Raw genomic sequence first — 72089 nt, forward strand, 5'->3', positions numbered from 1 at the left:
GGGTGGCTCAAAAAGTCACTTAACACCCTCGGTACTAGGTCACTGCAGCGCGCAACATGGAAATGGTGATGACCAATCGTTATCAGGCCAAAGGGGAACCAAATTGACGCCACCCGCACGGTCGGCGGCCATCTTGATGTCAGCCATCTTGAATTCAACTTAAGAATTTTAAATGGGAAGGGGGTGATATGATATATCAAATCAGACTAGAATTTCACGAGAAATGAAATGGTGAAGGTTTTTTCGAAGTATCTTTTACCAGTAAAAAGTCATGACTGAATTCTTGTACCAATTTGCTCCTTTTCGAGGTGTTAGAAAAATGCCTTAAAATTTGTTTAGAGCATCGGCAATGCGTCGAGATCAAAGTGATGTCTAGGGAGAGAAGTTCGCATGCCATTGCATACGGTTTTAATCGGATACATCCACGAAGAGCTGCGCATTATGAATGGTTGTCGCAAACGATTTACAGTGTGACGCTTCCATAGAATTAAAAGTCCTTCACAGTGACAAGACTCATGTTTATGTCCATAAGGAAGTTCATAAACAGAATATGCGACCCTTGTCATCTGATAACTAACTATGGACAGAAACTGCTTCACAACGTTCCCATAGTGTTCTGGTGTTCATACATATTATACAACGTCACGTGCATAAAGTTGTGGTGTAAATACAAAGACCATAAGTAAAGCAGAAATTTCTAGTGCCTATTTCGCTTAATCGTGCCTAAAATGCCTATTCTGCCATTTTTGCTTATTTCAGCTTTGTTATGCGCCTTTGGCTTTCCCTATGTAGAATGTAAGCCTTCGTTGACGTTGAACTGACTGAAAGCCTCAATCGGGGTAAGCAAACTGGACAACCTGTTGGTGACTCATCAGTCATCACCGTGGACATAACGACACCTACCGCCTAACTACCCTTTCTTTTTTCCACCTGAAATCTTGTAGCAGTCAATCCCTACTCATTTGCTTTGTTGTGTGTGTGTGTGTGTGAAAGGAAGTAGTCAGTTATCTGTGGAGATATCATGTTCATATGTTTAAAAATGCCAAAAGCACAAGACTGCCAGATGTGTATTATTTTAAAAATGGATTTCTGCAAAAGTTTGTTTAACCAGCGACGGAAAATTTGATTTTTGTTATTCAGCATCGCTTTTCTTCCACTTTTGGCTAATCGCGAGGATTCGGATGAGGGATGACATTACATTTATGAAGGAACACTCGCAAAGAACATCAATGCCCAGGCCAGGATTCGAACCTGGAACCCCTGCTGTGCTATCCACTTCCCCACGGAGATCGGCCCCACTGACAGAAAAGTAATTTTCTGTCAAGCTTGTGTTAAATTACTATACAAATAAATATTCTATCACACATACACATACCTATATAGTTTTACAAAATATCCTTGTTCAAAACTCAGGTTCTCTGTACGTGATTTTAGGCTCCTCTGAAAATATTTTTCTACCTATCGCGTTATTAGGAAACAAGAATAAATGGTGAACAATGCACACCGAGATGAACCCTCTTGCATTGCCTCAGTTCTGAATGAAACAATGCTAAGTTATGTGAAAAACTTAGTGTAGTGCCTTTGTGTTGCATAAGTCAAACGATGATATTTATTCTAAAATGTAATGCCATACAAATTAACAACTCACGTATTGGTGTAATGTGCGCATTCAGCGCAATGAGTAACGCCAGTTCATTTATTCAGATACATTTTATTGGGAACATTTACAATTTATTTTAATGGTGCAATTTTTTTTCATAACTTGCAAACATTTGGGCATGAAACTGGTGGAATTTACGTAAAAATGGCAAAGGTAATAGTGGCAACGGAAAAAGTGGCAAATTGAAAATGGCAAGCGGATAAAATGGCAACGATAAAAATGGTGGGAATAAAATTGGCAAATAAAATTATTATGAGTTTACTTGAAAATTTAGAAATTTCTCGCATTTCACAGTTTGAAATTAAAATTTAATATAATGGTATATTTTTGCAGATATATTTACAAGAAGTATAACTTGCACATGTAGCTCAATATCGGACACACTGGACGGAGTAGAAGTAAGCCTGAAATCTTCTTCATTAAGTTTTAGCCTAATGTACGAATTTCCATTGATTGATTTTGTTTATTTTACTTAAATTTTCTTGGATGATCGCGAAGATGAGGATGTGTGATGATTAGGGTGCGGATTTATAGGCAATAAAAACCTCTGAACTAGGCAGGCAATAGGCACCAAAATTATGCAAATAGGCACTTAAAAAGGGGCTATAAAATATGCAACTAAAATAAAAATACATTAAAATAGGCATTTTTTTACTTCCAATGCACATGCATACTGTATTAGCATTCCAGTTTACATATAAAAGTGCGCTAACAATTCACAAATTTCAGAGAATCATCAGTTAAAGTAATTCTCGCAGAAATAACTCGAGCTAACGATTGGTACGTGAATAATTGTTCTGAAGTGATGAAAAAACGATTTGCACCATTTTAACAAAAAAAATATTTTAAAGGAGGTTCCCATTAAACTTTCTCCGAAGAAATGAATTTCTGTTACCCACTGTACTAATTGCGCACATATGTTTCACAAACAATTGACAATAGTTTGAATCAAATCATCATTTGCAGGGAAGCTAGGATAACACAACCTGGTTAATTTATTTATTTGAATGTATTTTACTTGCACTTTTTGCACGAGTAGATGAGCTGTTCATCTGTGTATGCGCATAACATTTTAGAATAAATAATATCGTTTGACTTAGTGTCAGTGCTCGAAGTGAGTCGGGGGGTGTAAGGGGTACCTTCCACGTAGGCGCCCAAAAGTCAACCTCACTTTCACGTAGTGCACCCTGGACTAAAGACTAAGGAGGCTCTGGCGACTGGCACTATGGCCAGTATAATTTTGTGTGTGTTGTCCTGTTCTTTGTCCTTGTGTGTGCTGAGTGCCCGTTTGTGACGGGAGCAAAATAGCCTAAGTGCTGACGCTCCCAAAATTTTAAATTCAAATTCAAAAATTCGAAGTGAGTCGACATGCGAGCGGATGGCATCCTCACAACTAGCGCCAAGACACGCTATTAGTGTAATTCTCCATATTCAACACAAAGCCACTAAACGAAGTTTGTCACATAACATAGCATTGTTACATTTAGAACTGAGGTAATGTAAGCTGAAGGCTCGTGACAGTGTGCATTGTTCACCATTTATTCTTGTTCCCAAACAACACGAGAGGTAGAAAAACATTTTCTGAGGAGTAGAAATTTATACGTGAGCAGCTCAGAGTTTTGAACAAGTTCAATTCATATGTACGTAGTACCTAGGTAGCTACATGTGATATTTCCCATGTGAAAGAAAATGTTTATTTGGAAGTAATTTAACAGTTCAAGATGTCTGCTTCATACAAGCTTGAGAGAAAGTTACTTTTCCGTGTGGGGACGACCTCCGTGGCGGAGTTGTTAGTACAACAAGGCTACAACTCAGGGGTCCCGGGTTGGAATCCCGGCCTGTGCATGGGTGTTCCTTGTGAGCAGTGTCGTGCCCAGGATTTTCGATAGGGAGGAGTTATGTATATTTTTTCTTGGTAGTCAGCCCTCATTTTGTCATATTTTCCTACCTTTGACGTTCTTTTTTTTTAGGAATACTGGGCGAAAGGGGGGTTATAACCCCCATCAAGCCCCCCTTGTGCACGCCACTGCTTCTGAGTGTCTCTTCATCAGTTTCATCATATCACTCATCCTCATCGATGCGATTAGCCAAACGTGGAGAAAAGCGGCGCTAAATAACAAAAATTAAGTTTTGAGCCGTAAAACAACCTTCTGCATCAATCCATTTTTGATTAATACACTTCTGACTGCCTTGTGCTTTGGCATTTTTAAACATATGAACACGATATCTCCACACATAACTGCCTATCTCCTATCACACGCTCAACAAAGCAGATGAGTACTGGTTGACACCAGAGGCTTTCTGGTGGAAAAAAGGAAGTAGTGGGTTCAAATTTGGCGAATACCATATTTCAGTCAGTTCAATGTAACCAATGGCTTACCTTCTTCAATGTAGGGAAAGCCAAAGACGCATAAAACAAACTGAAGTTATCAAAAAAGGCAGAATAGGCATGTTTAGGCACGATTAAGCAAACTAGACACTAACCCTCAAAATAGGCATTTATACGCACTAAATGCGTTTTCGGACTATAAACACCATGAAACGAACTTTAAACATTAAAGCCTATTTTTTTCTGCAAAAGGAATAAAGAAGGCAAATAAGCAAAAATCCGCACCCTAGTGATGATATTTTAAAACTGAAGAAGGGACACTCACAAAGAACACCTATCCACTCACAAAGAACACCTATCCAGGCCAGGATTCCAACCCGAGACCTGTGCCATCGTAGCGCGCAGTGCTAACTACTCCGCCGCGGAGTAGTTCTCTTAGAAGAAGATGAAAAACGGTTGTAGCAGCAATACCGACCTAGTTTAACTTTAATGTGGTGATATGTGATGACAGTGTGGCAGCGGGTGGGATGATCTGTGAAAATGTTGCTAACTCGGGGAAACCATGCCCCCTCACTTCGAGCACTGCTTATCCTCTTTTCTTTAAAGTGATAGGTAGAAAAAAAAAACTGGCCTGTATACGTTTTCTGAGTAGCCGAAAATCACGTAACCAGCTGATAGTTTTAAACAAGGCCATTACATAAAATTACATATTTTTCCCATGTGGGAAATAAATATTAATCTGTCTTTTGATTTTAGGGTGTTTTTGAAGTACTTATTTTTCTTTACTTTTGTGCCCATATGTCTGCCTATTTGAGGGCTTTTTAGTGCTTTTAAATCCGCACCCTCATTGTTAGACATTATACACGTACACATTAATATCTACTGTTTTCCGGGCTCGGTTTAAAAACTGAAAAGTGGAGTTTGATCTTTCCAATTTCCCTTCAATTATGTCCATGGAATGATAACTACCAATTTTATTGTATTGTCTTCACACATGCATATTTCTCAACACTTATCCCTTAATAATCAAGTAATGTAATTTTATCATAAATCGATTGTGTTTTAAATAAAAATGAGAACTTAGCAATATTCCAGTGGTTTCGAGGCCAAATATGTGACGCATACATAAAACATAAAAAGTTTCACTGTCAAACGGGTGGAAAGCAAAGTAACAAGAGGAGAAGAAATAACGAATCCTGGTGTGTATTACAGTACCAAGTTTAGTTTTAAGGAACATTTGTATCCACTATGTCGTAAACCAAGGGTACGAAAAATTCTGTTTTTGTCAGATGTCGTGGATAAGATCTGACAAGCGTAAAAATATTAGAAGTTGTTGATTGATGTGATGAATAAAGATAGAACTCTAAAAGTAGTCTGCCAATGTTTTCGACATTGTGAAACAAAACATTCCAATCGTATATTTCTTTAACTTTCCTATTATTTTTTTGGCACTTGACAATTAATTAATTAAATATTTCCTCAATTATAGTATCAGTTACATTTCTTATATATATATATATATATATATATATATATATATATATGTGTGTGTGTGTATATATATATATATCTGTGTGTGTGTGTGTGTGTGTGTGTGTGTGTATTTGCATGCATTCTTTTACAACATACTTGTTTCTCTTAACATATTGCCCTCTCACCCCACATCAGTCCTTTTTATTCCTCTTCTTATCTATGTTCCTCGTTCATTAATTTACTTGTTGTTGCTATTCCCTCATACTACCCAGGTCTTGTGAAATATATGCCGTCAAATATTTCTCAGTGTTCACATTATGTATAGATACGTATGTAGACAGAGGCAAAGGAATTGAGAATGGGAAAGAAATAATTTAATAATTCCCATTCAGTATCGATGCCTCATATGTAAACAGGTAGGAGCAAGCGAGTACTCGACTGTTTCCCCTATTGACAATGACGTTACTGTAACCACATTCGTTAAAAGAACAGCATTCATATCATGACGATCAGATTTCCATTTACCTGGTAGAGGTTAAATCAACAAATTTTCTTGACGGAAAATAAACTAAACTAAATGTTTGGTAATTGCAACGTTGTGTTCTCTTAAAATCGAGACGAATTACATGGGATGTAGGCAGCAGTAGCATATGATATTCGTAGTATCTTTGCCATAACCCACTCTGTTAAACGCAGGAAGGAACCATGTGATTATTTATTAATCGAAACACTTACCGTGTATTATGACGGATTTCTTCCGAAAAAAATTGAAGTGAAATAGTTTTTTTGTGGAGAGAAAATTAAATGAAAAGCTTCATGTGCCCAGATATGGGTTTTTCTTTGTGTTCCCTCGCCTATTCCTTATTCATGTATCATTATCGTTGCTATTCTAGAGAAGTATAATTGGAACGTGAAGAAACCAAAATACGATTTGATTGATTGATTGATTTGCTTTATTGTACTCCGCTTTTGTGCCAATTTTGGCTAATTGCGAAGATGGGATGCGTGATGAGATGATATGATGAAATTAATGAATGGTGACTCACAAACATTCATGCACAGGCTGACAGTCGAACCCGGGACCCCTTGCGTCGTAACGCGATGTGCTAACCACTCCGCATCAGGGGCCGGTTCAAAATAAGAAGAAAAAGAAGCAATGTACATTGCCCATCAACAAGGTAGTAATATTTTATATTCGCTATCAAGGGATGTAGTTTGTTAGACGTAAACTTTATGCTCAAATAAGCTATTATCTACTGCACCTACAATTACAATGGGAGAAGTACTAAATTGTACACCATCTAGAAGTGGAATCTTTGGATTCCACTTATCCTCTTAAATTACGCATAAAGAGGGTAGAAGTCGGTGCTAAAGTATTTGTTTCGTCAAACGATTTGAAATATCTTTTCAACACGTTCAATTTCACATTAGCTAATAATGGAAAACAATCACACAAACTGTATTTTTGAATGGCAGAAAATGCACGATAAATACATTCCGATTATAATTCTTTTCGTACACATGACTTGTATAACTTTCATGTACATCATATTTGTACACATATGCAACATGGAGCGACATAAAATAAGAAAATACATATGCAACATGCTGCCACTAAATTGCGTACAAATTCAAAATTTATTCAATACATATATGTACAACAGATGTATACTGCCTAAATATATTACATTACAGAAAACAATTGTATTGCGAGCAAAGCGTATATGAAAATTTTTAGATCCAATTTTTCCAAACTGAAAAGAATATTGATTTAATATGGCGCAAATAATTTCACGGGGCGCCATGGCATTCTCTCTTTTATAGCTTTTTTTTAATTTAGATCGCTCAGCGTCCATGGCCGACTCCCGCCGCCCCCTAACTACGGCTCTGAACTTGACGAGATTGAGAAAAGCAGACAGTGCGAGCGAAGCGTGCAAGAAAATTTTACGAAATGTATTTTTATTTGCACAAAATTTGAAATCAAGGGGGAGGGGGCAATTGCTCCTATGTGCCCCCTGGAAATGCCCTTGGCCGTCAACGTTTGCCCCCTTAGAATTGACTTCCGTCGAAGGTTTGGGGGGCAATGTCTCCCTGCTCCCCTGTAGTTGCGCCACTGTCAAAACGACAGCGTGGGCACTAGTCTGTTTGACAACGGAAAGTTTATTTAACCACGACACGATTCACGAATCAATGAAAAATATTTTTTGAAATTGACTGACATACTCAAAATTGTAGCACAGTACTATTGTACTTTGATTGTTCTGTCTTCATAATCACGAAATTTATGCCTCGTCAATATATTTCCCCCTTTTAAAAGCTTCTACCTTCTATTTAGTGAACATATTTCCATTTCCAAGCTGACTTCAAGCTACTCTAAATACTCCTGTTCGCGGTGCAGATTTCCATCACGGTTTCCAAGAAGATCAGTGAATGGAATGTAGTTTTCCAAATCCAAACTGTCCTTGCAGACAAGAGGGTGGGGGTAGGGGCTTTGGACGCCTGCGGGGCAAGACTTTCTCATCTATGGAATTCCGGTAATTGTGACGTAGTGAGATCGAGTCCAACATCTCTGGGCAGAGAATGAATTGATACAACTGAGATGCTTGTTTTATCATTGTTATAGTGTGATAAACAACAAGAAATAAAGACGGAGCAGTTGCATCTTCCATTGATAAGGTGTTTATAAAGTGAACGCTACTGTCAGTGGCCCACCCACAATACTGTATATGACACGATTTTTGTGAGTTAAAAATAATAAATATATTAAAAATAATAATTATACTCAGGGACGTAGCTAGGTTCATCAGTTTGGGGGGGCCCAAATGTCAGAAATTTATCGATCAAACCATTAAGAAATTTAACAACAACCAACATTATATATGTATATGTGGGTATATATATATATCGGACCCTGTGGCTGAGTGGTTAGCACATCACGCTGCGACGCCAGGGGTCCTGGGTTCGAATCCCGCTAGGGCATGGTTGTTTGTGAATGTCCATTCATCAATTTCATCTCTCATCCCCATCTTCGCAATATCAATATATATAATATGGGAGAGGGAGATAGAGAGAATGAGAGACAGACAGACGGTGTTAAATTAAAATCAACTCTCATATACACACGCATGCCACTCACCATCGTACGCAGGATGTATTTCTGGCAGGGGGGGGGGGTGGCGGTAGAATTGTAAAAGTGGATAATACACTCTCGGAGGTTAAAATTATACTAAGAAGAAATAATAATCGTGGCTAATTTTAATGGGGGGTTGCTTGATTGAGTTGGCATTTTAAGACCACTTTATGCACAGGAAGGTTAATCGGGACTGGACCTATAGTTTAAAGTGTGATCCGAACCACTGTGTGCCTCCGCTGGGATCCGAAACCGGGAACCCTTGATTACAAGCAGCGAAGCTACCACTGCGCCATCGGCGAGGCCAGTTATGTGGGTTTGCTTGATTGATTGATTTGGTTGATCTTACTTCGCTTTTCTGCCACTATTGGCTAATTGCGAAGATCAGGATGAGTGGTGACATGATGAAATTGATGAATGGACACTCAACAAACAACCATGCTCAGACCGGAATTCGAACCCGGGACCCCTGGCGTCCCTAACCACTCCATCACGGGGACGGCTAATGGGGGTTTGCATTTGCCACTTTTTCTTTCTTTCTTAGGTTACCAGTCCAAATTCTCTGACAAACAGACACCGAACAAGGGCATATTTATTTTATTTGTGAAAAAATGTTTCTACTGATTTCCCGTCATAAACTATTTCTGGAAAGAGTACATTCGTGATTCTATTGTATTCAAGCTGACAGAGACAAATTTGATGGTACTGCCCCGCACACTTGCATTTAGGGTGTGACCAAATTGAGGAAGAATGAAAAGGAACGGACAGACTGTCGACCAAAGAGAATTCTCTTTGTCGTCGGCATTCAGGACCAGAAGCCAGAAGGTCCACTGGACTCTTTTCTACTCTCTTGTGTTAACAACCGCGGGAGGGTTTCTCTGATGTCAAGATGAAACTGCCTTCCGAGTATCTCATACTTCAGTATTACAAAGCACGTAGTGCTGTTGTTTCTTAGAGAAATGAGCAGGGGTGTAGATTTATAGACGCTAAAAATTTTTGAAACGACAGGCAAATAGGAACAAAACATGATGAAAGTACACGTACGCACTTGATGGCACAAGTGTTGACTTGATTGCTTTGTTATTTTTTTGTATTTTTCTTATATTTGCGACACTTTATTTACAGTCAGTTAATCGCAACGAATATGATGAATAGTAGCTAGATGAAATTGATGGTAGGGAAAATGCTTTATTCAAAGGAAATAATAATAATAATTTAAGAAGAAATGTGAATTTGAGCACATTGGAGGGAAGAACTTGGAAATTGTGGATACATTTACTGCTTTGCTTCATTGTTATCCTCCCCTTTTATTCCTACGATAATATCTAGTTCTCAAAACTGGCTTTAATCGCGGCGTTGAGGACGAATGATGATAAGATGAAAGGACAATCACGAAGGAACATTGACAAGACAAAACAGAACCCGTCATAGGATTATACTGGCTGTGAGTCCACATACAAGAGCCTCATTAATCTGCAGCAATGTAGTCCATGGTATTCTACGTGGAAGAAAGCTTGATGCTTCAGCGCCCTCCGTAAACATCACTCCCTGTCATCAATAATATTGGTGTTTACTGGGATACCGCAAGTGCACGTGTGTGTGTGTGCGTGTAACAAAAAGTAACCATTACGCAATATTAATAACCATGTTGGTTTTGAGAGTAGAATTTTATATAAGTGGATGTTGTCTTGTCTGTTATTTCAGTTTCCATAATGTAACATAAACGCCGACATAAGCCTTGTGCGGTGTATACTTGCGCGAAGATAACTGAAACATAGGAACTACAGACTTTCCTTCCTCTTTCTTTCCCCCTGTCTCTTGTATGCTAGGGTTTTAAACGCGGTGATGGATCTGTAATATGGGAATATAACTCCAATAAATCCTCAGCTTGACATCTCATATATATAGTTTATACCAGAATCGAACCTAGCACCTTTAATTTCGAGGTGATCGTGTTACCCACTACTTTCGGGGAGGTCCCTGTCTGTTTTCCAACTGGTTGTGAACTTCAAAAATGATGACGCTGAATAATAAATTTTACATACGTTTATGGTATAATTTCTTAAAAATAATCTTTTCTGTGACTGCAGAACTAAATATTTGATGGCACTGGATATAACAGATTTCGCACAGTTATTGACTAATTTTATTTTTATGCTTCAGCTGAACGTGGTTTTTTTATGCACCCAGGGATGCTACTGTCCTTCAGCCCACTTCTACAGTTTTTACAAAATTCCGCTTCTGACATGTAAGCGTAATACGTTATGAAACCAGATGCCCCGGGCTCTAACTCTGGTCAGGCATGGGTGTACTATGTTTGTCCCATCACCTTTTCTTCAGTTCATCATTCATCCTCACCGCCGCGATTAACGAAAAGCAACGAAAAATAACCAACCTAGAAATGGAATTAGAAAACGTTCTCTCGAAATTGCACACGTTGAGTACACTACCCCATGGGAAGAAGATTTCTGCTTCTGTGAGTAATGATTCATTGACTTGCTTTATTTCACTTTTTGTGCCACTTTTGGCTAATTTGCTAATGAGGATGAGTGATGATGATATGATGAAATTGATGAATGAACACTCACAAACATCCATGCTCAGGCCAGGATTCGGACGCAGGACCCCTGGCGTCGTATCGCAATGTGCTAACCACTCTGCCATCTTCCTTGTGTAATTATACAAATGATAACAGAAACCGCTTTAGAATTTTAAAAGTTAATGTATCTAAAGCGTGTAGATCATTGTTAATAATTTAGTACATACCTCGTTATCTTTCATAAATGAGGGTTGGCTTATTCTTCATTATAGCCATGTGTTAGCGGCAGTCCCCCTCCCCCTGAAGTTTTATCTTGCAACATCTATCACACACCGCACTATGACTGTCTCCGTAATATGAGACAGGAATGAAAATTGTTTCCAAAGAGCTCCGGAAGGAGTAACGTCGATCCCGAGGGACATTTGTTACCGCTTACCAGTCAATCGGCCGAATTTTGACCTGGCAAGTGTGACAGTCAGATTTACCGTCATTATTATTATCATTATTATTCATGTATGTAGCGGTAAAAAGACGTGTTGATTCAAAGTGTTAAGTGTTTTAATTTGTAAGATTACATATTTGATTTTTGCCAAGCCGACGGGAGGAACGAGACATTCGCTTGTGTTAAGTGTGAGCACCTGAAGGGTCACGCTATGCGTCTAAAGCTTAGGAAATTCGACCGTAATGACAAACATTTAAATATCTCGGTTTCCAACGGTCCGATTCATGTGAAACTTATACCAGCGCAGCGGCATATGTGCAAGGACAGATGTGTGGAGTTTCGTCACGATCAAGCGACAATTACGGACGCCAGATCAAATCGGTTCTAATTGATCAGTTTGTGGACAGCGATTGCAATTGAGCTATGGGCGACAGCCAGGCGGAAGCTTAATCCGCACAAGTCAACTTCGGACACGGTACGTCCTAGTTTGGAGACAATAGAGCAAAGTGGACTGACCTCTTCGGAAGCGTCGCTTCAACGATCGCCTAGCGTCGTTTTTCAAAATCTAAATAAAACGAAGGACATGGTTTTTCGACACACAGTCTTACCGCGATCCTTGTAGTGAGAGCAGCTCCGTGCTAACTCTCCATATACAGTTTTGCCGCGATTCTTGGAACGAGAGCACCTTCGTGCTACCTTTCGTGTACAGTGGACTTTGTTGTGTTGTGCGAACACCAGTGTGTGTGATAGGCAGTAAGTCTACACGAGTGCGCCTACCTCAACCGCTGGGGGAAGTTGAAGCGAAACCGTGTTTCCGTGATTACCTTACGCCATTTATAATTTTTGAGAAACGAGGAACACCGGAAACTATGGCGGGCTAGAGGAAGAAGAGAGATGGGGGCGTTACGTCGATTCGCCCGAGGTCAGAAGAAGCTACGCCGATGATGCCTATCCGCCGCCATGGAGAGAGAGAGAACGTCGAACGCCGCCCTATTGATACGCCGACGATGCCTACCATCCGCCACGTTGACGCCCCGACGACGCCTACCATCCGCCACGTTGACGCCCCGACGACGCCTACCAACCGCGACAGAGAGATGTAGAGAGAGATGTTGACGCCCCGACGACGCCGACGACGCCTACAACGACCGCTCAGATGCGACGTCCGAACCGCGCCATACCACGGAGATCCACCGATCCTGAGAGGAAGAGGAGCCGGGGAACTAGGTGTTTGAACACGTTTCGCATCTCCATCGTCGCGACCAAGGAAACCTTCCGTGTGAATACTATGTGTTTTTCAATCGCTCATAACGACGCCGGGATGCACCTCGGAAGCTGAGAGATGGTAAAGTATTCATCTGTGTGAACCTTAACACGTGACGGCCCGATTGATTTAGAGAACGCCCTTGAAATTCGTCGACATTTTGAAAACGCCCACTCAACTCGAACTTCATACCAAACTCCCGTCGCGCTTGTAATTTGTAATCTATTCGTCTCAGGCCAATTTTTCTTATTCCTTGTGATATTTTTTTTATGATCTTAAATTCATTGTTGTTTGTGCTCCTTTGTATTCGTTTAAAGTGCGTACTATTAGAGTAAAGCGCCGCCCGCTTAATTGCATATTCTACTTGAGGTTTGTTCATTTTTATGTGTCAGCGCTGTGTCGCTGCTAGCTATGTCCGGTCGCATATGTGATTATTTGTTAAAGTATTTGCCTGGTAATGTGAATTGCTCGTCGCGGCGAAGTGTTTAAGTCCCGCCTGCTAGAGAGTATATGTTTGCGTCACTCAACGGAGGTTATTTGTTATGTTTGGAACCACGTGAGGTCTTGTAAAAGGAAAACGTCCGCCCACGTGAATGTAATTGCCGTTGAGACGCCTTTGTTTATACTGGTCAAGTAATGTATGGTCACCGCGCCGACTAGTTTCTTTTTTTTAAAAACAAAAGGTGAACTTAAGTAAGGGCTGGCTAGGATTTAAGTAGCACTGGAGCAAAATCACAAATGACCTGATTAGACAAAAAGTAAGATAAAATTAATTGAGAATGCAATAATTAGGGCTTGTCGTCATAAAACCTGTACATGTCATGTATAATTTCTTGTGTCGATGACCCCAAGAGGATTGAATCTGAGAGAGAACGTGAGAGTGCAAGTGTGGGGACCTGTAATAATTCCATTTTTGTTGGTTATGAATAGAATATACTTTTTATTTTCATGTTAATTTTGGGATATATCATTTTCGTATGCATGTCGCTACCCGTGATTTTCAGGTATGCAGCTAGCCGCTTCCCGGCTACAGGTAAAGAGGTGGTAATTTGGAAGTACATATGTCTTTGTTTTTATTCGATATGGCTTATTACTATGCACTGTTGGTCACCGGTTCCTACACACGAACTTAACCTGGACCGTAACGCTATTTCGCTTGTCCGAGGGAGATTTTGCCGCCTCTATCTATGTAGTGGTAGCATTTGTTTTCCCGGGCAAGGGAGGGCGTAACATACATTTTTGGCGCCGCGAACACAGGGACCGGTATATTTTAAATCGAAAGCACCCTCAGTGCAGGTGCATATGTCGTTTTTGTAAGGGCTACGTCAGGCGTATTTTGGTGTCATGTAACTGTGTTTCATTGTGGGATTTTATTGTTTTATTTTTGACGTGAGGTGGTAATTGAGAGATTAGGCGTTTATTTTGTTAAGGCAATAGGGCAGCTACTTAAGGCGTTAGGCATTTTAAAATTTTTGTTTGGCAGATGGCATTAGGCGTTAAGTTGAGTTCTGGCAAAAGGGGAATCGACCGCCCTTATCTTTTTTCGTTTGTGAACTGTTTAAATATATATATTGGTATATATTGTGAGCGCTCACGTTTACACTTGTCAGCGAGCATTGAGAGTCGACCGAGGGTTGAATATTTGATTTCATGAGATTGCGCAACCGCCGCATCGAGAACTTAAACATGAGTGACGTAAGGGTGATTTGCGATGTCTGCAGCGAGGAGTTCCCAGAAAGTGAAAACGTCGGCACAGCTAGCCTCGTTTGTTCCCGGTGCGATGTTCCGTTAAGTCCACGTGAAGAAACCAGTCTACCGAACAGCGGGGGGCAAGCCAAGGAGACCAGCGCGCAACGGGTTTCTCCGGGAGTTGCAGAACGGGTCGACGAAGCAGCTAGCCTCAGTGGTACCAGCTCCCAACAGATCATCGAGATGCTACTACGGATGGAAGCCAAGATGGAGGCCACGCGAAGCGGAATCGAAGCCTCGCTAAAATCAAAGATGGAAGCCACCCAAAGCAAGATAGAGGCCATCAGCACCCAGATGCGAGTGACGGAAGACCGCCTCCTGGAGACCATCCGTACTTCTGGTGAGGCGATTACGCAGGAACTCGTCACTCGGGTACAGGAATGCGAATCCCGTGTCGAAGCCAAAATCGCCGAAACCAACGTGCGGATCGACCGGCAAGAGAACCAGATGGCAACACTGTCTCAGAGCGTGCGCGACCAGGAGGAAGGTATGCAGCAGATGGCCCGACAATGCGTGCAGCTGGAAGCGACATGTGACCGTGGCATAGACTCCCTGGGGCGACATGTGCGGGAAATTTCAGTTCGGGCCGAAGGAAACTCCGAACGAATTGAGGACCTCGAGATGAAAATGCGTCAACTGAGCGTGACTAGCAGCGGCACTTCACAATCGTCGCGGGAGCCCAGATTGACGTCACCACCGGCAGCCGACGTCGCCACTTGTTCGAACGGGGAAAGCGACCAGCGAGCTCCAGGAACGCCCCGCCCCCTTCGAAGAGAAAACACTGCGTCACCACGGTTGAGTCCGCGCCGCGAGCAGAGGGACGAGGATTTACAGTTACTACAACCGTCCGCCAGGAGAGCTCTGTTTCCGCCCGAATACCGGAAGCACTTCAAAAAATTTTCGGGTGCTGACAGAATTCTTCCTTCCACGTACCTCGAGGAATTTAATTCTACCGCCCGTGAGTTAGGTCTGACGGACGAGGATAGGCTTCTGATTCTGAAAGGTTTAATGCAGGACCGGGCCAAGAACTGGATGGACAGGAACGAGGGGAACTTCAATTCATATGAGGAGTTCAAGGAAGCGTTTCTCACTTATTTTCAACGTCCCCTGCAGGTCGAGAGGATGCTAATGCAGGTGCGAAACGAACGATACGACAGGGGCGGAGGACTCACGTATGCCCAGTACTTTTGGAAACGTTACAATGAGTTCAAGTCTCTGCAACCCCAAATGACCACGGCGGAGATAATAGCCGCTCTGGTGTACCATTTCCCACACGAGATTCGTCGTCATCTCAATGGAGCATGCGTGTTTGACGCCGACGCGATGTCCCTCACACTGGAAAATCTGTTTCAGTGCGAGGAGGAGAGGCAGAAAACCAGGGGTGAGAAGTTTAGCAAGCGGCGCCGACCGGAAGATGATTCGTCGCACCGGAATAAACATCCGCGCGTTCATCTAGTCCAGCAGGGATGGAGAGGACAGCACCACGCTCCAGGGGCTGAAAGGAACCGCCAGCTGCAAGATCCGCCTTCACCGCAACGAAGACGCCCGTTCAGAGGCAGGAGACGGCGTGGAGGTCCGACTCGTGCGTCGCCAAGGAGGAACGACAGCTTCTTTCAGAACGGCCAAGTCCGAGATGGCTTTTATCAGCGCCACGCGGATAGCAGGTCGGTCAGCCCGGAGTCAGATCGGGGAGATGCAGGACGCCGTGGAGCGAGAATGCCATGGAGCCCAGCGAGAGACCCGAACAGGCCAAATTCGAGACACGGTTCGCCCAGATACAAGAGAGAGAGCGACGTAAGAATGCAAGCTGACACGTAAATGCTCACATCTTGTTCTTGTTTTGTGTACATACTCTTCGTGTTATGTTTATATTCAGGGTGTTATTATATATGTTATGTATCTGGAAGGTCACAGTGTCCGTGCCGTTCAGAGAGTAAATTTTTATATACAGGGTGTTCATGTATTTGCTTGTCAATTTTTATATACAGGGTGTTCATGTATTTGCTTGTCAATTTTTATATACAGAGTGTTCAAGGATTTGTAAACAAAAAAAATTTCCGTCCCTGTGTAGAGCGAATTTTTCACGCTTACGAAATCCTTGTAAGAAGGAGAGGGGCGAGGTTGTGACAGTCAGATTTACCGTCATTATTATTATGTGCTCCTTTGTATTCGTTTAAAGTGCGTACTATTAGAGTAAAGCGCCGCCCGCTTAATTGCATATTCTACTTGAGGTTTGTTCATTTTTATGTGTCAGCGCTGTGTCGCTGCTAGCTATGTCCGGTCGCATATGTGATTATTTGTTAAAGTATTTGCCTGGTAATGTGAATTGCTCGTCGCGGCGAAGTGTTTAAGTCCCGCCTGCTAGAGAGTATATGTTTGCGTCACTCAACGGAGGTTATTTGTTATGTTTGGAACCACGTGAGGTCTTGTAAAAGGAAAACGTCCGCCCACGTGAATGTAATTGCCGTTGAGACGCCTTTGTTTATACTGGTCAAGTAATGTATGGTCACCGCGCCGACTAGTTTCTTTTTTTTAAAAACAAAAGGTGAACTTAAGTAAGGGCTGGCTAGGATTTAAGTAGCACTGGAGCAAAATCACAAATGACCTGATTAGACAAAAAGTAAGATAAAATTAATTGAGAATGCAATAATTAGGGCTTGTCGTCATAAAACCTGTACATGTCATGTATAATTTCTTGTGTCGATGACCCCAAGAGGATTGAATCTGAGAGAGAACGTGAGAGTGCAAGTGTGGGGACCTGTAATAATTCCATTTTTGTTGGTTATGAATAGAATATACTTTTTATTTTCATGTTAATTTTGGGATATATCATTTTCGTATGCATGTCGCTACCCGTGATTTTCAGGTATGCAGCTAGCCGCTTCCCGGCTACAGGTAAAGAGGTGGTAATTTGGAAGTACATATGTCTTTGTTTTTATTCGATATGGCTTATTACTATGCACTGTTGGTCACCGGTTCCTACACACGAACTTAACCTGGACCGTAACGCTATTTCGCTTGTCCGAGGGAGATTTTGCCGCCTCTATCTATGTAGTGGTAGCATTTGTTTTCCCGGGCAAGGGAGGGCGTAGCATACACAAGGATGAAAAGTACATTTTCAAAAGACCTCCGAATTCCCTTAACGCGACGGGCTATAAGATCATTAGCGGCAGCTCCTGCGTTGCATCTGTTTTCGACAGGTAAGAAGTAGAAAAATGAGTGCAAGTCTTGCTTTGGCGTTCATTCAGCAGAAAATTTGGGACCAGTGTTTCAAACTGTAAGCAAAATTTACTGAAGAACAATTTTGCAATATTTGCCATCAAATCAAAATTTCCAGTAAAATACAGAAACATTTCAAGGGGCCACATGGGCGTTTGCGGGTGCCAGTGCCCCCCGTGCCCCCTCTAACGACGTCCCTGATTATACTTGATGTAAATTAATTATGCAATATATAACTCAAATAATCTTAGTCCAAAATTATACTCATTGTTAAACCTTATTGCTTAATAAAGAAAATTTATTATTATTATCATTATTATTAACTTCCTTCACGTGAGTTTGAGTTGGTGTTTTAAGTCCACTTTATGCACAGTAAGGCTAATCGGAACTGGACCTACGGTTTAAAGTGGGATTCGAACCACTGTGCCATGTGCCTCCACCGGGTATCGAACCCGGGATCCCTTGATTACAAGGCGATGACGCTACTACTTTTTTTTTTATTTCCTTTACTATTTACATCTGATTATAACAAACTTTTCATGATTACTATACAGGTTTTACAAACTAGGATATATTACATTTAGAAAATTTGCATAGACATTGTTCTTTTTACTTACGTGAAATTTAGAAGATTTCGTACTTCCGCGTTGCACAATTTAATGGTTCAATCCTATTAATTTCGAAGATCCACTGTCTTCATTCACAAAAGGGTACGGCGTTTGAAGCGGAGATGGTACCGCGTCACTACATTGTTTGTTCCCGGGCGGCGGTGGTTGCGATTTTTCCCGTTCGGCAGCACTGGCGCGCGCATCTTGGTTAGCGTCGTCTGCTTCCTGTTGTCCGGTGGCGTTGTCAGTTGGGGGATGGGGGGCTGGGCCGTGTTGTTCGGTAATGTGCCGTTCCTGTTCCCCGCGTGGCTGGAGGGGGGTCGAGTATGTGCATAGCATCTTTTCTTTTTCAGGTCGGGGATCTTTCTGAGGACTGGGTGCCAAGTTGGGTGTGCTTGTCCATTGTCCAGGTTTAGTGCTGGTGCACATACTCGACCCCCCTCCAGCCACGCGGGGAACAGGAACGGCACATTACCGAACAACACGGCCCAGCCCCCCAACCCCCAACTGACAACGCCACCGGACAACAGGAAGCAGACGACGCAAACCAAGATGCGCGCGCCAGTGCTACCGAACGGGAAAAATCGCAACCACCGCCGCCCGGGAACAAACAATGTAGTGACGCGGTACCATCTCCGCTTCAAACGCCGTACCCTTTTGTGAATGAAGACAGTGGATCTTCGAAATTAATAGGATTGAACCATTAAATTGTGCAACGCGGAAGTACGAAATCTTCTAAATTTCACGTAAGTAATTTCAAACCGCGTTTACCGCAACCACAATGAATTGTTATTTTTGTTTGCCGACATATTTTGAAATGTGTGCCTTAAATAATGCACAAATTGTTCATGAAAGTCAAGTTGCTGATAAGTAGCGGCAAACCAAGCATAGTGCCCCAGTAACCACAATACACTGTTCTGTTTCTTGTGAGGGAAATAATTAAAATTGGGAAACAGAAGATGATCAATTGTAATATTCTTCTCATTGGTTCGACAAATGACACTTACGAGTTTCGCAACATATTTCCATGACGTAGCGGTTATTAAGCATTCACTGAGCTTATGCACTAAACTATCAGGCACGTTACATATTAAACATAATGACGAATCTGCCATGTGCAGATCATAGAGTTTCACTCGAGTCAGCAGTATTTGATGCACTATAACGAACCACGCCGATCGCATTCTTGTTGGGAGGTGCCTCGCGTGTATATTTTTCCACACCACAGGCCAACGAACTTCCGGGTGTCTTGCAACTATCTTAACAGCCTGTTGAGACGCTACACGCATTCTTCTGTACATTTGCGACACCACTGGAACAGGCAGGGTAGGAGTTTGTAACAAGCCATAGCAGATCTCTACTAAGGTATCACGGAGGTACCTGACGTTGGGGGGAATTGAGGTCACGTTTATGGGAGACTCCAACGGTATACGAGCCAAGCAGTATCGAAGGACGTAACTGGTAATGCTATCCGGCCTCTGAATCATCGTCTCGATGTCCGCCTGAATGCGGAGCGCCTGGCTCTTATGTCGCACGTGTGCAAGATTCAAGCCTCCTCCTGTATTATGTAAACACAAGGTCTCGTGCTTAACTCGTAACAACTGCCCATTCCACACAAACCAGTTCACCGCACTTTTCAGTTTTGCTACATCTAGCATACGCATTGGAATTATTTTTGCTACAAACCAGACTTTCGACAGTGCATATACATTGACAAACGTGACACGTGCTTGCAAACTAATAGTTCGAAACTTATTAATTTGCAACACTGCTTTAACGCTCCCAATCACTCTATCATAATTTACGTGTACCATTTGTTGCAGAGAAGGCGTAAAGACTACCCCAAGAATTTTTAAGGTGTTAACAACAGGGAAGTGTTGTACAGGTGTGTTGGATGGGTCGGTATTTAAATACATCAGACAAGATTTTTTTACATTAATGTGGAGGCCTGAATGCACGCCAAATGCCGTCGTTAATTTATGAACCATATCGACATCCACAGGTGACCCTGAACTAAGATGCTGACATCGTCCGCATAAGCTAACACTTTTAGAGACTTCGACAGTATAGTAATGCCTTTTAGCTGTGCTTCCAAAGAAGTAAGCAGGGGACTTAGGGAAATACAGAACGCTAGCATTGATAGGGGATCTCCCTGTCGGACACCTGTCATTATGCGAAGCGATTTTGTCAAAAAAACCATTAATCTGTATTCGCGATTCAGCATTGTGATGAAGCCCCTGCAACGCTGCGAGAAATGTCCCGCGTATTCCAAGTTTTTGGAACACATGAAACATATAGTTATGGGTCAAAGAGTCAAAAGCACGTTCGAAATCCAGAGCTAAAATCGCTTCATCTTGTGAACTTTTTGTATTGTGATGATTAGTAACTATCTCACGCAGCGTTTGCAGCACGGCATAAATGTTTTTGTTTCCACCATACATATTGCATATCACCCACCAAGTTGGTGGAGTATGGCATTAAACGTGCAAGCATACATCGTGAGAAAATTTTATAGTCTGAGCACAAGAGAGTAATGGGGCGATAATGAGTAATTTCTGTCGGCTTTGCGCATTTCGGTACTAATACTATAATTCCGGTCTGGGAAGTTTTACCCATTTTCTGTTGCTGAAAGACAGCATTGACCCACTCAGTTAAGGTCTGTCCCATTAGCGTCCAAAAAGTTTGAAATAAACTTGTAGGAAGCCCATCAACACCAGGGGCGGAGAATGGCTTCGCCGCTTTCACCGCTTTATACACTTCTTCGATTGTGAAATCCGCATCCAACTTAGTTCTATCTTCATCTGAGAGTACCTCCGACACGGCATCCACCACTGTACCATAATTTGAGTTGTCCGGGTGCTTCTGCGAAAACATCAAACTAAAGTGCTCATATATTTTACCTTGTATATCCTTAGGTGCTGTGATTTTATTACCCGCACCATCTGAGAGTTCAGTGATGATTTTCCGTTGTGCATTATGTCGTTCTTGGATCACGTGACTAATCGAGACAGCTTCTTCATGGTCCACCTAAGGAAGTCTACTTCGAATTTTAGCACCCATACGTTTGTGCGCTGTCATGCGTAAGAGAATAGCCTGTACACGTTTTATATCAGTGTTGACCGGTCTCCCTGCCGATGCTTCGTCTATTAATTCGCGCAAAACCCGATAATAAAACTGATATTTATTATTCCAGGGGTGTCCTTCTAATTTACGTAGTAGAGAACGGTTGCAGGTAGTACACCACAAAATAGTTTTGTTCACTAACACGGCAAGCCACTCTTTCACTCTTTGTTTTAAAGCTTCAGCAATCTCATCTTTATCCTTCCTCTGAATGAGTTCACACGAACATTTGTGACTGGGAAATCGTGTTCTCTCATCCGTAAACTTTTTTCTTTCCACTATCTCCTTCAACGTCTCGCAGGAATGATGGACTGCTTCTCCCGATCTATTGAACAGGTAACATCCGCACCATGGAGCTTCACGTAGTGCTACGTACATAAACGGGAACTGTTTCAACACTCGCTGTACAGCCTCACGATCGGTATCGATATCGCCGCAGGATTCTATGACTTCGCAAAACTCTTCGTAACTTATCTCGTAGAAATTCAGAGCTTTCTCCGGAAACGTTATGTAATACTCTGCCATTGTGACACACTCTCGTTCTTTTTATACCGTCTACATATATATACCCTTCTTCCTATTACGTCATTTTCCTTAAACATGTCCAAATAAATACTTTTTGTATTCTTAAATTAATACAACGATCTTTGAATCAAATGAGTCAGCAACATTTTTCCGGCTTCTCAAAGACAGGTTGTTGACCTCTATACTGAATGCGTCATTAAATTCGAAAACCTAAATCAACCTCTGTACCGAGAAACAAACATAATAAATAAAAAACAACAGTAAAACATTCCCCATCCTTATCTATACCCTTTTAATCTCTATCTCAAACTCCACACATTTTTGGAACCCTGCCAAATAATAACAATATCTGCTTGTTCACTCGAACATTAACCCGAGCCGGGAATTTCCGGTCACGTGACTTTCACGTGATTTTGGCGGGAAATTCTCAGAATCGACCCGAATCAACAATTTCCTATCACGTGATTTTCACGTGATTCACACAACATTTTCTAAACCTCAACCTCTTATCTATAACCTTTCACCTTTCTCAGACAACATTTTAATCATCATTCAACCGACTCAGTAATTTCCTGTTGAAATCAAGCTCGGGAATTTCCCGTTCCGGGGTCAAAAAACTCTTCAACCAATCAAAACTCAAAACACCTATGACGTCATCATCTCCTCATCCAAACAACCAATCAAATCTCTCACCCATATCTCAAACCCCGCCCATTTCTGGCCTTCCACCAAAATACAAACAATGCTTGCTTGTCCACTGCCCTTTATCATCAATTGATCTTTCATCGATCTTTTCCAATCAATTGATTTATCGGACTATATCCGGGAACATAACTACTTTTACCTCTATATTAATAATACTACCAGAATACTAAGGCTTCAAAAGTGAACACTAAGAATAATGTTCAGACTAAAGTATAGGGCATCTTGCAAAAAATTATTACTCCGTACATCTACAAGTCAATAACAATTATTCTAAATACTACGAACTTGGACAAAATATAGTCAAATACACAACACAAGAAGAAAAATAATTACAAGTAAAACAGCAGACACTCAATATCTCAAAACAATCAGGTAAACATATTCTACAACAAACTGCCTCATAACATAAAACTGTTAAGTCCCCAAAACATATACAAATACAATCAATAAAAACTACTTGAAATGGGAAAACTGTCTACAGTCTCAGAGAGTTGATGAAATAACAGCAAAACTTAGAAGCCTGCACAGTCAATAGTGCTCAGTTTGCATACAGTTCACATGCAAACTCTCATGAAAAAGTTCAAAACAGTCTCCCAGCTCAGTTCTCATCTATACTTGGACAACAAAATCCTGCAACAAATTCTCAGAAATCCTACCTTTCTTACCCTTGCTTGAATAGCTAAAGTGCAATCTTCATACTAAATTTTGAAAAAAGGCATATCTATGTACATAAAAGTGTGTACACATGTGTTTGTCTGCGTGTACTCTTAGATAAATTGATAGAAAAGCAATATAGTTATAAATCAAAGACTATACCTAATAATATTAATTTCAAAATAAGCTGATAGAAAAAGATATAATAACTACAGTATACGTTTTTAATAGAAAAAGATATAATAACTACAGTATACGTTTTTAATTTTTGTTAATTACAAAAAATGAAAGTTAAATACAGTAAATAAACTTGGTCCCTTACATTGAAAAAGGAACATAAATTGAAAGTATTTGAAAATAATATCCTTAGGAAAATATTTGGGCCTAAAACAGATGAGGAGACAGATGAGTGGAGAAGGTTACATAATTTAGAAGTACATAATTTGTATTCATGTCCAGATATTTTTAGAATGATTAAATCAAGAAGACTTAGGTGTGTAGATCATGTGGTACGAATGGGAGAGGAAAGAAGAGTATACAGGATTCTTGTTGAGAAACCTGATGGAAAAAAACCAATAGGAAGACCAAAACAAAGATGGAGGGATAATGTAGAGATGGACCTAAAGGAAATTGGTAGGGAAGGAAAGGAGTATATAGATCTTGCTCAGGACAGGGACAGATGAAAGGCATGTGTTGCTGCAGCCATGAACATTCGGGTTTAAAAAGGCTAGAGAGTTAGTTAGTTATACATTAAATAAGCATACTATTTGGATTGTAAGTAGAGAATATAACAAATGTACAATGCATTGTGCGAAAACTATGTCAACTTTGCATTATAAGCAGAAAATTAAACCAGTTTGCCTTAGAAATACATTTTAAGAATAGCCCAAAATAGCATGCGTAATAGAAAATTAAGAAAACTTTCTGATGCATAAAAGTACTGACTAGTGCTGAGTGAATCAATTACTGTAAAATATTATTCTCTGATTCAAGTAATTTAACTGTAAACATTATCTTTTGTGTGTAAAATATAATTGTTAGTTGCGCTGATAAGTGCAAATATTAACTTTATACGCCTTCATACACTCTAAATAACATAACTTTGATATATAAATTAGTAACAATTTGTTAAAAATTAAGTTAAACTGTAGAATTGTTTTCTTAAATAAATATAAAGTAGTAAAAATACTAAACAAATAATTCCTTATTTTCCTATTTAAAGGATGCCAAACAGTGTAAACCAGTTGTTAGTGGCTAAATAACATAAAATTTGAAGGCAGTAACAATATTTTTTAAAAAATACTGTTTTTTACCTAATTTGTGAATTAAATACTAGTACATTTTGTCAAATTATAAATAAAATATACCTATTTCTTTGGTATTTGTACTAAAGTGAAGAAAATGTTACTAAAACTTGGCTAGTACAGTAAATCTGAGAGTTTTAGCTTTATTTGTCCGTAACTGGATATAATTGTAACTTGTTAATCTCGTCAAACACAATCTTTGCCTCAATTTTGGAAGCTAGCTGAACTTTAGCGTTTCGAATTACATATAGTGAAGGCCTCTATAGTGGAAAAATACACCCAGTCTGTAAAAATTTGCAAATGTTGTCTCCTTGTCTGTCGAACCAGACCAAGAGTGTTCTCAAATGTTTCAATATATTTGTTAACATAACTAACTTTTCAAAAAAAGAATACCTTGTGCCCAGATAGTTGGTATAGTGTTAGGCTTTTAACCTATCTGTCCAGGGTTCGAGTCCCTGTCTGGGCGATTACAATTTTTAAATTTTGTCATCGGATCTTGCGCAGAATGGATATAAAATATGTTTACAGTCTAACAGATTATTATTTATCTTAAAATTTTGCAATTAAGCTTTTAAGTTTCTCAAATATCAGCATCTTTAGCTAACAGTACAGCATAACCATTATTATTATGATAGAAAAGTTCTGGTGGTAGAACCTACACCTACTGTAATATCTCTGTGGTATTAACTTACATGCAGCCCATAACTTTTGGGACTGTTTCTCCTCCGTTACATTTCCTCGCCATTTACCCTTAGCGTCGCGATTAGCCTCAGAAGCAAAAAAAGCGAAATCTTATATTTGTTTTTTTATATCTCTGAAACCACCTATACTATAGAACTACATTTAATGAATTTTGCAGTCCTCCTGTTTGATCTGTTAAATAATCCAGTCAATAAAAATATACTTACATAGAAAAATCTGTTTTTCAGATACTTTAATCGGGTAATCTGCTTTTGCGTACTTCCTCAGAAATATACACAATCATAGTTCTTTATAAATTTAGCACCTGATATAGAATAAGTCGAAGTCTAGTTAGAGTTGGCCTTTAAGTACTTCTGGTACATGTAGTTACTTGAAAAAGCAAATATTGGGTGTATAAAAGATAGCATTCTTGTGAAACAGTAAAAATCAACCTCATTTCCTCGTAATATTAGCTGTAAATGCTTCTTGAAGATTAACAAAGCTCTGGCGTCTGGTCCTACGTCACCTACAATCCTTTGTAAGGTTCGTGTTGTCCTATAAATTGTCGATATACATACTAAGTCCCTAGTTACAGCCTAAGCTTTAAGTTTCAATCTGAGGATTTCAGTGTTCAGATAGTGATTGTAGCCTCGTATAATAAACCAAATGGAAATAACCCAAGTGTTGATGCACCCAAAACACCAGTAATACTTCAAAAATACCTTGAAAAAGGCTATAAGGCTAAATTATTCTTCTAGCATAGAAAAAAGTTTAGCAAATGGACCTATGGTTCATATAGTCAGTCGTCTGTGAACTTCGTCTTGTCCTGTGAATTGTCAATATATTGATAAATGGTTATATTTAAAAAAGAAAATAAACAATGTTGGTAAGCGTCCAGTTGTGGACCCCTCGGTAAAAGGATTTCAGTCTTTATAGACACAATAATTTTTGTTACACTAAAAATTTGGCAAATAGTCGAAATGTTAAACATTTCGTGTACTTTATCCAGTAAGCCTTAGCTAGAAATACAATAACAGCGTTACAGGCATTAAAATTAAGCAAGCTTAGATATTCTAGTGGCCCATAATAAGTATCAAATATCCTTTAAAATACTCTGACAAATAGTTGTGGGTTATCTGAGATCAAAATTTTCAAGCCCTCTATCCTGCAAAAATAGGCTCTACAATTCACTAAGCCTCAAAATAATATTAGGGTACATAAAATAAAAAAGCAGATGAAGGAAGAGTGGTGCTGATCTCATCGCATCATCTCCAAAATAGCAAAAACAAAAATATACAGAGCCCTATCTGATATATTTAGAAAACTTTTACCTAGTACAACAGTAACAAAATACTCAAAAAACTCTAAAATAAACAAACTTTCGTTGTTATTTGAGTAATAATAAGCCTAAACTTGTAAAATAAAAGGGTAGAACTTGCCAAAACATACTTTTGCATCCAAAATATAATTGAAAACTCTTTCTTGAATAGACTAAGAGGTCTTACTTTGGTAAAATAAGCATAAAATTGAAAAATAAAGGGTAAAACTTGACGAAACACACTTCGTGTGTACAAAATTTAATTCAAAACACATTTGAATTGTGTTATTTGAGTAAACGTGGAGAATAATCCTGTAAATTTGGAAAAAAATCTCTCTCTCTCTCTCTCTCTCTCTCTGTGTGTGTGTATGTGTGTGTGTGTGTGTCTGTGTAAGTGTGTGTGTGTCCAAAATGTAATAAAAAACACGTTCAAATCGTGTTATTTGAGTAAATATTAGAATATAGTTGTGAAATAAACAGATAAAAGTTGAGAACACACACTTTGTGTGTCGAAAATATACCTAAAACTCTTTCCTGAATAGTATAAATAGTGTTATTTAGGTAAAAATAGGTATAAAATTTTAAAATAATAAGTTAAAAAGTTGTAAAAATATCTTTGTGAGTCCAAAATTTAATAAAAAATGTTGCCTGAACAGCTGAAATTGTGTTATTTGAGTAATAATAAGCCTAATAAACATATAGAAGTTGAGAACAAACACTTAGTGTGTCGAAAATGTAACTAAATGTCTTTCCTGAACAGATTGAATTGTGTTATTTTGGTAAAAATAAGCCTAAACTTGTGAAATAAACAGATAAAAGTTGAGAACACACACTTTGTGTGACGAAAATATAACTAAAAATCTTTCCTGAATAGTATAAATAGTGTTATTTAGGTTAAAAATAGGTACAAATTTGTAAAATAATAAGTTAAAAAGTTGTAAAAATATCTTTGAGTCCAAAATTTAATAAAAAATGTTGCCTGAATAGTATAAATAGTGTTATTTTGGTAAAAAATTAACATAAAGTTGTAAAATAATAAGTTAAAAGTTTAGAAAATGTCTTTTTGTGAGTCCAAAATTTAATAAAAAATGTTGCCTGAACAGCTGAAATTGTGTTATTTGAGTAATAATAAGCCTAATAAACAGATAGAAGTTGAGAACACACACTTAGTGTGTCGAAAATGTAACTAAAAGTCTTTCCTGAATAGTACAAATAGTGTTATTTTTGTAAAAAATTAATATCAAGTTGTAAAATAATAAGTTAAAAGTTGAAAAATTGTCTTTGTGAGTCCAAGATTTAATAAAAAATATTGCCTGAATAGTATAAATTGTGTTATTTTGGTAAAAAATTAACATAAAATTGTAAAATAATAAGTTAAAAGTTGACTAAGCGCACTTTATGTATCGAAAATGTAACTAAAAATGTTGCCTGAATAGTATAAATAGTGTTATTTTGGTAAAAAATTAACATAAAATTGTAAAATAATAAATTAAAAAGTTGTAAAAATATCTTTGAGTCCAAAATTTAATAAAAAATGTTGCCTGAATAGTATAAATAGTGTTATTTTGGTAAAAATTAACATAAAGTTGTAAAATAATAAGCTAAAATTTTAGAAAATGTCTTTTTGTGAGTCCAAAATTTAATAAAAAATGTTGCCTGAACAGCTGAAATTGTGTTATTTGAGTAATAATAAGCCTAATAAACAGATAGAAGTTGAGAACACACACTTAGTGTGTCGAAAATGTAACTAAAAGTCTTTCCTGAATAGTACAAATAGTGTTATTTTTGTAAAAATAAGGATAAGCTGTGAAAATGTTTGACATAAAGTCAAAGTTTGGTAAAAAAAATAATCTCAAAATTAAGTTAAATAGCACACAGTAACATACATTTACTACCTAAATCAATAATCAAAGGGTCCTAGGTTCGTTACCCCGTGATAAAAGCAAATGGTGAAAACTGTAGGCCCCGTCCCTGATAGCTCTCCCTTCTTCATAGTACAGATTAAAAAAACCCTGCGCTAAAGCGTCCTGTGCCTTGGGGCAACCCTGAGCGGAATATTAATTGGCGGCGGAAACCAGTTCTACAAGCGACGCATAGCTTCAGAGATTTGACCCTTGCTGCGCATTCCAGAAATCCTTTGTTGTCTGGTTGAATCCCTCCCCTGCCCTACAGTATTGCATAGCTTTCCCCTGTTATTGCGTACTGGTTAACCTTGGAAAAACCGGTTCTGAAAATCTACCGACGCGTTCTCTGATTGGTGAATCAGGTTCCTTCTTTGTTCTGACGTCATTTGACCTTGAACGCACACTCCCCCAAATTCCTTTCTCCTCTACCTGCGCAGAGTTCACAGTCTCCTGTCTGGCATCTCGTACCATCGTCTTTCATAACATAATAACATGCATTATTACATAGTACTAATTAATAACGTTGCATATTGCGGGTTCGAGTACCAGGACCGTCCCAAATCGTAATTGGACCTGTACCTACAGCAATTACCACCGTTCATAGCGGTTCATAAACCATAAACTTTTATTTTCAATACTATAAACATTAATTAATAACATTTTATACATTACATACTTTGCAGTAATGAATATAAAACCATATGCATAGCGTTTAGTACCTCTAATTACCTGCTATATACATATTTTTCATGAAATAAATAATTATATATTCATAAAAGTTATAAACATGCAAATACATAAATGTAAAGTACTCTAAGTACGTGCAAATAAGTTCTAAGTACAGCAAATTAATTAAAACCCGTGCAAATTAGTTCTAATTACGTGCAAATTAAAGACCACCCACGAAGAAAACATCCACTAGCGCGTTCCACATCTACTATGGAAACATCACGACATCGGAACGGGTGATATCGACACTCTTTTTCCACTTGAAATTGGACACGTTGCGACATTCTTTTGTCTTGCGCCGTGAGATAGGACCCTGTCGCACTGGTAGGAGTCGACATGTGCACTGTAGATAGCGTGCAGTGCGGTTGATACTGAATCATGTCGGAGATGACAGTGTTTCAAGGAGAGCAAATTGTTGGTGCCTGCCTTGCAGGGGCCTCTGTTACCAAAGTAGCCATGTTATTTGGCGTATAGAGAGGGACTCTATCCAAAATCATGACAACATAATAGTGTGTCCGGAAAGACATCATCAGATAAACAGTTGCATGGAAGAAAATGTAGACTGCGTGACAGAGACAGACGGACACTGAGAAGGATTGTGACCATAGTTTGCTTGAAGAATGGTGCAAGATCCCATTATCCACCATCCAGGACTTGTTTTTGTCTATTCCTCGGAGACTGCAGGCCGTTTTGGAAGCTAAAGGTGGTCCTGCACCTTATCAGCTACAGCATACAGGCGGTCAGGGGCGTGATGCTGATCACATCACCCCCACTCATGACCGGATCAAGAAAGTGTGGGGCGTTACCCCCACACCCCTATACGCCTTCATGGCGTGGTGGTAAGCACAGGGGAGCACTTCTGGTGGAACTGTATTTTGTTTGTAAAAGAATTAAATACAAATGACGTATTAAGTACAAAAATGTGTTGAATTTAATTGTACAGGGTGGCTCAAAAAGTCACTTAACACCCTCGGTACTAGGTCACTGCAGCGCGCAACATGGAAATGGTGATGACCAATCGTTATCAGGCCAAAGGGGAACCAAATTGACGCCACCCGCACGGTCGGCGGCCATCTTGATGTCAGCCATCGAATTTTAAATGGGAAGGGGGTGATATGATATATCAAATCAGACTAGAATTTCACGAGAAATGAAATGGTGAAGGTTTTTTCGAAGTATCTTTTACCAGTAAAAAGTCATGACTGAATTCTTGTACCAATTTGCTCCTTTTCGAGGTGTTAGAAAAATGCCTTAAAATTTGTTTAGAGCATCGGCAATGCGTCGAGATCAAAGTGATGTCTAGGGAGAGAAGTTCGCATGCCATTGCATACGGTTTTAATCGGATACATCCACGAAGAGCTGCGCATTATGAATGGTTGTCGCAAACGATTTACAGTGTGACGCTTCCATAGAATTAAAAGTCCTTCACAGTGACAAGACTCATGTTTATGTCCATAAGGAAGTTCATAAACAGAATATGCGACCCTTGTCATCTGATAACTAACTATGGACAGAAACTGCTTCACAACGTTCCCATAGTGTTCTGGTGTTCATACATATTATACAACGTCACGTGCATAAAGTTGTGGTGTAAATACAAAGACCATAAGTAAAGCAGAAATTTCTAGTGCCTATTTCGCTTAATCGTGCCTAAAATGCCTATTCTGCCATTTTTGCTTATTTCAGCTTTGTTATGCGCCTTTGGCTTTCCCTATGTAGAATGTAAGCCTTCGTTGACGTTGAACTGACTGAAAGCCTCAATCGGGGTAAGCAAACTGGACAACCTGTTGGTGACTCATCAGTCATCACCGTGGACATAACGACACCTACCGCCTAACTACCCTTTCTTTTTTCCACCTGAAATCTTGTAGCAGTCAATCCCTACTCATTTGCTTTGTTGTGTGTGTGTGTGTGTGAAAGGAAGTAGTCAGTTATCTGTGGAGATATCATGTTCATATGTTTAAAAATGCCAAAAGCACAAGACTGCCAGATGTGTATTATTTTAAAAATGGATTTCTGCAAAAGTTTGTTTAACCAGCGACGGAAAATTTGATTTTTGTTATTCAGCATCGCTTTTCTTCCACTTTTGGCTAATCGCGAGGATTCGGATGAGGGATGACATTACATTTATGAAGGAACACTCGCAAAGAACATCAATGCCCAGGCCAGGATTCGAACCTGGAACCCCTGCTGTGCTATCCACTTCCCCACGGAGATCGGCCCCACTGACAGAAAAGTAATTTTCTGTCAAGCTTGTGTTAAATTACTATACAAATAAATATTCTATCACACATACACATACCTATATAGTTTTACAAAATATCCTTGTTCAAAACTCAGGTTCTCTGTACGTGATTTTAGGCTCCTCTGAAAATATTTTTCTACCTATCGCGTTATTAGGAAACAAGAATAAATGGTGAACAATGCACACCGAGATGAACCCTCTTGCATTGCCTCAGTTCTGAATGAAACAATGCTAAGTTATGTGAAAAACTTAGTGTAGTGCCTTTGTGTTGCATAAGTCAAACGATGATATTTATTCTAAAATGTAATGCCATACAAATTAACAACTCACGTATTGGTGTAATGTGCGCATTCAGCGCAATGAGTAACGCCAGTTCATTTATTCAGATACATTTTATTGGGAACATTTACAATTTATTTTAATGGTGCAATTTTTTTTCATAACTTGCAAACATTTGGGCATGAAACTGGTGGAATTTACGTAAAAATGGCAAAGGTAATAGTGGCAACGGAAAAAGTGGCAAATTGAAAATGGCAAGCGGATAAAATGGCAACGATAAAAATGGTGAGAATAAAATTGGCAAATAAAATTATTATGAGTTTACTTGAAAATTTAGAAATTTCTCGCATTTCACAGTTTGAAATTAAAATTTAATATAATGGTATATTTTTGCAGATATATTTACAAGAAGTATAACTTGCACATGTAGCTCAATATCGGACACACTGGACGGAGTAGAAGTAAGCCTGAAATCTTCTTCATTAAGTTTTAGCCTAATGTACGAATTTCCATTGATTGATTTTGTTTATTTTACTTAAATTTTCTTGGATGATCGCGAAGATGAGGATGTGTGATGATTAGGGTGCGGATTTATAGGCAATAAAAACCTCTGAACTAGGCAGGCAATAGGCACCAAAATTATGCAAATAGGCACTTAAAAAGGGGCTCTAAAATATGCAACTAAAATAAAAATACATTAAAATAGGCATTTTTTTACTTCCAATGCACATGCATACTGTATTAGCATTCCAGTTTACATATAAAAGTGCGCTAACAATTCACAAATTTCAGAGAATCATCAGTTAAAGTAATTCTCGCAGAAATAACTCGAGCTAACGATTGGTACGTGAATAATTGTTCTGAAGTGATGAAAAAACGATTTGCACCATTTTAACAAAAAAAATATTTTAAAGGAGGTTCCCATTAAACTTTCTCCGAAGAAATGAATTTCTGTTACCCACTGTACTAATTGCGCACATATGTTTCACAAACAATTGACAATAGTTTGAATCAAATCATCATTTGCAGGGAAGCTAGGATAACACAACCTGGTTAATTTATTTATTTGAATGTATTTTACTTGCACTTTTTGCACGAGTAGATGAGCTGTTCATCTGTGTATGCGCATAACATTTTAGAATAAATAATATCGTTTGACTTAGTGTCAGTGCTCGAAGTGAGTCGGGGGGTGTAAGGGGTACCTTCCACGTAGGCGCCCAAAAGTCAACCTCACTTTCACGTAGTGCACCCTGGACTAAAGACTAAGGAGGCTCTGGCGACTGGCACTATGGCCAGTATAATTTTGTGTGTGTTGTCCTGTTCTTTGTCCTTGTGTGTGCTGAGTGCCCGTTTGTGACGGGAGCAAAATAGCCTAAGTGCTGACGCTCCCAAAATTTTAAATTCAAATTCAAAAATTCGAAGTGAGTCGACATGCGAGCGGATGGCATCCTCACAACTAGCGCCAAGACACGCTATTAGTGTAATTCTCCATATTCAACACAAAGCCACTAAACGAAGTTTGTCACATAACATAGCATTGTTACATTTAGAACTGAGGTAATGTAAGCTGAAGGCTCGTGACAGTGTGCATTGTTCACCATTTATTCTTGTTCCCAAACAACACGAGAGGTAGAAAAACATTTTCTGAGGAGTAGAAATTTATACGTGAGCAGCTCAGAGTTTTGAACAAGTTCAATTCATATGTACGTAGTACCTAGGTAGCTACATGTGATATTTCCCATGTGAAAGAAAATGTTTATTTGGAAGTAATTTAACAGTTCAAGATGTCTGCTTCATACAAGCTTGAGAGAAAGTTACTTTTCCGTGTGGGGACGACCTCCGTGGCGGAGTTGTTAGTACAACAAGGCTACAACTCAGGGGTCCCGGGTTGGAATCCCGGCCTGTGCATGGGTGTTCCTTGTGAGCAGTGTCGTGCCCAGGATTTTCGATAGGGAGGAGTTATGTATATTTTTTCTTGGTAGTCAGCCCTCATTTTGTCATATTTTCCTACCTTTGACGTTCTTTTTTTTTAGGAATACTGGGCGAAAGGGGGGTTATAACCCCCATCAAGCCCCCCTTGTGCACGCCACTGCTTCTGAGTGTCTCTTCATCAGTTTCATCATATCACTCATCCTCATCGATGCGATTAGCCAAACGTGGAGAAAAGCGGCGCTAAATAACAAAAATTAAGTTTTGAGCCGTAAAACAACCTTCTGCATCAATCCATTTTTGATTAATACACTTCTGACTGCCTTGTGCTTTGGCATTTTTAAACATATGAACACGATATCTCCACACATAACTGCCTATCTCCTATCACACGCTCAACAAAGCAGATGAGTACTGGTTGACACCAGAGGCTTTCTGGTGGAAAAAAGGAAGTAGTGGGTTCAAATTTGGCGAATACCATATTTCAGTCAGTTCAATGTAACCAATGGCTTACCTTCTTCAATGTAGGGAAAGCCAAAGACGCATAAAACAAACTGAAGTTATCAAAAAAGGCAGAATAGGCATGTTTAGGCACGATTAAGCAAACTAGACACTAACCCTCAAAATAGGCATTTATACGCACTAAATGCGTTTTCGGACTATAAACACCATGAAACGAACTTTAAACATTAAAGCCTATTTTTTTCTGCAAAAGGAATAAAGAAGGCAAATAAGCAAAAATCCGCACCCTAGTGATGATATTTTAAAACTGAAGAAGGGACACTCACAAAGAACACCTATCCACTCACAAAGAACACCTATCCAGGCCAGGATTCCAACCCGAGACCTGTGCCATCGTAGCGCGCAGTGCTAACTACTCCGCCGCGGAGTAGTTCTCTTAGAAGAAGATGAAAAACGGTTGTAGCAGCAATACCGACCTAGTTTAACTTTAATGTGGTGATATGTGATGACAGTGTGGCAGCGGGTGGGATGATCTGTGAAAATGTTGCTAACTCGGGGAAACCATGCCCCCTCACTTCGAGCACTGCTTATCCTCTTTTCTTTAAAGTGATAGGTAGAAAAAAAAAACTGGCCTGTATACGTTTTCTGAGTAGCCGAAAATCACGTAACCAGCTGATAGTTTTAAACAAGGCCATTACATAAAATTACATATTTTTCCCATGTGGGAAATAAATATTAATCTGTCTTTTGATTTTAGGGTGTTTTTGAAGTACTTATTTTTCTTTACTTTTGTGCCCATATGTCTGCCTATTTGAGGGCTTTTTAGTGCTTTTAAATCCGCACCCTCATTGTTAGACATTATACACGTACACATTAATATCTACTGTTTTCCGGGCTCGGTTTAAAAACTGAAAAGTGGAGTTTGATCTTTCCAATTTCCCTTCAATTATGTCCATGGAATGATAACTACCAATTTTATTGTATTGTCTTCACACATGCATATTTCTCAACACTTATCCCTTAATAATCAAGTAATGTAATTTTATCATAAATCGATTGTGTTTTAAATAAAAATGAGAACTTAGCAATATTCCAGTGGTTTCGAGGCCAAATATGTGACGCATACATAAAACATAAAAAGTTTCACTGTCAAACGGGTGGAAAGCAAAGTAACAAGAGGAGAAGAAATAACGAATCCTGGTGTGTATTACAGTACCAAGTTTAGTTTTAAGGAACATTTGTATCCACTATGTCGTAAACCAAGGGTACGAAAAATTCTGTTTTTGTCAGATGTCGTGGATAAGATCTGACAAGCGTAAAAATATTAGAAGTTGTTGATTGATGTGATGAATAAAGATAGAACTCTAAAAGTAGTCTGCCAATGTTTTCGACATTGTGAAACAAAACATTCCAATCGTATATTTCTTTAACTTTCCTATTATTTTTTTGGCACTTGACAATTAATTAATTAAATATTTCCTCAATTATAGTATCAGTTACATTTCTTATATATATATATATATATATATATATATATATATATATATATATATGTGTGTGTGTGTATATATATATATATCTGTGTGTGTGTGTGTGTGTGTGTGTGTGTGTATTTGCATGCATTCTTTTACAACATACTTGTTTCTCTTAACATATTGCCCTCTCACCCCACATCAGTCCTTTTTATTCCTCTTCTTATCTATGTTCCTCGTTCATTAATTTACTTGTTGTTGCTATTCCCTCATACTACCCAGGTCTTGTGAAATATATGCCGTCAAATATTTCTCAGTGTTCACATTATGTATAGATACGTATGTAGACAGAGGCAAAGGAATTGAGAATGGGAAAGAAATAATTTAATAATTCCCATTCAGTATCGATGCCTCATATGTAAACAGGTAGGAGCAAGCGAGTACTCGACTGTTTCCCCTATTGACAATGACGTTACTGTAACCACATTCGTTAAAAGAACAGCATTCATATCATGACGATCAGATTTCCATTTACCTGGTAGAGGTTAAATCAACAAATTTTCTTGACGGAAAATAAACTAAACTAAATGTTTGGTAATTGCAACGTTGTGTTCTCTTAAAATCGAGACGAATTACATGGGATGTAGGCAGCAGTAGCATATGATATTCGTAGTATCTTTGCCATAACCCACTCTGTTAAACGCAGGAAGGAACCATGTGATTATTTATTAATCGAAACACTTACCGTGTATTATGACGGATTTCTTCCGAAAAAAATTGAAGTGAAATAGTTTTTTTGTGGAGAGAAAATTAAATGAAAAGCTTCATGTGCCCAGATATGGGTTTTTCTTTGTGTTCCCTCGCCTATTCCTTATTCATGTATCATTATCGTTGCTATTCTAGAGAAGTATAATTGGAACGTGAAGAAACCAAAATACGATTTGATTGATTGATTGATTTGCTTTATTGTACTCCGCTTTTGTGCCAATTTTGGCTAATTGCGAAGATGGGATGCGTGATGAGATGATATGATGAAATTAATGAATGGTGACTCACAAACATTCATGCACAGGCTGACAGTCGAACCCGGGACCCCTTGCGTCGTAACGCGATGTGCTAACCACTCCGCATCAGGGGCCGGTTCAAAATAAGAAGAAAAAGAAGCAATGTACATTGCCCATCAACAAGGTAGTAATATTTTATATTCGCTATCAAGGGATGTAGTTTGTTAGACGTAAACTTTATGCTCAAATAAGCTATTATCTACTGCACCTACAATTACAATGGGAGAAGTACTAAATTGTACACCATCTAGAAGTGGAATCTTTGGATTCCACTTATCCTCTTAAATTACGCATAAAGAGGGTAGAAGTCGGTGCTAAAGTATTTGTTTCGTCAAACGATTTGAAATATCTTTTCAACACGTTCAATTTCACATTAGCTAATAATGGAAAACAATCACACAAACTGTATTTTTGAATGGCAGAAAATGCACGATAAATACATTCCGATTATAATTCTTTTCGTACACATGACTTGTATAACTTTCATGTACATCATATTTGTACACATATGCAACATGGAGCGACATAAAATAAGAAAATACATATGCAACATGCTGCCACTAAATTGCGTACAAATTCAAAATTTATTCAATACATATATGTACAACAGATGTATACTGCCTAAATATATTACATTACAGAAAACAATTGTATTGCGAGCAAAGCGTATATGAAAATTTTTAGATCCAATTTTTCCAAACTGAAAAGAATATTGATTTAATATGGCGCAAATAATTTCACGGGGCGCCATGGCATTCTCTCTTTTATAGCTTTTTTTTAATTTAGATCGCTCAGCGTCCATGGCCGACTCCCGCCGCCCCCTAACTACGGCTCTGAACTTGACGAGATTGAGAAAAGCAGACAGTGCGAGCGAAGCGTGCAAGAAAATTTTACGAAATGTATTTTTATTTGCACAAAATTTGAAATCAAGGGGGAGGGGGCAATTGCTCCTATGTGCCCCCTGGAAATGCCCTTGGCCGTCAACGTTTGCCCCCTTAGAATTGACTTCCGTCGAAGGTTTGGGGGGCAATGTCTCCCTGCTCCCCTGTAGTTGCGCCACTGTCAAAACGACAGCGTGGGCACTAGTCTGTTTGACAACGGAAAGTTTATTTAACCACGACACGATTCACGAATCAATGAAAAATATTTTTTGAAATTGACTGACATACTCAAAATTGTAGCACAGTACTATTGTACTTTGATTGTTCTGTCTTCATAATCACGAAATTTATGCCTCGTCAATATATTTCCCCCTTTTAAAAGCTTCTACCTTCTATTTAGTGAACATATTTCCATTTCCAAGCTGACTTCAAGCTACTCTAAATACTCCTGTTCGCGGTGCAGATTTCCATCACGGTTTCCAAGAAGATCAGTGAATGGAATGTAGTTTTCCAAATCCAAACTGTCCTTGCAGACAAGAGGGTGGGGGTAGGGGCTTTGGACGCCTGCGGGGCAAGACTTTCTCATCTATGGAATTCCGGTAATTGTGACGTAGTGAGATCGAGTCCAACATCTCTGGGCAGAGAATGAATTGATACAACTGAGATGCTTGTTTTATCATTGTTATAGTGTGATAAACAACAAGAAATAAAGACGGAGCAGTTGCATCTTCCATTGATAAGGTGTTTATAAAGTGAACGCTACTGTCAGTGGCCCACCCACAATACTGTATATGACACGATTTTTGTGAGTTAAAAATAATAAATATATTAAAAATAATAATTATACTCAGGGACGTAGCTAGGTTCATCAGTTTGGGGGGGCCCAAATGTCAGAAATTTATCGATCAAACCATTAAGAAATTTAACAACAACCAACATTATATATGTATATGTGGGTATATATATATATCGGACCCTGTGTCTGAGTGGTTAGCACATCACGCTGCGACGCCAGGGGTCCTGGGTTCGAATCCCGCTAGGGCATGGTTGTTTGTGAATGTCCATTCATCAATTTCATCTCTCATCCCCATCTTCGCAATATCAATATATATAATATGGGAGAGGGAGATAGAGAGAATGAGAGACAGACAGACGGTGTTAAATTAAAATCAACTCTCATATACACACGCATGCCACTCACCATCGTACGCAGGATGTATTTCTGGCAGGGGGGGGGGGTGGCGGTAGAATTGTAAAAGTGGATAATACACTCTCGGAGGTTAAAATTATACTAAGAAGAAATAATAATCGTGGCTAATTTTAATGGGGGGTTGCTTGATTGAGTTGGCATTTTAAGACCACTTTATGCACAGGAAGGTTAATCGGGACTGGACCTATAGTTTAAAGTGTGATCCGAACCACTGTGTGCCTCCGCTGGGATCCGAAACCGGGAACCCTTGATTACAAGCAGCGAAGCTACCACTGCGCCATCGGCGAGGCCAGTTATGTGGGTTTGCTTGATTGATTGATTTGGTTGATCTTACTTCGCTTTTCTGCCACTATTGGCTAATTGCGAAGATCAGGATGAGTGGTGACATGATGAAATTGATGAATGGACACTCAACAAACAACCATGCTCAGACCGGAATTCGAACCCGGGACCCCTGGCGTCCCTAACCACTCCATCACGGGGACGGCTAATGGGGGTTTGCATTTGCCACTTTTTCTTTCTTTCTTAGGTTACCAGTCCAAATTCTCTGACAAACAGACACCGAACAAGGGCATATTTATTTTATTTGTGAAAAAATGTTTCTACTGATTTCCCGTCATAAACTATTTCTGGAAAGAGTACATTCGTGATTCTATTGTATTCAAGCTGACAGAGACAAATTTGATGGTACTGCCCCGCACACTTGCATTTAGGGTGTGACCAAATTGAGGAAGAATGAAAAGGAACGGACAGACTGTCGACCAAAGAGAATTCTCTTTGTCGTCGGCATTCAGGACCAGAAGCCAGAAGGTCCACTGGACTCTTTTCTACTCTCTTGTGTTAACAACCGCGGGAGGGTTTCTCTGATGTCAAGATGAAACTGCCTTCCGAGTATCTCATACTTCAGTATTACAAAGCACGTAGTGCTGTTGTTTCTTAGAGAAATGAGCAGGGGTGTAGATTTATAGACGCTAAAAATTTTTGAAACGACAGGCAAATAGGAACAAAACATGATGAAAGTACACGTACGCACTTGATGGCACAAGTGTTGACTTGATTGCTTTGTTATTTTTTTGTATTTTTCTTATATTTGCGACACTTTATTTACAGTCAGTTAATCGCAACGAATATGATGAATAGTAGCTAGATGAAATTGATGGTAGGGAAAATGCTTTATTCAAAGGAAATAATAATAATAATTTAAGAAGAAATGTGAATTTGAGCACATTGGAGGGAAGAACTTGGAAATTGTGGATACATTTACTGCTTTGCTTCATTGTTATCCTCCCCTTTTATTCCTACGATAATATCTAGTTCTCAAAACTGGCTTTAATCGCGGCGTTGAGGACGAATGATGATAAGATGAAAGGACAATCACGAAGGAACATTGACAAGACAAAACAGAACCCGTCATAGGATTATACTGGCTGTGAGTCCACATACAAGAGCCTCATTAATCTGCAGCAATGTAGTCCATGGTATTCTACGTGGAAGAAAGCTTGATGCTTCAGCGCCCTCCGTAAACATCACTCCCTGTCATCAATAATATTGGTGTTTACTGGGATACCGCAAGTGCACGTGTGTGTGTGTGCGTGTAACAAAAAGTAACCATTACGCAATATTAATAACCATGTTGGTTTTGAGAGTAGAATTTTATATAAGTGGATGTTGTCTTGTCTGTTATTTCAGTTTCCATAATGTAACATAAACGCCGACATAAGCCTTGTGCGGTGTATACTTGCGCGAAGATAACTGAAACATAGGAACTACAGACTTTCCTTCCTCTTTCTTTCCCCCTGTCTCTTGTATGCTAGGGTTTTAAACGCGGTGATGGATCTGTAATATGGGAATATAACTCCAATAAATCCTCAGCTTGACATCTCATATATATAGTTTATACCAGAATCGAACCTAGCACCTTTAATTTCGAGGTGATCGTGTTACCCACTACTTTCGGGGAGGTCCCTGTCTGTTTTCCAACTGGTTGTGAACTTCAAAAATGATGACGCTGAATAATAAATTTTACATACGTTTATGGTATAATTTCTTAAAAATAATCTTTTCTGTGACTGCAGAACTAAATATTTGATGGCACTGGATATAACAGATTTCGCACAGTTATTGACTAATTTTATTTTTATGCTTCAGCTGAACGTGGTTTTTTTATGCACCCAGGGATGCTACTGTCCTTCAGCCCACTTCTACAGTTTTTACAAAATTCCGCTTCTGACATGTAAGCGTAATACGTTATGAAACCAGATGCCCCGGGCTCTAACTCTGGTCAGGCATGGGTGTACTATGTTTGTCCCATCACCTTTTCTTCAGTTCATCATTCATCCTCACCGCCGCGATTAACGAAAAGCAACGAAAAATAACCAACCTAGAAATGGAATTAGAAAACGTTCTCTCGAAATTGCACACGTTGAGTACACTACCCCATGGGAAGAAGATTTCTGCTTCTGTGAGTAATGATTCATTGACTTGCTTTATTTCACTTTTTGTGCCACTTTTGGCTAATTTGCTAATGAGGATGAGTGATGATGATATGATGAAATTGATGAATGAACACTCACAAACATCCATGCTCAGGCCAGGATTCGGACGCAGGACCCCTGGCGTCGTATCGCAATGTGCTAACCACTCTGCCATCTTCCTTGTGTAATTATACAAATGATAACAGAAACCGCTTTAGAATTTTAAAAGTTAATGTATCTAAAGCGTGTAGATCATTGTTAATAATTTAGTACATACCTCGTTATCTTTCATAAATGAGGGTTGGCTTATTCTTCATTATAGCCATGTGTTAGCGGCAGTCCCCCTCCCCCTGAAGTTTTATCTTGCAACATCTATCACACACCGCACTATGACTGTCTCCGTAATATGAGACAGGAATGAAAATTGTTTCCAAAGAGCTCCGGAAGGAGTAACGTCGATCCCGAGGGACATTTGTTACCGCTTACCAGTCAATCGGCCGAATTTTGACCTGGCAAGTGTGACAGTCAGATTTACCGTCATTATTATTATCATTATTATTCATGTATGTAGCGGTAAAAAGACGTGTTGATTCAAAGTGTTAAGTGTTTTAATTTGTAAGATTACATATTTGATTTTTGCCAAGCCGACGGGAGGAACGAGACATTCGCTTGTGTTAAGTGTGAGCACCTGAAGGGTCACGCTATGCGTCTAAAGCTTAGGAAATTCGACCGTAATGACAAACATTTAAATATCTCGGTTTCCAACGGTCCGATTCATGTGAAACTTATACCAGCGCAGCGGCATATGTGCAAGGACAGATGTGTGGAGTTTCGTCACGATCAAGCGACAATTACGGACGCCAGATCAAATCGGTTCTAATTGATCAGTTTGTGGACAGCGATTGCAATTGAGCTATGGGCGACAGCCAGGCGGAAGCTTAATCCGCACAAGTCAACTTCGGACACGGTACGTCCTAGTTTGGAGACAATAGAGCAAAGTGGACTGACCTCTTCGGAAGCGTCGCTTCAACGATCGCCTAGCGTCGTTTTTCAAAATCTAAATAAAACGAAGGACATGGTTTTTCGACACACAGTCTTACCGCGATCCTTGTAGTGAGAGCAGCTCCGTGCTAACTCTCCATATACAGTTTTGCCGCGATTCTTGGAACGAGAGCACCTTCGTGCTACCTTTCGTGTACAGTGGACTTTGTTGTGTTGTGCGAACACCAGTGTGTGTGATAGGCAGTAAGTCTACACGAGTGCGCCTACCTCAACCGCTGGGGGAAGTTGAAGCGAAACCGTGTTTCCGTGATTACCTTACGCCATTTATAATTTTTGAGAAACGAGGAACACCGGAAACTATGGCGGGCTAGAGGAAGAAGAGAGATGGGGGCGTTACGTCGATTCGCCCGAGGTCAGAAGAAGCTACGCCGATGATGCCTATCCGCCGCCATGGAGAGAGAGAGAACGTCGAACGCCGCCCTATTGATACGCCGACGATGCCTACCATCCGCCACGTTGACGCCCCGACGACGCCTACCATCCGCCACGTTGACGCCCCGACGACGCCTACCAACCGCGACAGAGAGATGTAGAGAGAGATGTTGACGCCCCGACGACGCCGACGACGCCTACAACGACCGCTCAGATGCGACGTCCGAACCGCGCCATACCACGGAGATCCACCGATCCTGAGAGGAAGAGGAGCCGGGGAACTAGGTGTTTGAACACGTTTCGCATCTCCATCGTCGCGACCAAGGAAACCTTCCGTGTGAATACTATGTGTTTTTCAATCGCTCATAACGACGCCGGGATGCACCTCGGAAGCTGAGAGATGGTAAAGTATTCATCTGTGTGAACCTTAACACGTGACGGCCCGATTGATTTAGAGAACGCCCTTGAAATTCGTCGACATTTTGAAAACGCCCACTCAACTCGAACTTCATACCAAACTCCCGTCGCGCTTGTAATTTGTAATCTATTCGTCTCAGGCCAATTTTTCTTATTCCTTGTGATATTTTTTTTATGATCTTAAATTCATTGTTGTTTGTGCTCCTTTGTATTCGTTTAAAGTGCGTACTATTAGAGTAAAGCGCCGCCCGCTTAATTGCATATTCTACTTGAGGTTTGTTCATTTTTATGTGTCAGCGCTGTGTCGCTGCTAGCTATGTCCGGTCGCATATGTGATTATTTGTTAAAGTATTTGCCTGGTAATGTGAATTGCTCGTCGCGGCGAAGTGTTTAAGTCCCGCCTGCTAGAGAGTATATGTTTGCGTCACTCAACGGAGGTTATTTGTTATGTTTGGAACCACGTGAGGTCTTGTAAAAGGAAAACGTCCGCCCACGTGAATGTAATTGCCGTTGAGACGCCTTTGTTTATACTGGTCAAGTAATGTATGGTCACCGCGCCGACTAGTTTCTTTTTTTTAAAAACAAAAGGTGAACTTAAGTAAGGGCTGGCTAGGATTTAAGTAGCACTGGAGCAAAATCACAAATGACCTGATTAGACAAAAAGTAAGATAAAATTAATTGAGAATGCAATAATTAGGGCTTGTCGTCATAAAACCTGTACATGTCATGTATAATTTCTTGTGTCGATGACCCCAAGAGGATTGAATCTGAGAGAGAACGTGAGAGTGCAAGTGTGGGGACCTGTAATAATTCCATTTTTGTTGGTTATGAATAGAATATACTTTTTATTTTCATGTTAATTTTGGGATATATCATTTTCGTATGCATGTCGCTACCCGTGATTTTCAGGTATGCAGCTAGCCGCTTCCCGGCTACAGGTAAAGAGGTGGTAATTTGGAAGTACATATGTCTTTGTTTTTATTCGATATGGCTTATTACTATGCACTGTTGGTCACCGGTTCCTACACACGAACTTAACCTGGACCGTAACGCTATTTCGCTTGTCCGAGGGAGATTTTGCCGCCTCTATCTATGTAGTGGTAGCATTTGTTTTCCCGGGCAAGGGAGGGCGTAACATACATTTTTGGCGCCGCGAACACAGGGACCGGTATATTTTAAATCGAAAGCACCCTCAGTGCAGGTGCATATGTCGTTTTTGTAAGGGCTACGTCAGGCGTATTTTGGTGTCATGTAACTGTGTTTCATTGTGGGATTTTATTGTTTTATTTTTGACGTGAGGTGGTAATTGAGAGATTAGGCGTTTATTTTGTTAAGGCAATAGGGCAGCTACTTAAGGCGTTAGGCATTTTAAAATTTTTGTTTGGCAGATGGCATTAGGCGTTAAGTTGAGTTCTGGCAAAAGGGGAATCGACCGCCCTTATCTTTTTTCGTTTGTGAACTGTTTAAATATATATATTGGTATATATTGTGAGCGCTCACGTTTACACTTGTCAGCGAGCATTGAGAGTCGACCGAGGGTTGAATATTTGATTTCATGAGATTGCGCAACCGCCGCATCGAGAACTTAAACATGAGTGACGTAAGGGTGATTTGCGATGTCTGCAGCGAGGAGTTCCCAGAAAGTGAAAACGTCGGCACAGCTAGCCTCGTTTGTTCCCGGTGCGATGTTCCGTTAAGTCCACGTGAAGAAACCAGTCTACCGAACAGCGGGGGGCAAGCCAAGGAGACCAGCGCGCAACGGGTTTCTCCGGGAGTTGCAGAACGGGTCGACGAAGCAGCTAGCCTCAGTGGTACCAGCTCCCAACAGATCATCGAGATGCTACTACGGATGGAAGCCAAGATGGAGGCCACGCGAAGCGGAATCGAAGCCTCGCTAAAATCAAAGATGGAAGCCACCCAAAGCAAGATAGAGGCCATCAGCACCCAGATGCGAGTGACGGAAGACCGCCTCCTGGAGACCATCCGTACTTCTGGTGAGGCGATTACGCAGGAACTCGTCACTCGGGTACAGGAATGCGAATCCCGTGTCGAAGCCAAAATCGCCGAAACCAACGTGCGGATCGACCGGCAAGAGAACCAGATGGCAACACTGTCTCAGAGCGTGCGCGACCAGGAGGAAGGTATGCAGCAGATGGCCCGACAATGCGTGCAGCTGGAAGCGACATGTGACCGTGGCATAGACTCCCTGGGGCGACATGTGCGGGAAATTTCAGTTCGGGCCGAAGGAAACTCCGAACGAATTGAGGACCTCGAGATGAAAATGCGTCAACTGAGCGTGACTAGCAGCGGCACTTCACAATCGTCGCGGGAGCCCAGATTGACGTCACCACCGGCAGCCGACGTCGCCACTTGTTCGAACGGGGAAAGCGACCAGCGAGCTCCAGGAACGCCCCGCCCCCTTCGAAGAGAAAACACTGCGTCACCACGGTTGAGTCCGCGCCGCGAGCAGAGGGACGAGGATTTACAGTTACTACAACCGTCCGCCAGGAGAGCTCTGTTTCCGCCCGAATACCGGAAGCACTTCAAAAAATTTTCGGGTGCTGACAGAATTCTTCCTTCCACGTACCTCGAGGAATTTAATTCTACCGCCCGTGAGTTAGGTCTGACGGACGAGGATAGGCTTCTGATTCTGAAAGGTTTAATGCAGGACCGGGCCAAGAACTGGATGGACAGGAACGAGGGGAACTTCAATTCATATGAGGAGTTCAAGGAAGCGTTTCTCACTTATTTTCAACGTCCCCTGCAGGTCGAGAGGATGCTAATGCAGGTGCGAAACGAACGATACGACAGGGGCGGAGGACTCACGTATGCCCAGTACTTTTGGAAACGTTACAATGAGTTCAAGTCTCTGCAACCCCAAATGACCACGGCGGAGATAATAGCCGCTCTGGTGTACCATTTCCCACACGAGATTCGTCGTCATCTCAATGGAGCATGCGTGTTTGACGCCGACGCGATGTCCCTCACACTGGAAAATCTGTTTCAGTGCGAGGAGGAGAGGCAGAAAACCAGGGGTGAGAAGTTTAGCAAGCGGCGCCGACCGGAAGATGATTCGTCGCACCGGAATAAACATCCGCGCGTTCATCTAGTCCAGCAGGGATGGAGAGGACAGCACCACGCTCCAGGGGCTGAAAGGAACCGCCAGCTGCAAGATCCGCCTTCACCGCAACGAAGACGCCCGTTCAGAGGCAGGAGACGGCGTGGAGGTCCGACTCGTGCGTCGCCAAGGAGGAACGACAGCTTCTTTCAGAACGGCCAAGTCCGAGATGGCTTTTATCAGCGCCACGCGGATAGCAGGTCGGTCAGCCCGGAGTCAGATCGGGGAGATGCAGGACGCCGTGGAGCGAGAATGCCATGGAGCCCAGCGAGAGACCCGAACAGGCCAAATTCGAGACACGGTTCGCCCAGATACAAGAGAGAGAGCGACGTAAGAATGCAAGCTGACACGTAAATGCTCACATCTTGTTCTTGTTTTGTGTACATACTCTTCGTGTTATGTTTATATTCAGGGTGTTATTATATATGTTATGTATCTGGAAGGTCACAGTGTCCGTGCCGTTCAGAGAGTAAATTTTTATATACAGGGTGTTCATGTATTTGCTTGTCAATTTTTATATACAGGGTGTTCATGTATTTGCTTGTCAATTTTTATATACAGAGTGTTCAAGGATTTGTAAACAAAAAAAATTTCCGTCCCTGTGTAGAGCGAATTTTTCACGCTTACGAAATCCTTGTAAGAAGGAGAGGGGCGAGGTTGTGACAGTCAGATTTACCGTCATTATTATTATGTGCTCCTTTGTATTCGTTTAAAGTGCGTACTATTAGAGTAAAGCGCCGCCCGCTTAATTGCATATTCTACTTGAGGTTTGTTCATTTTTATGTGTCAGCGCTGTGTCGCTGCTAGCTATGTCCGGTCGCATATGTGATTATTTGTTAAAGTATTTGCCTGGTAATGTGAATTGCTCGTCGCGGCGAAGTGTTTAAGTCCCGCCTGCTAGAGAGTATATGTTTGCGTCACTCAACGGAGGTTATTTGTTATGTTTGGAACCACGTGAGGTCTTGTAAAAGGAAAACGTCCGCCCACGTGAATGTAATTGCCGTTGAGACGCCTTTGTTTATACTGGTCAAGTAATGTATGGTCACCGCGCCGACTAGTTTCTTTTTTTTAAAAACAAAAGGTGAACTTAAGTAAGGGCTGGCTAGGATTTAAGTAGCACTGGAGCAAAATCACAAATGACCTGATTAGACAAAAAGTAAGATAAAATTAATTGAGAATGCAATAATTAGGGCTTGTCGTCATAAAACCTGTACATGTCATGTATAATTTCTTGTGTCGATGACCCCAAGAGGATTGAATCTGAGAGAGAACGTGAGAGTGCAAGTGTGGGGACCTGTAATAATTCCATTTTTGTTGGTTATGAATAGAATATACTTTTTATTTTCATGTTAATTTTGGGATATATCATTTTCGTATGCATGTCGCTACCCGTGATTTTCAGGTATGCAGCTAGCCGCTTCCCGGCTACAGGTAAAGAGGTGGTAATTTGGAAGTACATATGTCTTTGTTTTTATTCGATATGGCTTATTACTATGCACTGTTGGTCACCGGTTCCTACACACGAACTTAACCTGGACCGTAACGCTATTTCGCTTGTCCGAGGGAGATTTTGCCGCCTCTATCTATGTAGTGGTAGCATTTGTTTTCCCGGGCAAGGGAGGGCGTAGCATACACAAGGATGAAAAGTACATTTTCAAAAGACCTCCGAATTCCCTTAACGCGACGGGCTATAAGATCATTAGCGGCAGCTCCTGCGTTGCATCTGTTTTCGACAGGTAAGAAGTAGAAAAATGAGTGCAAGTCTTGCTTTGGCGTTCATTCAGCAGAAAATTTGGGACCAGTGTTTCAAACTGTAAGCAAAATTTACTGAAGAACAATTTTGCAATATTTGCCATCAAATCAAAATTTCCAGTAAAATACAGAAACATTTCAAGGGGCCACATGGGCGTTTGCGGGTGCCAGTGCCCCCCGTGCCCCCTCTAACGACGTCCCTGATTATACTTGATGTAAATTAATTATGCAATATATAACTCAAATAATCTTAGTCCAAAATTATACTCATTGTTAAACCTTATTGCTTAATAAAGAAAATTTATTATTATTATCATTATTATTAACTTCCTTCACGTGAGTTTGAGTTGGTGTTTTAAGTCCACTTTATGCACAGTAAGGCTAATCGGAACTGGACCTACGGTTTAAAGTGGGATTCGAACCACTGTGCCATGTGCCTCCACCGGGTATCGAACCCGGGATCCCTTGATTACAAGGCGATGACGCTACTACTTTTTTTTTTATTTCCTTTACTATTTACATCTGATTATAACAAACTTTTCATGATTACTATACAGGTTTTACAAACTAGGATATATTACATTTAGAAAATTTGCATAGACATTGTTCTTTTTACTTACGTGAAATTTAGAAGATTTCGTACTTCCGCGTTGCACAATTTAATGGTTCAATCCTATTAATTTCGAAGATCCACTGTCTTCATTCACAAAAGGGTACGGCGTTTGAAGCGGAGATGGTACCGCGTCACTACATTGTTTGTTCCCGGGCGGCGGTGGTTGCGATTTTTCCCGTTCGGCAGCACTGGCGCGCGCATCTTGGTTAGCGTCGTCTGCTTCCTGTTGTCCGGTGGCGTTGTCAGTTGGGGGATGGGGGGCTGGGCCGTGTTGTTCGGTAATGTGCCGTTCCTGTTCCCCGCGTGGCTGGAGGGGGGTCGAGTATGTGCATAGCATCTTTTCTTTTTCAGGTCGGGGATCTTTCTGAGGACTGGGTGCCAAGTTGGGTGTGCTTGTCCATTGTCCAGGTTTAGTGCTGGTGCACATACTCGACCCCCCTCCAGCCACGCGGGGAACAGGAACGGCACATTACCGAACAACACGGCCCAGCCCCCCAACCCCCAACTGACAACGCCACCGGACAACAGGAAGCAGACGACGCAAACCAAGATGCGCGCGCCAGTGCTACCGAACGGGAAAAATCGCAACCACCGCCGCCCGGGAACAAACAATGTAGTGACGCGGTACCATCTCCGCTTCAAACGCCGTACCCTTTTGTGAATGAAGACAGTGGATCTTCGAAATTAATAGGATTGAACCATTAAATTGTGCAACGCGGAAGTACGAAATCTTCTAAATTTCACGTAAGTAATTTCAAACCGCGTTTACCGCAACCACAATGAATTGTTATTTTTGTTTGCCGACATATTTTGAAATGTGTGCCTTAAATAATGCACAAATTGTTCATGAAAGTCAAGTTGCTGATAAGTAGCGGCAAACCAAGCATAGTGCCCCAGTAACCACAATACACTGTTCTGTTTCTTGTGAGGGAAATAATTAAAATTGGGAAACAGAAGATGATCAATTGTAATATTCTTCTCATTGGTTCGACAAATGACACTTACGAGTTTCGCAACATATTTCCATGACGTAGCGGTTATTAAGCATTCACTGAGCTTATGCACTAAACTATCAGGCACGTTACATATTAAACATAATGACGAATCTGCCATGTGCAGATCATAGAGTTTCACTCGAGTCAGCAGTATTTGATGCACTATAACGAACCACGCCGATCGCATTCTTGTTGGGAGGTGCCTCGCGTGTATATTTTTCCACACCACAGGCCAACGAACTTCCGGGTGTCTTGCAACTATCTTAACAGCCTGTTGAGACGCTACACGCATTCTTCTGTACATTTGCGACACCACTGGAACAGGCAGGGTAGGAGTTTGTAACAAGCCATAGCAGATCTCTACTAAGGTATCACGGAGGTACCTGACGTTGGGGGGAATTGAGGTCACGTTTATGGGAGACTCCAACGGTATACGAGCCAAGCAGTATCGAAGGACGTAACTGGTAATGCTATCCGGCCTCTGAATCATCGTCTCGATGTCCGCCTGAATGCGGAGCGCCTGGCTCTTATGTCGCACGTGTGCAAGATTCAAGCCTCCTCCTGTATTATGTAAACACAAGGTCTCGTGCTTAACTCGTAACAACTGCCCATTCCACACAAACCAGTTCACCGCACTTTTCAGTTTTGCTACATCTAGCATACGCATTGGAATTATTTTTGCTACAAACCAGACTTTCGACAGTGCATATACATTGACAAACGTGACACGTGCTTGCAAACTAATAGTTCGAAACTTATTAATTTGCAACACTGCTTTAACGCTCCCAATCACTCTATCATAATTTACGTGTACCATTTGTTGCAGAGAAGGCGTAAAGACTACCCCAAGAATTTTTAAGGTGTTAACAACAGGGAAGTGTTGTACAGGTGTGTTGGATGGGTCGGTATTTAAATACATCAGACAAGATTTTTTTACATTAATGTGGAGGCCTGAATGCACGCCAAATGCCGTCGTTAATTTATGAACCATATCGACATCCACAGGTGACCCTGAACTAAGATGCTGACATCGTCCGCATAAGCTAACACTTTTAGAGACTTCGACAGTATAGTAATGCCTTTTAGCTGTGCTTCCAAAGAAGTAAGCAGGGGACTTAGGGAAATACAGAACGCTAGCATTGATAGGGGATCTCCCTGTCGGACACCTGTCATTATGCGAAGCGATTTTGTCAAAAAAACCATTAATCTGTATTCGCGATTCAGCATTGTGATGAAGCCCCTGCAACGCTGCGAGAAATGTCCCGCGTATTCCAAGTTTTTGGAACACATGAAACATATAGTTATGGGTCAAAGAGTCAAAAGCACGTTCGAAATCCAGAGCTAAAATCGCTTCATCTTGTGAACTTTTTGTATTGTGATGATTAGTAACTACCTCACGCAGCGTTTGCAGCACGGCATAAATGTTTTTGTTTCCACCATACATATTGCATATCACCCACCAAGTTGGTGGAGTATGGCATTAAACGTGCAAGCATACATCGTGAGAAAATTTTATAGTCTGAGCACAAGAGAGTAATGGGGCGATAATGAGTAATTTCTGTCGGCTTTGCGCATTTCGGTACTAATACTATAATTCCGGTCTGGGAAGTTTTACCCATTTTCTGTTGCTGAAAGACAGCATTGACCCACTCAGTTAAGGTCTGTCCCATTAGCGTCCAAAAAGTTTGAAATAAACTTGTAGGAAGCCCATCAACACCAGGGGCGGAGAATGGCTTCGCCGTTTTCACCGCTTTATACACTTCTTCGATTGTGAAATCCGCGTCCAACTTAGTTCTATCTTCATCTGAGAGTACCTCCGACACGGCATCCACCACTGTACCATAATTTGAGTTGTCCGGGTGCTTCTGCGAAAACATCAAACTAAAGTGCTCATATATTTTACCTTGTATATCCTTAGGTGCTGTGATTTTATTACCCGCACCATCTGAGAGTTCAGTGATGATTTTCCGTTGTGCATTATGTCGTTCTTGGATCACGTGACTAATCGAGACAGCTTCTTCATGGTCCACCTAAGGAAGTCTACTTCGAATTTTAGCACCCATACGTTTGTGCGCTGTCATGCGTAAGAGAATAGCCTGTACACGTTTTATATCAGTGTTGACCGGTCTCCCTGCCGATGCTTCGTCTATTAATTCGCGCAAAACCCGATAATAAAACTGATATTTATTATTCCAATCACGAGACCTCTCTTTACAGTATGCTAAACAGAATCGTTTAATTGCCGGTTTTAAGAACTCGTCCCACCAACGAAGGATGTCAGTATGTCTAAGGCGGTGCGCCTCCCAAAGACTCCATTGCTCATGAAATGCTCGTTTGAAATCGTCATCAGACAAGATTGACGTATTCAATTTCCAATACCCATATCCCCGAGGCACTAAGGGAAGATCAATGTTAATTGCCATTACCACTACCAGATGGTCCGAAAAACATGAAGGTGTGAGGTAAATCGATGTTACTTTCTGACGCAGTAACGGGGTAACATAGAACCGGTCCAAACGGGACGCACAATTGTCTCTAATGTATGTATATCCCCTCTTACCGAAATGTTTATCTGTCCAAACGTCTACAAATTTAAAACCCGACACCAATTTTTGAAGAGAATTTGATGTGTAGAAACCAGGACGTTGATCTTGTGGTCGCAATACGCAATTAAAGTCCCCGCCACATATGATATGTTCCTTTGCACCCTGCAATTCAGCCGCCACGTCTGTCGCAAAAAAATTATTTCTCTGTTGTCTCTGTTGAGTACCTGACGGGGCATATATATTGCAAATCCAAACATTTGCCACTTTCGCACATATAATTCGTCCGTTTGGATGACACGAAACATTTGTGATCGGCACAGTATTTCTCGCTAGAATAGCCGTCCCCGTTGCCTGACAATTTGCATTGTTATAGACTACTATTGATGGGGGTAAGTCAAAATTGGTCACTTGTACCTCCTGGAGGAAGGCTATATCGAGAGACGACTGGATGAAAAAGTCACCCAGCGCCTCTTGTTTATTACGGTTTTGCAATTTATTAATGTTAATCGTGGCTATTCTGAGTGAGGTAAACATAGCTAAGTGGGTATTCCTAAACCTGATCAGGGACGCTTTAGCCCCCTTACTGGCAAGAAGCGCGTTGTATACATTATACCAAACATTAACGCATCATTAATTTTCATGAAGAATTATCTTTTCACTAGCACTAACACTAGCACCTAGATTATTAACACTTTGGGACCGGGTAATTCGCACTGGGGAGGGAGAGAGGGGGCGTTGGTCATCAATCTTCTTGGTCGGTGGGTTGATTTCCGCATCCCTTTGAGAACTTTTCTTGCGCTTCTGATTCTTCAGCTGCTTCTGCTGTCCTTCCATGGGCAGCTTCCTTCTGGTGGCATCCTTCAACGGGGCCCTTGAAACAGCAACAGGCTTCACATAACTTGGGACTTCATCTGGAGTCAGCTGGATATCAGAATTGTCATGCACATTCATCTGGTCTTCACACTTAATTTGGTGGGCACCCTCTGGTAGATCTTCATGTAGTTCCATTTGTACAGTTTCTTCCCGTTCCACTTCATCAGCCCATAACAGTGAAGTTTCCATGGTATCGTCCGTCGCGTTGTTCCCCGAAATTGTTACCACTTCAGGATCGTCTTTCGGTGCTTTCTCAGTTGACGCTGTTGGTACATCACCCTCTGTCTTCTGACTCAATTTCGTTCTGGTGGGTATTGGCAACACTGTGGGTCGAGAGTCCAATTGTGTTTCTTTGACAGTGAGTTGCGTTGGTGGTCGATTGACACGTTGGGCATAGGTGCTGGGTTCCTGGTTGTTCATAGATGTGCCCGCTTGGACTGCGGTTGAACTTGCTACGTTAGGATTAGTGCGTCGTCGTCTTTGGGGACACGTGGCTGCTGCGTGTGTCAATTCGTCACAGATCTTGCAAGACGGCTGCTGTCCATAATATGTGACCCAATATCTCGCACTTTGGATCGTGACGTAAGACGGTATTGACTGCTTCAATACCATCCTCAACACTTTTATGCCCGTGCGGGTACGATAGATATGTTCCTGCGAGTAAGTCTCGTCGTCAATAGACTGTATTTCGCCATATTTTATGAGTACCGCAGATAATGCCTCATCCGTAACTTCCATCGGGATGACATGTAGTCGCACCATTGTTGATATTCTGTCCGCCCATTCTAATCGTACATCATGATCACCATCCTCATCACGAAACACCAACATTCGTCCACACGTCCGTATTATTTGCTCACCTAACACGTGTGATACCAGTTTAATGTATACACACTTACGAAAATGGTCAATTTCAATGCTTAGAACCTGGTCTTCGGTGAGAGCCAGCGTTTCACTAATCCAACGGTGTAACTTCACTGACGTGGGTCTCTTTTGAGCACTCGAAAAGGACAATTTTAACGTGTTAATACGACGTGTTTCCATTATGCAATAGTCCGAATTACTTCAATTTGACTCGTAACTAGTATTCCTTCCTACTCACCAGGACACGGCCGCTTTCGAATCAAGCTACAAGCGCCACGCGAGACGATGTTGCTCGTACGGCTGCTTCCGCGAGACTGTGATGCGCCATCGGAGAGGCCCTCCTTCACATGAATGAGTTAACAATTTCGTGTAATTTCAATGTATGAAATGCACGTGGTAAAGGAACTAGTTTCTTCTTCAAACATCGCTAACTCTCTACGGAGGGCAACCCTCATGAGGGCAGACCTCACCCTCACCCTCACCCTCCGAAGACTTGTGAGGGTGAGGGTGTGTGAGGGCGAGGGCGAGATTGATCCGTGAGGGTGAGGGCCTGTGAGGGTGAGGGCGAGACGCAAGTCGTGAGGGTGAGGGCATGTGAGGGTGAAGGCAAAAGGCGAGCCGTGAGGGTGAGGGCGATAGGCAAATCGTGAGGGTGAGGGCGTGTGAGGGTGAGGGCGAAGCCGAGCCGTGAGGGTGAGGGTGAGGGAGGTTGAACGAAAATGACCACCTCTGTTCTTGGCTTCCAGATTGCTAGAGTTAGTTATCTTTCATGTTTTCCCGAATTTAAATTCCAGAGCCCTTGTACTTTCCTCCAGCCTAATCCGTAATGATGAAATCAAATATGATGTAATGGGAACTGACTGCACTGGAGATTCATTCTCCTCAGACGACGATTTACTTGCACTTCTCAACATCTTCTTATCCATATTCTTCTAATACAGAATTTCCATCACAATCACAAATCAATTACATTTCACGAACACACAAAAATGAACACCACTAAGAAAACAACAGATTTCAAGCCCCTCGTTGTTGCGCCAAAATCTTGACACGTTCTTTAGTGAAAAGAACATGATTTAACTAAAAGAGCAAATAATAAGTTCACATGAAAGACTCGAAAGCATTCACGTGATGCCTCTCAGGGTATGAGGTAATATATTTCTGTTAGTTCGTCAAATAAAAATCAAAGTTAAGTTTACACTAAGAAAAAGGAAGTCTATTTTACTTCTTTGCAAACTAAATACTTATATGCCTAACATATAATCCATTTCACTCAAAGAAATTAAACTTCTTATAATTCAACTTGATCACTCTATTCAAAAACTGAGCCCGAACTCAACTCAACTCAAGACAAAACATAATTGTATTTGCCATGGCAACAGCTCTTAACAAGATAAGTATATACAGGTTAGTCACTATCCTGACATTATCAGTGATAGGTAAATTACAGAAATTAAGATTAAGGAATAATAAAAAATTGTACAAGAGAAAATATAATTAATAACAATAAATATTAGTGCAATGGGAAAGGACATGTCAAAAATTTCTTTACATTTGCAACATGAAGACACTTCCTACTCCTTCGCGTATGTTCCAGTTAATGTTTCCCCTCTACTTTAATTACCTCTTATATCCCACAGCTTTCCTTCCTCTCATCTCTACCCATTTTTCATAACTGCTCCTGTATAAAGATATTATATTGTATTTGTCCCTGCACCCTGCCATGCAAACACTTTTAAGCCACATATGGCACCATTTTCCTACCTACTCGTATGTTCATGTGGAAGATAGGAGGAAAAAAGTACTCTATGGAAAAAGTTAGTAGAAGGTGGAAGCAAGTGTTCCATGTGAAAAAGTGGATTTAAGAGGGAACAAGTCCTCAAAGTAGAAGGAAGCACATATATAATAATGATTTTAAAAAAAAATAAGGAAGGAAATACTGCAAAGATCAGGGAGGAGATTTATGAATAACTATGGTTAGCAATGGAAAATAGGTAAGTGAGAGGAATTTCATTGTTCAGGAAAAGTATTAAATGATCATGTCCTCTTGGAAGAAGTCCTCCTGGCTGAAGTGAGTAGGTAGGAAGAAGCAAGCTATTGAATGAAAAGAGCTGTTGAGATCAGGAATAAAATCCTCAAAGTAGAGTAAGAGATGAAAATAATAGAAAATAGGGAAGCACACACTGCAAGGATACAGAGAATACGAGAAGGAAACACATCATTGAAGACAAAGAGGTAGCACATGAGGAAGTATAGGATAAGTTATACCCTGCATAGATGGGTCATATCCTGCAGGCAGAATTGAGAGAGTGAGAGAAATTAATAAAATTATTGAATGAGATGTGGAGGCCAAGGAAGGAAAGAAGGAAGTTGGTTAGAGTTGAGTCCTCTAAAGAAAAGGGTGAGATATAACAGAAGGTGTTTCCTAGGATAAGGGTAGAAAGAATTGAGGAAGCATGTGTACCAACGAAGAGGTATATAGGAGGAAGCAAGCTCTCTATTAACAGAAAGTGTGTATTTTAAGAGAAGCTTGTGAGAAAGAAAGTATATTCTCCAAGATGAAGGGAGGAGAGAGAAAGGAAAAAAAAAAACAATATTCACAGAAGAAATCTAGAAAAGAAATAGCCTGTTCTTTAAGTCAAAGAGAGTGATATTAAAGTAAGTGGTTACGAAATTAACTTTAAAGTAAATGTGACAACATGAAAGGAAGCGATTGAAAAATATTAAAAAAAACATAGATTGAGATATAAGGATTGATGTTCTTTAAGGAGAAAGAAGGGAAGGAGGAAATAAATATGTCCACCGAAGAAGGATATGGGAGATAAAGAGAAGGAAAGTGTTCAAAAGAGAAATAATTTTATAATAGGAGGAATGGACGGGGCAAAATCATGTTCATTACTCACCTGAAGAGGATCTTCTTTTCCATAGTGGCTCAGCTGATGAAGGTTGCCCCTTTCAGCTGCGACACCTTGCTAATTTTGCTTATTCAAGATCTGATGCACAAACTTTACTCCCGTTGCTCCTCACAGGGCAGTTAAACGTCTGCAACAAGGAAAATAATGAATGTGGAAACATGTTATTATACAAGAAGTCATAAATGCCTCTCAATTGATCATATGTAATACCTTTTATATATTTTATTGTTACAATTAATATATTTTTATCTTAAAAACACATTGCTCATTGATCATTTTGAGTCCTTCTTTATTTCTTAATAAAACTGACCTTAAAAACAATTTGCTTAATAATACACTTAAACAAAATATCATCTATCTTTACAATACTGGAGTACTTGAGAAAGAAGGAGCATGTTGCTTGAAAGAAATTGCGAAAAGCAAACAAACAGAAAATAAATGAACGTAAAAGAAACAAGGGATTTCATGAGCATAGATACTTCCGTAATTACATTTCATCAGATGGATGATGATTACTCCTTACATTTCTTTTCAACTGGAATTATGGAATGGCAAACCAACATGTAATAAATATATTATTATTTTCAACACAGATCCTGTGTTTGAATGCCAGCCTGAGCATGGGTGTTCTTTGTTATTGTTCCTCATAAATTTAATCATATCATCACTTATCCTAACCTTTGCGATTAGCCAAAAGTGGCAGAGAAATTAAGTAAAATAAACCAAATAAATCAATCAAATCAGTCAACAATTTATGTAAAGCAATACTGGTATCCATGCTATATTTTTTGTTGCAGTTTTTAATAACAAACAACAACAGACTAATTGCAATATCCATAAAGAACCTCAACTTAAAGAATGAACATTTCAAAAAAAAAAAAAAAAAAACTGTCCAAACTCATTTCAGGAACATAACCTCATAATGAAGCATTATGTTGGGAAGAATGTTTTCCTTAAAGAAAGACTTGAATCTTTCCTGGCGATGAACGATGAAAAGATTCTCTCAGGAATCTTTTCAACAATGTTTTCCTTGCTTGACCCCACTGGCAAAATATTCAGATGTGTTTATGACCAAAATCATAGCTAGGATGGCAGTGGCATAGCTTTCGGCAGTGGTAACCTCAGGCTCTGAAAGAAAGGGGAACTTATGGAATCAAGAGACCTGGTCAGTGAAAGGATGTCAGCAGCATAGTGTTGTCAGATCTTCTCTCTCTCTCTCTATCTCACTCTCTCTCTCTCTCTCTCTCTCTCTCTCTCTCTCTCTCTCTCTCTCTCAAATCTATTACAAATTTGGTATGCATGCAAGTTACATCAAGTTTATACTTAATACTTAAAAGCAGTTAAATTATATGATAACTTCATGATAATATTACAAGTTACTGCATATGACTATTAACAGGGCTGAGTTGAAAATTGGCACCAGTCATATTTGAGAAATACAGTAAAAGGTAAAGTTCCCCATGCATGTGCCACCATGAAATGCAAGTATGCATGGATATAAAGTATTCCAAAATTCAGAACATGTACTGTTTTATATATCTTTGTAAGTATAATGAACAATACCTGTATCAACACAACAACAGGTACTAATACAAGCAACATGTGAACTTAAAGAAAACCATCAGCATGCTTGGTAATAAATGCCTTATCTTGAATACTAAAAAAAAGAAATGCTTTTCTCTATTTATGGTCACACTATACATGCTTGGATTTTTGATGAAGTGATTATTAGGCAGCTCTTCTCCCCCTCATTTCAGTTTTGAATATAGTCAATTATGAAATAATATGTTTTTGTTTATTACAATATTTAATGCACATGCCTAATGGGAATTGTTTGTCATAGAATGTTGATGTTTTATTTATTCTTGGCAGATCAGCAAGAACTTTCACAGGAAATTAAAGTTTGATATTTACCTTCATACAAATGGAATTGGATTTTCTTGAGTCACACTAACTTGGAAAAATAAATATTTTTCGGACCTCCCCCATAGTGCAGTGGTTGTGACGTTGCCTTATAATGAAGGGATACCAGGTTTGATACCTGGTGTAGACACATAGTGGTTCGGATTCCACTTTAAAATGTAGGTTTGTCACGATTAGCCTTACTGTGTACAAAATGGACTTAAAATACCAAATCAATCATTCAATCAAAAATATTTTTCAATTTTTTTCTTCTGTATCTTCTAACAAAGCTTTTTGCAGAGAGAGGATGAAAATATTTCACTTCCGACAAGAATAGTCTTTCACTGTGGAGAAAAAATACCCCGTCTGTGATTTATTTTTGTACATCACTGCATTTTTAAAAAAATATGCACCTGAAAATGTCACGTATTGTAACAGATTGAACATTTTTAAAGAGAACAGAGAAATAAATAATAACTTATATATGCATTTAATTTGTTGCATGACTGCTTTATGTTAATACCTGAGATTTTGAACATTATCAGACAAAAGGTATTGTAGAAAAGGACAAGACTGGACTGGCTCACAAGGACACCAGGCAAAATCCCAGTGCTCCCTCTCAGCACCCTTCCAAAAAATATACATCAAGTGCCTTTTCCTTTCCTTCTGTTCACAATTGGTCACAGATGCAGCAGTAGTGAATAAGCCCTTTTGTCCTGTTTGTTTATGTCTAAACTTTATTGAGTTTCTTTTTTCTTTTTGTATCTGTCTTGGAAGTAGTAATCTCTTGAGTTTTAAAAAAAATGTGTATCACAAATTAGCCTTTACTGTATTCCAAAACCATTACCTTCAACAATGTTTGAGGGCATCCTGTTTAGAAAACAAAAATTTCACTGTCCTCTTGGCAGTTCCATTCTGGCCATGGAAGAGAATTGCACTCATTGAACACAAAATTTATATCATTCTTGTGGGTTCCTTATGATTTGCCGGTTGCATGCAGAAGGTTTATAATAACTAGAAGAAGAACAATATTTTGCCCAACCCTATATTTGGTGTAGGGCACCACAATCTGACATATAATTCTTCAGTTATGACTTTGTTCCTACACACGTTTTTGAATCTAAAGTGAATGATCTCACACAAAAAAATAAGTAATATGGATTTAAAAAAAATGCAACACTACTTGGAAAATTAAAGAAACAGAATAAGAACACACATTTCCATAAGAAATTGTTATTTCATACAGCTGAATATTTTAACATAATAAAATGGATACCTTCTCATCATTTTAGATATTGTCCAAACCATTTGGAACAATTAAAAAAAACATATTGTGAATTTTTCAATGATTTGTTTGCAAAAATATGGGCATCCTAAGGCAACTTTTCACTAAAGAACTCTTGCTACTTTTTCACATCCGGATCCCATGTATAAACAGGAAATCCAACAATTTACTTTATACTAGGTCTCGAAAGTTATCCCATGAACAAAGATCACTTCTGTATAGGGTACAAACCATGTACAAGTCATTGAAAAAAAAATGATCCACCTGCCTTCCATTCTATCCGATCATACTTTCAGAACAGAGTGCATCAAGCAGCTGAATAATAATTAATATTTGTTATACAACCCTAGTTGTTATTGTATATTATTGTGTTGCATTTTATGTTTGTGTGTGTGTGTGTGTTCAAGTGTGCATGCTTTTCATATGTTAATTAAATTTTTCTCTGTTGATATCATGATGTAAAATGGAATTCTCTCTATTCAAGATTTTTCAAATAAATAAGCAATGTTCTAGCATAAAATATGTTATTCTGCTAATAATATTCAGGCAGTTGTTAAAAATAGCAAAGTTCCAGTCAATAATTTGTTCCTTTTTGGTACCCCATTTATAAAATTTGAATTTTCTCCTGATAATAGTTAATTGAAAACTGGTCACTAACAGTTTATTTGAAATTTTGGGTGCATCAAAAGTCCCTGACCACACCTTATAAAATGAAAGGGAGTGTAGATTGCAGCAATTGGTCATGGTAGTGATATGTTAGGTCTAGGGGGAAACTTTTTGGTGCATGTTGTGACAACATCCTTCAACTTGGTGACCGCCATCTTGGATCCAACTTCCTTTCTTTACTTGGGAAGGTGGGCATGAGGGGTATGGTTTTGGTCCAGAATTTCACCAGAAAGTTATAATTATGTATCATTTGCAGGTGCCATTGACCAAGGCCGAATGAATCCAGATCATCAAGCTGTGGAGGGGGGGGGGTGGGGGGCAGAAGTGACCAAGCTGTAGCTCATGATTTCAGTGAACAGACCCCTCAATGGAACCCAGTGTTGCACAATACAGTGCAGATAGGAGAATGCAGTTTTGTGAATGAGCTCTGGAGCAAATTCGCCAGGACCCACATTTTCCACTGCATATTCTGCATTCCGATGAAGCAAATCTTTATGTGAATAAACAGAAAATGCGGTATTAGTCCTCTGAGAACCCATTGTGGAGAGATCCGAGCAATATGGTTGGTACTGGGAAGGTTATGGTGTGGACCGGGATCTGGGGAACACGTATCATTGGCCCATTCTTCATTCATGACAATTTAAATGCAAAGAGCTACTTGCAGTTGTTACAAGAAGATATTTTTCCGTCAGTTTTGATGGAGGATGGCAGTTTCCCCTCATATTTTCAGCAGGATGGGGCACCACCTCATTACGGGTGACAGATTCATCACTATCTGGACCCCAGTTCCCTGGTTGATGGATTGGTCAATGTGGGCTAGTGGAATGGTCTCCCCGATCACCAGATTTGTCCCCACTCGATTTTTACCTGTGTGAGGTCATGTGAAGTCAATCGTGTATGCCAAAAAGATTCAGGGTGTGGGTCACTTGGAGCAATGGAGACTGTCCACATAGCATGGGAGAACCGTCTCAACATGTGCATAGATAGTACAAGAAGGACAGCATATTGAACACATTGTGTAACTTTCATTGTGTAACTTTCATATGCCCATAACTTCCTTATCATTAAAGTTTTCATAAATCTGACTTCACCACTGAATTCCTGGTGAAATTCTAGCCTAAAATCTTACCCCACATACTCACCTTCCCATTTAAAGAAATGAAGTTGAATTTAAGATGGCGGTCACCAAGATGGTGGACGTTGCCAGGACATGCACCAAAAAGTTTTCCCCTAGGCCTAACATATTACTGCCATGACCAATTGCTGCAATCTACACTCCCTTTCATTTTATAAGGTGGGGTCAGAGACTTTTGTCTCACCAAGCGTTTTATTGTCTCATTCTTATAAAGCAGTTGTTATTGTAATTTATACTGCCCAAGAGAACTCTTGAAAGCCTGTGCAAAATATATTTTTCAAACATAGGATGAAAATACACAAATTCATACACGAAGAGGATTTTTATTTTGCTTTCTAGTAGACAGCACAAATTATAATAAATACTTAGAAAGCAGAATTTTATGTTGATAAAGTTTCATCATAATGTTCATGTTCTAGTATTAACAGCAAAGTTCTTTCTGTGAATTTGAATTGATTGAATATTTCAGTTTCAAATTAATTATCATACCAATCACACTGCTTAGATTTCTTTTTTAGACTTTAGCTTGAAATAGTGTTGTCCTGAAGAAACAATTCTTGCTATGAAAGAAACTTTAGTGCTAAGTGTGCATTGCATACTACACTAACCTCTAACCAACCATATATTGCCACATTATTCATTGTAGTGGAGATTTCTGCATGAAATTTGACTTCATCGTGTATTAATCTTTATATTCCTGATAATTATCAAGATCTAATCTGTCACCATCTGGTATGTACAAGTAGTTGCCATTTTCTCTTGCTTCCATAGCAGCTGAACAATTTACAATAATTACGTCCATTATATATTCAATAATGAATTCTCATCAATAATTAAGAACTTGGGTGCAAACAGGATAGATGTAAAAAAAAAAAGCCTTTTTATTCAATTTTAGGTAATTCTTGGAATCTTTTGTTTTTAACCTTATTTATGACATGGACACTTTGAATTTCAGATATAAAGAATGCATTCATTCTTTTACAGTTTTTTCTAAAGTCATATTTGAAGTGCAAGGAAGTTGTGTAATTACTGCACTTTAAAAGCAAATTAACTTGTTTCCAACAATTCCACGAGTTTACACAATAGCTTAGACATTGACATTTTATGACACTAGATTCTAACTTCTGCAGAGTGCACTCACTTGTCTTTTGCTGTGAATTATGCAAAAGCTACAGAACAAATTTTGGCAAACTGACAACTTATTCCATCATTAAAGAAAATCCTTCACCTCAACACATCCACAAAGAAACATCTATTGATGTATTCTTCCCAAAAAATGAGTAAATGTTCTTTGGCAAATCACAAGACTTATTGTTACAACATTTGTTCTTGCAACTTAGTTGATGTGAGTAGTTTTATCACTTAATGATTGGTAATCTTTACCATTATTTCCCATCTTTTTGACAATGATTCTTTTCCACATTTTTCAAACAGATTTACACATTTTAACTCTTCTTCTCTTTACAATAACTATAATTGTATATATTATCATCCTCTGAAAATATATCAGATCTTTCACTACTTGAAATTTCTTCGAAAGTTCTCTGTAGCAGACAAAACTCAACATGTAACACTTCCATGCAATGATGGTATAGTTTGAGACCTGCTAATATTTGTTCAAAAATGATATAGATGTCAGTGATTTGCAGTGGGCTCACTTTCTGCAGAAGAGTACAATAGCACCTAGACCATAATTCTTTCTTTTCAGAAATGCAGGCCCAAAAGGGAGATTATGACTTCCATCAACCCCTGTTTAGACATGCCACCAGTTGGATTCAACTTACCTTGAATGTAGTTGAAGATAAGAAAGCCAAAAAAACATCTAATACTACACACAAACCCAGAATATTTTCAATAGTTTCAATGGAACATAGTGCCCGACCCTGTGGCCGAGTGGTTAGCACATCGTGCTGCGACGCCAAGGGTCCCGCGTTCGAATCCTGGTCGGGCTTGGTTGTTTGTGAATGTCCATTCATCAATTTCATCATTTCATCACTCATCCCCATCTTCGCAAATTAGCCAAGAGGCACAAAACGCGAAGTAAAATAAACTAAATCAATCAATCAATCAATGGAACATAGTGAGTTTATATATTTCACCAAGCTACTAACTGGTAATAGAAAGGGCCAGTGCTGTTTCTTTTGGATCAAACTTAACACAATGTATGAATGGACACAGGCGCGGAGCGTCCATGTAAGCCGTGTAAGCCGGGCTTACACTTTATTAGTTCTAGTAAAATGTATGTAATTATATGGCAAAATTCGTAAAAACTTCAAAGTTCATCTCGGCCCGATACCAGTCTTCGAGATCCTGTTTGTTAGATTGCAACACTTCAGCACCAGATGGCACATGAGAACTCCCGCCTTTTGCTTTGGGAAAGTTGTAAGCCGTCTGAATGTTGCCTTACAAATTTCTGACCGCGAAGGAGCAGTGCCTACCATCACCCACCGTATCTGGAAGGAGAAGAGCGAGGAATATAGAGAGAAGAGCGCGTCTAAACCCTAGGTGTGTAAACCTACGAGCAGAGGCTTACAGCAGCGTTGCAAACCTCATGTTTTGAAAAAGTGTTGTTCATGGACGTCCGCAGTATTTCTTTCCACCAGGGAGGATTAAGCAAAGTATTTCTTTTTCAGGGATTGGGGTAAACTAGGTATATTTCCCTTCTCAAAATATACTAATTCAATTTGAAGTTAACATTTTTTTGCAACGCCCTTACAATAATTAACAATTTGATATGACTGAAATGAAATTGTATGTGTGAAAATGGTTGACATTCTTATTTTAGGAAGTGTCTTCTTGCCTTGCCCCTTCTAGACATCCATGGTGTCGTTTAAACTCCGAAATTATACTACATACTACTAAATTGTTCTGGGATTTTCATATTATAAATATTAATTTATAACAAAAACAAATATAAATTCGAATGGTTCAACCAACGGCATGGGTTCTACGTTATGTGAAAAGTTTGAGAAAATTCAACCAGAACGAAAAGTGGCCCTGTTGTTTTATTTATATCTCCAACTTACAAACAACTTTTTAAACTTGTGCGAGATTTAGCACCATTATGCTTGGGTTGGCTTCACTGAATACACGCCTGCGAGACACAGGTCGTGCAAGAGGAGGGGCTCCAGCGCTGTCGGGTATGAATGGTTGACTGCAAAGGAAATTTGAGCCGGTGGTGCTTCAAGGAGTTTTTTTTTTTTCCAGGAACAGGGAATTCTGAAGCAAAAAACTAACATGAAGGGAGAAAAGGAGAGACCTAGAAATGAGCGGGATACGGGAAAATTAGATACACATTGATGTGCTAAATTCTTGTTGTTTCTGTTTTTCGCTTGTAGGAGAGCATAAACATTAGACATATTAAGATCTCTGTTTTCCATTTATGTATGAACTCAGCTGGTAATAATTGAGCTAAAAAGTGAAATAAATAAGTAAATAAATAAATAAATGTTAATGAAAACTGAAGATTGAAGCAATTTTACAAATTTCATGTCAAATGTGAACCAAATATTATTAATTACATAGACCGTGACTCAAACACTCTTCGAACAACGTACGAAAAGCCTGTTTATGATCTTTTAGGTGCTAGATTTGCTTTTACAGTATCCTAAGAAAGCACTTACATGTCCTTTGATAGAAATTTCTGGATATATCCCTACAATTTGTGAGCATTTCTTTTATATTTTATATTGTATTTTTTTTTTTTACTAAATATAGGGGATTTTAAGGAAAGAGAGGGAATTTATTTATATCCGAAAGGGATATTCCCTTCACAGTCCGAAAGATCACTGCTTTGAGCAGTGACCGATTTTGGATCTGGTTTCTTTTTTTTTTCCCCTTCTTGCTGTGTGTTTGTTAAAGTCTCGAGGTATTGCTTTTGCGAATTCCATCTATTGAAAAGCGGAATGTCGTCCCTGTGCTGTGGTGTGATACAGTAGTGAAGTGCATTATGGAATAAAATGAGTGTGATTGTGCGGTGGGGTGGAGAACTTGTTGAAGACGCCGTTGTCCAGCAAGGATTTTGCTGCCAAGAAGAAACTTGTGGACATAGGTAGGCCCACCCCTTCCTTCACTAGCAGACATAGTAACAGAAACGAAAAATAAAGTGCGCCGATTTTGCGAATCATGATACGGAGCTGATACTTGGTTATGCGGTTGTAAAAAGTATTCAGCACTTCTGTGTTTCCTTCTGTTTTCGTTTGTTTATTATTATTATTATTATTATTATTCATTTTATCTAACTTTGCATATTTTTTATCGATACGTTACTCATTGTGATAGGAATAACACTAACTTAATTATCAGATATCCAGAATTTTTGATTTGGTGAAAAATTCCAGGGAAGTGTTCTGAAAAAATTGGGGGGGGGGGTCGATGTGTGTGGATAAATCACTAACCATGTCAGCCCAAAAATAAGCACAACGGGAAATAACCTTCATCATGCTAGGCTTACACTGTTGGAAAGGTCACGCTCCGCCACTGAATGGACATAATTTACATGACTATTTCTGTGAAGAGCACTGCATTCTGAATGTGACACTAGTACACTTTAAAATGCAGTTTTGACTGAAGCTCAATAGTATTAATACCAAAAGCTGTCAGTGAGTCACTGAAATGCCGAAGATTTTGTAGGTATTATCTCCAATAGTTGACTGTGAAAGTATCCAGCTGTTGAATGTGCCTTTATAATGCAAAGTCTGTAATTATTTAATCTCAATTGATAGGGATTTAACTTGTTATGTTGTTTGTAATATAGAGGTTGTTCAAAGCATGTGTTGAAATTAATTGACTTTAGTAGTATGGCCCTTTTAGTTTCAGATGAAAATAAGTGACTATAAGTGTCATATAAATTAATGGTAGAATGTAGTTTTTACCTTTTTTGGTTGCATGTGTAACTAATGAATGAAATCTCCATATCTGTGTGCTGTTTCAGAACAAACAGTTTTCCAAAAGTATAAAAATGGTGCAATAAGCTACCAAACGACATAAAGTTAATCCCTCAGAAAAATAACATCAAATCAAAGCTTTAAAAACGTATTTAACTGGTAGAGCCTTCAACAATGCAAGTGAATATATGGAAGAAGAATAAAATATAATACCAGTGCAAGCCTCAGCTACTGGACGGGTCACAGGTGGTGGATAGAGAAACCTCCCTCAGATAAGAGGGGGAACTCTATTTTATGACTTTGTCCTCCTTTTTCACCGTGCTCTGTCCTCGAGTTTACATGTATGTGTCTGATCACCCTAACTACGCACGGGTGTACACAAACACACACACTACACACAGATGCATATAGACACATACACAACATGAACAAACCCACAAAGCACACACTCACACATCTACATATCCAGAAAAAGTCTTATATTCACACATATTTCCACACAATAAACAGAGTATTGAGCTTGTTCTTGACTAATTACCAAATGCATCTACCTCAACTTCCTGAATTCAAACTGGCCAGTGGCGACAATGATCGAGACAAAGCCTGTCTGGCCTCTGACCACCTCTGACAAAGCACTTTCACCTGCACTTGCGCACGCATGCATGACTCAATGGGACACAGACAATGGCCACATGTATGACCTTCCCAATATTTAGACGGGTAGCTCCTTAGTAAATAACAAGATGCTCACCAACAAGAAAAGCAGTCACAAGCTTCTGATTCACTCAGGCCTCAGGCGTAAAACACACAAACTGAAAATGATGTGGACAACAATTATCTATGCTAAATATAAGGAAGAAGTTTTCCCGCTTGACGATAAGCAAGATTGACTCAATTTTTAGTACCGATTGTATTGTAGTGTTGAGTAAGGTTAAATCGAAATTTTCTGATTCTAAGAAGAAGAAAAATTAAATAACTAAATAACAGGTAAATAAGTTTATAAACGCTTCAATGCTTCAATGCAATTATTGTTTCAATTCCACGATAAAGTATGAAAAAGTATACATTTCAGAAATACTATGATCATTTTCTAATATCCAAAACACATCCTATTTATGTTCACCGTTGAATATCAAGTTCGGGATCAGTTCTAGCTATATATTGGATATTCAGAATTGAATGTGTTTTCTATATCAAATTTTGGACAAGATCTAGATATATTTTGGATATCCAGAATTGGATGTGTTTTGGATATCCCGGTTTGGACAACATCTGGCGAAGTATTGGATATTTGGAATTGGACAATGTTTCTGACAGCCAGATCTATACATGTTTCGGCTATGTATTAGATACCTAGAATTGGTTGAGTTTCAGATATCCAGTTTTGGATATCCCATAGAAGTTCAATGGATATCCAGAATTAGATATCCAGAAATGGATATCTAATGGATATCCATATTATCCATGGATCTGATCTGGACATTGTGGATATCCATTGGATATCCCTTGGAGATTTGTGCTATATGGGGTGGTGTTATATGCTTGGAAAAGGCAGTAGCCAACGATATTCACCTTCTGTGCACACACAAATTCAGCCTCTGGATGTGTCTTTCTTTGGCCAACTAAAAACATTTTACAATGATGCCTGTAGAGGTTATGTGCAAAGAAATGAGGGAAAAGGCATCAATTAATTGGTCTTTGGTGGCATTCTTGCTGAAGTCTGGAATCGTGCAGCCACTGTGAGAAATGCTGTAAATGGGTTCAATGTTTGTGGACTATATAGATTTAAACTTTCACCGATGGTATCCAGAACACATGCCTGTGCATGTATTTGTTCCTGCTACTGTGCATGTTGAAGATGAGCGATCATCAGAGCCTACAGCAAGAGAAGAGGATGTGTCATCTCGTGGAAGTTTTGAGCAGCATAACTCTTTGTCATCAACTTCTGCGACCTGCAGGAAACGGAAATCTAGGCAATTACATGTATTGACGGATCCTTCCTTCATCACTTGCGTCAAGGACAAAAGACTGAAACTTTCACCAAAAAAATCAAAGTGATGAGTGCCGTGTGTGCAAAGATGTGTACAAGCAGGGTCAAAATTGAGTGCAGTGCTTAGAGTGTTCTCTCTGGTTCCATGTAAATTGTGTTGCAAACAGAAGTGACTCGTATTTTGTGTGTTGTTATTGTGAGAGTGATGATAGTTGATAAATCATCACGTGCCTATCTACCCCGATCAAATGTCCATCTGCCCTGAATGTGCGATTAAACGGACACTGCCGCATTCGGGAATTGATCAGACTATTTTGAGACAAATGTTCATTTTTTCCATACTATGTGCTATCATGTGTTAACTGAAAGTTCACACTTTCTATGCCTACAGTCATTTTTATTTTTCAATAAACTATTTCAGAATTATTTTGAAAATTGTGCTTAACCTATAAATTTAAAAAAATACTACTACTGTAGAATGAAGCACAATTACCTACAATGAAGAGATCTTAGGGATAAATCCTCTATGAATACGCACTTAACTTTGCAACCTCATAGAAGTTAAATAAATAAATATTGTGACAAACAGTTTACACAAAACACATATTGATACATTAACTTATGAATACAAATGAACAAAGATCCAGGTAATTATAAACTTGTATTATTTTTAAACATTTATGAAAAAAATGTAAGCATTAACAGGTGTCAACATATACCCATTCCCTCAAAAATGGCGCATGCTTCGTGCCACCATTAAACACAACCTACGTGCTGAACCCAGTCTTCAGTTATGGGTTTCACACACTGTTCATCACACCCAGCCCAGGGAAGAAGAAAGTTTCTTGCGCTGGCTTTGGTGGAGTTGCATCATCAGGGTGATGCACAATTTACCTGATTCTAGCCTGATTTGATACATCTCACCACCCCTTTCCATTGAATATGTTTGAGTTGAATTCACTACGATGGCCAACAATACGGAGGACCTCTGCTTGACACACACAACTATGGTTCACCCCTGGGCCTAACATGTTTCTACAATGACCAATTGTACCCACCATAACTCCTATACATTTTATAGAAGGTGTTAAGGGACTTTTGACTCATCCTAGTACATTGTAATGAGCCCTTTATCAGTCACATAGCTATACATATTATTTTGTACCTTTTAATACCATTCCATATGTTTTAGAGTATAGCATGATGTACAAAATATATTTTGTTAATGATTTTTGGTGATGACATGTTTTGAGATATTCAAGGTCAAAGGCCAAAGTCAGATGACAATATTTTCTTTTTACCGAAGGTAGGCTTGTTAAATATCATTGGAAACCTTGTTCAATTCCCTGCACAATAAACTTTATTTCAGCTTTCTAGGCCAAATAGGGACAGAGTGAGAGCATCTTTATTATATCTAAACGGGCTCAGAAAGGGCAATTTCTGCAAACTCTGACCTTGAATAATTTTACAATTACAAGACAAATGAGACTCAAAATTTTCATAGTTACTAAGTTCCATGTATAGTTTCAACTCCCAAAATTTCATGAAAATCGGAGATGGTCAGGTTGTGGGCTGTGTTGATTTTGTATGGAATGACTCCTTAGCAAAGGGTCTTCATACATGAAAAGCAATAATACAACATACAACAATTGCATATCATTGTTTCCATGACAATTTCCCCATGAAAACTATGTACTTAGCAAGATATGAGCTGAAGTGTTACATCTAATACATAGGTAAGGATGTTTACATTTGTAATAAAGGTTTGTTTAATAATTAATTATATTATATAATTATATGAAAAGCATGTGGAATTCATCTAGTCTCTATTGAATGGATGCGCTGGGGAAAAAGTAGTCAGTATGTGGTGCTGATCACATGGGTGTCCATCCTCCCCAAGGCCATTGCACATCCCCCCTCCCAAATCATGACTAAAGTCCCTCTAAATCATGTCTTAATCACCATGAAATGCTTAATTACGATAGTGTGTTTACTGAAACTAACTTTTTTAAGCTATACTTGACAGTATACTTCATCTACCCCTCCCCCAAACAGGGGTGCCCATCCCCACCCGCAAGATAATGGACATATGAGCCCCAAAATCCTTTATCATAATCCCACAAAATAGTTTGGATGAATACGTAATAATTTATTTTTATTTGAAGAAAATTGCCCGTTAAACTGTCCATATTTTATATTGGATTCTATTCAACTTGACGTCATCACGCAGTGCAATTTGCGAACAAAGAGCATGAAGTTAAGCAAATAGATTTGTATGTGTTAAGGAAAGCATATAAGAAACCTCCTTACAGTGAGAAATTTGCGACATTTTATATGTACACATTCTTCGTACAATCATGATATTCATACCATGAATCACATCAACAAATATCATATGGACAATGCTTACCCCGCATGTTTTCAATGCAGGATATGATTTGTGATATGAGTGTGATTTCGAGAAATTATTGTGGAGGAAGTTGTTCGCTGAATATCATCACTTGTTCAGATTTGCGAAATAAGTGAAAGCTAGCACACTGATTGCTTAAATGCTTAAATTAATCTCAAATATCATATTGTAAATTATACAGTGCCATTAATGGTCAAGTCACCCGTGGACCGCCAGCTAGTGCGCTGTGCAGTGAGAGCACGTCTGCTTGCATTTAGACCCACAGCTGTACACTGCCCTTGGCACTGGATGCGTCAGTGCCTCAGTACCCAGATAGCTGGTGTCCAGTTTGCACGTGTTTGCAAAGTGTTAAAGTGTTGAAAAGTGTTTTAGATTTTTTTTTTTTTATGGTTTACATATTACTGGTGCTTTTATGCAGTCTAATAATGTCATGCTATACGTACAATTTAAAGTGACGATTTTTTACCTATGACTCTTAAGTCATTATGAATTCTTGTAGGGAAGTTAGAAAGCGTTTTGCAGCAGAATTCCCAGATGAAAATTTATAAACAAATTTAAGGATACAGGGTATGTTCTTGATAAAAAGTGAAGGGTAAAATGGCATGTGCTTACTGAGGAGAAACACTTCGAACCTACTCCTCAAAATCCCTTCTGGTACTTTTCACAAGAAACAGACTAGTGAGAAGTTCCTTAAAAGATGCCGTAAATGTTTGGATGTAGTACTATAAAGTACACGTAGTACACAACTATTACAGCATATTTCCAAAACCTCTTGTAACAAGGTACGTGCTCATTTTAATTGTAATTATGAATGCAATTTGCACGAGCTTATTTCATTACGTAGCAAGTGGTTCCACTTACTCAAATGTTGCATGAAGTTTGGTGGCAGATGCATCCTCACTGGCTAGCATGCCAGTCG

This window comes from Lepisma saccharinum, chromosome 19 (genome assembly GCF_977018435.1).
Source record: "Lepisma saccharinum chromosome 19, izLepSacc3.1, whole genome shotgun sequence".
NCBI lineage: Eukaryota > Metazoa > Arthropoda > Insecta > Zygentoma > Lepismatidae > Lepisma > Lepisma saccharinum.